The sequence below is a fragment of the Carassius gibelio genome, chromosome B1 (assembly GCF_023724105.1).
Source record: "Carassius gibelio isolate Cgi1373 ecotype wild population from Czech Republic chromosome B1, carGib1.2-hapl.c, whole genome shotgun sequence".
In the NCBI taxonomy this organism is placed as follows: domain Eukaryota; kingdom Metazoa; phylum Chordata; class Actinopteri; order Cypriniformes; family Cyprinidae; genus Carassius; species Carassius gibelio.
In genome coordinates this window covers 2,859,390-2,931,478 of record NC_068396.1, presented here as the reverse complement: position 1 = coordinate 2,931,478, position 72,089 = coordinate 2,859,390, and the positions used below count along the sequence as shown (strand labels likewise).

The 72,089-nt window shown below is 36.1% G+C and overlaps 1 protein-coding gene across 7 annotated transcripts; it reads left to right on the top strand.

Moving 5' to 3' along the window:
• Positions 1–19,469: 19,469 nt before the first annotated feature.
• LOC127948782 (runt-related transcription factor 1) lies at positions 19,470–71,638 on the top strand. Of its 7 annotated transcripts, none has more exons than XM_052545480.1 (8): positions 19,470–19,964; positions 20,049–20,201; positions 55,400–55,656; positions 56,636–56,792; positions 60,977–61,081; positions 62,683–62,850; positions 68,919–69,044; positions 69,709–71,638. In XM_052545480.1, exons 1-8 carry the CDS (start codon positions 19,901–19,903, stop codon positions 70,221–70,223), a joined length of 1,545 nt encoding a protein of 514 aa, XP_052401440.1. In that variant the 5' UTR covers positions 19,470–19,900; the 3' UTR covers positions 70,224–71,638. The 7 variants fall into 7 exon arrangements, with proteins under 7 accessions (XP_052401440.1, XP_052401444.1, XP_052401442.1 ...); XM_052545482.1 differs by having other exon boundaries at positions 19,472–19,842; XM_052545481.1 differs by lacking the exons at positions 19,470–19,964; positions 20,049–20,201 and adding exons at positions 48,528–49,085; positions 50,160–50,332.
• The last annotated feature ends 451 nt before the right edge of the window (positions 71,639–72,089 follow it).

Below are 72,089 nucleotides of genomic sequence, written 5' to 3'. Positions count from 1 at the left end.
GAAGCCATGTTTTGTATTTCAGTATTGACTAACAGTTGGCTCTGCATATTTAACAGGTTTGATACAGGAAGTATTTTAACATTCTTCATCTTTAACGTATATTGTTGTCGTCATGTTTTTATTTTCTCCATCTATTCCTCTGCTAACTTCTCTTTTCAGTTGCGGTGAAATAGCTGAGTTCCTCTTTCCAGCAGTCTCATATCAGAAGCCACTCCTATGCAAAACACACACCCTGCAGCTGATCTCAGGTCAGTCCTCTACAGGAGATCTGCCCTAAAACTGAGCTGAGGTCAGTCTGCTCAAGTCATGCCATACAAGAAGAAAATGGCTTTCACAAGACTGCAATTGATAACAGACCACAGCAATGAGTAATAATGGTTATAATGTACAATTACCAAATGTATTTACCATGTTTAACAAGGGACTATGAAAAGAAAACTACATTATTATGGTCCAACATATCTGACAGTTTCTTACCTGCTTCATTTCTGAACAAATATATGCTTCATATTAAGTTTATTCGTTTTCCTAATGCATGGACTTTTTATATGCAATTCAAAAATATAATAAAAAAATTAGGCATAGATATTTTTTATTTTTGCAGTCCATTTGGTGATGCTAGAGGCACAGAAATTAGTGCCACCTCAAAAAAAATAAAAATAATAAAATAAAAAAAATAAAAAATTGATCCAATATTTTATGCAGAATTTATCTGCAAATGATTCTCTTTTCTTTTTTTTTTACCTAATTTTTAAGTTAAACCAGATTCAACTCGATTTTCAAGATCACTTCAATATAATTTAAACTGAAATGACTTGTGCAGTATAAAATTTAAAGCAGCAACCATACTGAAGTGTTTGAGGTTAGAGTACGTAGATATGCGTTACTGTTGCTCTTCAAATCAGTCTCTTATGATATTATATTTAAGATGGTATGCTGCCCTAGAAGTCAGCTGCCTATGTAGACAGCGACAGCAGGAAGTTCACTAGGCAGTTGATGCTAATATGTAATAGTGTGGTTGTTATGATTTGTTTCACATTGATTGATATTTGAAAGATATAATATTTGTCTGTGGCTGAGCTTCATGGGAACTTGTGGTCAGGAGCGCTGTGTGTGTGTGTGTGTGTGTGTGTGTGTTGTGAAATCGTGGATTTCATCATAGTACAACAGCCACAGACATTGTTCGCCTTTGTCCTCTTTGCCATCACGGGCAACCACTTCCACCACAAGCCACCGCTGATCTCAGACCAGATCAACGTCAGATCTGAGATCAGTAAAGTCATGGCTTACTTACTTTACTTATCAATAATGAAGCAAAGCGAGAGACTCCACACTGTCTTCTCAGATTCCCATCATCTGTCTCCGTTTAGAGGAGAAAAGTCTGACATCTGTAGTAATAGACCAGTGTTGTTATTGTTAGCTAAAATTATTTAAAAAATGATTTTCGTTCATCAAAATTAAGCTGTAGTAAAATATATATGGTATATATAAATAATCTGAGGGGATCTGCAATAGGAATCTTGCAATAGAGAAGTATCAAATTGGCTGGAAACAGCCCATATATATATATATATATATTAGGGGTGTAACGGTTCACAAAATTCACGGTTCGGTTCGATACGATACACTGATGTCACGGTTCGGTTCGGTTCGGTTCGGTACGTTTTAGATACAGCAAAATGTAAAAACATCTCAACTTTTCAGAATGCTGCAAGCGCACCGCGGGTCATGTGACAAGAACCAACCAATCAGCTTCATCCTTTCCCGTAACAACGTTGAAAACTCAGCCAAGATGAAGGAACAGCTGTTCACAGTTGTATATGGATTGCAATTTTGAAATAAATTTAGTAGCAGAGCTACTGCAAGCGATTTTTAGAGCTTGCAAATCCATTTATCATTCGCTGAAATTTCCCTGTCTTCGTGGAGAGAGCAGCACGTCATTGTTGCTTAGCAAAGACAGACGCCTCATGAGCGCTTCTGCCCGAGCGCTTTGGAAAGGAGGAGAAAGACGTGCTTAGCGTTTTCCATGCGTTTTTAGGCACGATATGTGAACGGCCCCTAAGGCGCTCGCTCACTCAGCACGCGCTGAAGGCTCGTTGCAAAATGTCGAATGCCTTTAACAGACCAGAAATATAAGATCCTAAAATAACCAACAGGTCTGGTGTGGGTGCACTTTGGATTCCCTGTAAGCTATAGTGTCTAAATGCTGCAGGGATAGTTTGCTGCGTGCTTGTTTCTCATTTTTTTCGTCTTTTCCCAGATACTGACACAATAAGGTGATGTCAGCGTAAATGAGTTGACATGTTTCAAGTATTCCCGCTGGTGTTTTTTTTTTTTTTTTTTTTTTTTTTTGTATTCCCGCTGGTGTACCCTGTCATGTTGCAGATGCGACATACCGTTGTTTTTTTATCCACCACTCTCTTGCCATCACCATTATAGCTTAAAGGGAATCCAAAGTGCACCCAAACACCAGACCTGTTGGTTACTGGAGGATCTTCTTTTTTCTGGTATGTTAAACACATTGGCTATTTTGCAACGAGCCTTCAGCGTGTACTGAGTGAGCGAGCGCCTGCTGAGTAGCCTAACATAAACATATAAGTTGGTGTTTTTTTCTTCTTCGGGAGTGTCAGGGGCGTTGCCTGTTACGTCGTTTGGGTTATTGGGCTACCTTGTTGAACGCATATCATTATATTTCTCTTTTTTTTTTTTTTTTTTTTTTTTTTTTTTTAATATAATGAATTAGTCCAACGAACCGTTCGGTATACATAATGCGTACCGCGTACCGAACCGAAAGCGTCGTACCGAACGGTTCAATACGAATACGCGTATCGTTACACCCCTAATATATATATATATATATATATATATATATATATATATATACAATGAACTGAAGTAAAATTAGTTTTATTAATAAAATGATAACATAAAAAAAAATATATATATAAACTCTTGAAAAAAGTTAAATTTATGGTGAATTTCAAAGATAAAATCTTGATAAAAGAATACTTTTTTGTGAAGTTAATAAAGATAATATTAATATTATACAAGCAAAACTAAAATACTATTGCTAATTGAAATACAGCTGAATTAAATTATAAAATAAACAACAATTAGACACATCGCCTTGGCAAACAACTGATATAAAACAAGTTTTAATTGAAATAGGACTAAAGCTGAAATGAAAATAAATTAAAATCTGAATAGAAATATTAATAATATCAATATAATAAAAGTGACAAATGCCACACACACACACAGAAGCTAAAACCAAAGTTAAAATGAAAACCAAAAATATAAGTTAATTCAAAATATGAATTAATTCTAAATGATACTTAAATTATTTTTGCCATTTATAATGGATTTCATATTTTAATTTGAATAAAGTTAGAATTGTAAAAAATACATATTTTTATTTTTGACTCATAAAAATAATATAGGAAATATGAAAAATGTTATTTAAATAATATTAAAATAACACTGTAAGAGGCACAAGTGTAAATTTGTGTAGAATTAATTTCCATCCAAATGGAACCCTGATGACTTCTGGGTAATTCCTGGTGCCGGTAAACCCATCAGTCCACGCTCCGTTCTCTCTGTTATGGACATCAGCGCTCTGTCTCACAAAGTGCTCCTTCTTTTTATTCAGTCTCTTTTATCTCTCTTTCTTCCAACAGCCTTTTATTTTTCAGAGCAGCTCTATCATCGAAGTTGATGTAAGTGAAGTTAGACTGAAGTTTCTGAAATAGACTCTCCGTCTGCGGCTGTGTTCTTAGTGGGAAGTTGATTTCATGGGATTACGGATGCAAAGGAACAGTTGGTGTTAGCATGCGAGGACAGTGAAACTAGCCATGCGTTGCTTACACATGTGGTGTGAATGCTGTAACCCGTTAATAAGAGCGGGAACAGAGCTGTCTGCTCACTGCTGAGGCTAGATGTGTGAAACAGGACACTGTACAACAGGCCATGGCATGCTACTGCTGGAAGTGTTTCATGTTGGACCATGCACTGTTTTATCATACGTTGACAGATCAGAGGCATTCTGCATCTTTTCACATTTTTCAATCTCTATGTAAAAAAAAAAAGAGTCTGCATGTGCATTCTAACTCTTTATTTAAATATTTAAGAAGTTTTTTATGCACAGTAATAAAAAAATAAAAACTAGTGAGCAAAATTGAGTTTGTGGTAGATTCAAAGCTTTTAAGATTGAAAAGTAGCAATTTATGATAGAATTCTTTATTGGTTTGAAAGTTTGAATTTCTTATGGATTTTATTCTCTACTTTAGTAACTAATTGTTTTCCCCTCTTTTTTCCTTTATGATGGTTTTCATATTTTAAGAGGAAATGTAAATTTCATATTTTAACATGGGAACTTATTTCCAATCCATTTTATTGATTTTGTATTTAAAGATGGATATTCTTGGAAGTTTGAAATGATGATGAATTTAAAATGTTAACATTGCTACTTTTGAAAAAGTTTGAATTGATGCCCAATTTAATTATTTTAGATTGAAACGCTTGAAAAACTTTAAACATTAAGATGAATTTCATATTTTAACAGTGCACTTTATGATGGATTTCATATTTTACGTTTAAACCTCTTGAAGACCGTATTAATTTATGATGGATTTCATTTTTTAAGATTAAAACTCTTGAGCGAAAAAGTTGATGAATTCCATAAAAAAAAAAAAAAAAAAAAAAAAATTAAACTGGAAAAAAAATATACATATATATATATATATATATATATATATATATATATATATATATATATATCTGTGCTTAATTTCATTTTAACACCTTGGGACTCTTGGAAACAAAGTCTAATTTATGATGGATTTCAGATTTTAAGATTGAAAAAAGTTAGTTTTTGTGATTGATTTCATAATTTGAGACTGAAAAGTTTGATTGGGACTCTTGGAAGCAGGTTTGAAGTGAAAATCTACCCGAAATAAACTCCTATGAAACAGTAGCTGCAGCATCATCCGTGTATTACTGCACATATTGAGCAGATCTCAGTGACGTCAGCTTCCGTCTCCTCGAACATGATCCTGCACACCTGCTAACTGCTTCATTAGCTCACTTTACAGTGTGCTTGGAGGCACGTCTGTCTGTAATTAACCTATAGCTGGCGTTTGTGTGATTGTCTGCGAGCGTGTGTGTGAGCGTGAGCTGTAATTAGGCCGCCTTTGACAGCGTGGTGATCATGTGTCAGTAGTGTGAGGCGTGCTGTAATTACCATGTGCATGATCAAGTGTCACGGCTGGCCTGTTCACTGCGAGTGTGTGTGTGTGTGTGTGTGTGTGCCAGCCACTCCGTAATTAACATCTTTGATCTTCTAGAGAGAAAGTTGGCGAGAGATAAAACAGGTGGCTCAAGAAGAGCAAACAGCGTCTTTTTACCGCATTAATACACAGCCTTTATATCAACATAACTGGGTTAGTTGAAATTAAATTGATTTTAGAGTTAAACAAGCTCTGAATGCATTTAGTACATTTGTATATTTAATAATAATAGCAATAATAATAATAATAAAATAATTTGCAATAAAATAGTACATTTAGTTCAAGTGAATTGAAATCATGTTGCAAAAACAAAAATGTGAGCAAATTTAACAAAAAAGGAAACAAAGAAACACTTTGAATTAAACATAAAATTCTGAAATAGAAAAAGATTAAATATTATTTTAATGTAAAATGTACTCCATTTATTTTTGGTTTTACATGCAAGATTATCTATATATTTTTGTTTGTTTGTTTGATTGTTTTAAAAACAATGAACCGTTCCAAAAAATTAATTCGTATTTTTTTAAAAGCATTTTTTTGTTAGTAGGTGTTCAATAAATGGGTTAAAAGTGACAGGAAAGATGTTTTTTTTTTATTTATTTTTTTTTAACTACTAATATGTACCATTTATGTACTGATATCCCTTACGAAAGGAAAATATATATTTACCAATATATTTCTTAAAATTTGTAATATATTATTTTCCCTTTTTATTTTCTAATATATTATATATTTGAATACATTGAATAATATATTGATCATACATATATTATATAATATATTGCAAAATATACAAATGATTGCCACTTTCAAAATATTGCAGTATATTGGAAAACATAAATATTAAATTCCATATATAAGAATATATGCCAAATATACTGCTATATATTTTAGTTTCATAAGGGATGTACACTTTCGGTACTAATACGTACCTGTTTTGAGTTAAATAAGGTACAAAGGTGTGCCTTTTGAAAAAGTGCTGCCCCAATGACAACTCTTCGTATCTTTTTTCTGAGAGTCAACCATGACTTTATGAACTACTTTACTTCTAAAATCGATACTATTAGAGATAAAATTGCAACCATTCAGCCGTCAGCTACAGTTTCGCATCAGACAGTGCACTATAGACCCCCTGAGGAACAGTTCCACTCATTCTCTACTATAGGAGAGGAAGAATTGTATAAACTTGTTAAATCATCTAAACTTACAACATGTATGTTAGACCCTATACCATCTAAGCTCTTAAAAGAGGTGCTTCCAGAAGTCATAGGTCCTCTTCTGACTATTATTAATTCCTCATTGTTATTAGGACATGTCCCCAAAACCTTCAAACTGGCTGTTATTAAGCCTCTCATAAAAAAGCCACAACTTGACCCCAGAGAACTAGTTAATTATAGACCAATCTCGAATCTCCCTTTTCTGTCCAAGATACTAGAAAAGGTGGTATCCTCACAATTATATTCCTTCTTAGAGAAAAATGGTATATGTGAGGATTTCCAGTCAGGATTTAGACCGTATCATAGTACTGAAACTGCTCTCCTTAGAGTTACAAATGATCTGCTCTTATCATCTGATTGTGGGTGTATCTCTCTATTAGTTTTATTGGATCTTAGTGCTGCGTTTGACACAATTGACCACAACATTCTTTTGCATAGACTTGAACACTTTGTTGGCATCAGTGGAAGTGCATTAGCATGGTTTAAATCGTACTTATATGACCGCCATCAGTTCGTAGCAGTGAATGAAGATGTATCATATCGATCACAAGTGCAGTATGGAGTACCTCAAGGCTCAGTTCTAGGGCCGCTACTCTTCACGCTTTATATGTTACCCTTGGGAGATATCATCAGGAAACATGGTGTTAGCTTTCACTGTTATGCTGATGATACGCAGCTCTATATTTCCTCGCAGCCCGGTGAAACACACCAATTTGAAAAACTAATGGAATGCATAGTCGATATAAAAAATTGGATGACGAGTAATTTCTTACTGCTAAATTCAGAAAAAACAGAGGTGTTAATCATAGGGCCTAAAAACTCTACTTGTAATAACCTAGAACACTGTCTAAGACTTGATGGTTGCTCTGTCAATTCTTCGTCATCAGTTAGGAACCTAGGTGTGCTACTTGATCGCAATCTTTCCTTAGAAAGCCACGTTTCTAGCATTTGTAAAACTGCATTTTTCCATCTCAAAAATATATCTAAATTACGGCCTATGCTCTCAATGTCAAATGCAGAAATGTTAATCCATGCATTTATGACTTCAAGGTTAGACTACTGTAATGCTTTATTGGGTGGTTGTTCTGCACGCTTGGTAAACAAACTACAGCTAGTCCAAAATGCAGCAGCAAGAGTTCTTACTAGAACCAGGAAGTATGACCATATTAGCCCGGTCCTGTCCACACTGCACTGGCTCCCTATCAAACATCGTATAGATTTTAAAATATTGCTTATTACTTATAAAGCCCTGAATGGTTTAGCACCTCAGTATTTGAATGAGCTCCTTTTACATTATACTCCTCTACGTCCGCTACGTTCTCAAAACTCAGGCAATTTGATAATACCTAGAATATCAAAATCAACTGCGGGCGGCAGATCCTTTTCCTATTTGGCGCCTAAACTCTGGAATAACCTACCTAACATTGTTCGGGAGGCAGACACACTCTTGCAGTTTAAATCTAGATTAAAGACCCATCTCTTTAACCTGGCATACACATAACATACTAATATGCTTTTAATATCCAAATCCGTTAAAGGATTTTTAGGCTGCATTAATTAGGTAAACTGGAACCGGAACACTTCACATAACACCGTACTTTCTACATCATTAGAAGAATGGCATCTACGCTAATATTTGTCTGTTTCTCTCTTGTTCCGAGGTCACCGTGGCCACCAGATCCAGTCTGTGTCCAGATCAGAGGGTCACTGCAGTCACCCGGATCCAGTACGTATCCAGACCAGATGGTGGATCAGCACCTAGAAAGGACCTCTACTGCCCTGAAAGACAGCGGAGACCAGGACAACTAGAGCCCCAGATACAGATCCCCTGTAAAGACCTTGTCTCAGAGGAGCACCAGGACAAGACCACAGGAAACAGATGATTCTTCTGCACAATCTGACTTTGCTGCAGCCTGGAATTGAACTACTGGTTTCGTCTGGTCAGAGGAGAACTGGCCCCCCAACTGAGCCTGGTTTCTCCCAAGGTTTTTTTCTCCATTCTGTCACCGATGGAGTTTCGGTTCCTTGCCGCTGTCGCCTCTGGCTTGCTTAGTTGGGGTCACTTCATCTACAGCGATATCGTTGACTTGATTGCAAATTAAAACAGACACTATTTCAACTGAACAGAGATGACATCAATGAATTCAATGATGAACTGCCTTTAACTATCATTTTGCATTATTGAGACACTGTTTTCCAAATGAATGTTGTTCAGTGCTTTGGCGCAATGTATTTTGTTTAAAGCACTATATAAATAAAGGTGATTGATTGATTGAGAGTGATCCTTAAACCTCATGCATCAGTCAGAGGTCAGGACCTCAGAACGACCTCTGAAGCTGTGGTCACTCGTTTGTGTTAACTTCTCGTTTCACAACTCAACCACCATCGTGACACAGACGTGACCTCGAACTGTGTTCATGAGGAAAAACCCAATGCTTGTTAACAATCTGGTGGTTTAACTTTAAGATGTGGTGTGTGTGTGGGGTCTTTACCAGCTACAACCAGGCCAGAGGCTCCAGTGTCAAGGCCAGCGACCTTTGACCCCGTCTAAACCACTGAACCGCGGCTCTAATGACTGGAGGTCGAGGGGTGCGATCGTTGTAACTTGCGATGCGTCTAAATTTAGAAAAACTTTAACACAAACATGCAAACACATCTTCAGTTGAGTAGCGTTGAAGCTGTGAGTAACGCTAATATGAACTTGCTCGGTTTGTTGTGAAATGTAAACCAACAAACTTACTTTAGAGGAATATAAATAAGCAGAAGTGCTTATTAAGGTGATGACAGCATGTGGAGAGGGTTTGTGAGTGTGGGGTCAGAGGGCTTGATGAGGGGAAAGCAGATAATTGGCCCCTTGTGGATCAGCCCAAGAGCAAAAAAAATAATATATATATATATATATATATATTAAGACTCTTACACTCTATTCATAATAACTTTCTTACATTGCTTTTTCTTTTCTGTGTGAAAAGAAGGAAAAATTATCTTGTTTTTGGTGAGAATTTTATTGTATTTATTTATTTATTTTTTCTTTTTACGTTTAACCTAATGATCATGTTTTTGAGAACTTTAAAATGTCACATTTTTAACTTTTAAATAAACTTTATTTACTTATGACTTCGTTTTTATTTGTTTAATTGTTTTTGTTTTAAACTAATTTCATTATTCGTTTATTTCGTCTTATGCTTATTTAAAATGATCTCATGCTCGTTTTTTTGTTGTAAATATAATGTAATTACATTTAAATGTTGTAAAGAAATATAATATTATTTATTGTTTATTTGTTTATATGTTTTTGTTGTGAAAACTTGTACATTTTATTTTATTTTATTTTATTTTAGATTTATTTTAAATTTAGCAGAATAAAAATGTAGATTTTGGCCTGTCCCATAACTAAGGAGATCTTGCCAAATATATATATATATATATATATATATATATATATATATATATATATATATATATATATATATATATATATATATATATATATATATATATCATATAGCGGTGTCATAACCATTGCAATCATATTCAGTTACTTGAGCTCTTGAATTCATGTTCAATTCATTGATTTACATTACAAAATAAGAAAAAATTATCATTTTAATTAAATCCAAATTTTTCACATTGCATTCAATAAACTTACTGTAAGAATTATGATTTTTTTTTTTTTTTTGCATGTTGCATTCAACAGAGTTACTGTAAGGAATAATGATAAAATAACTGATCAGATAAATGCTTTTTTTATTTATTGAAAATATATTTAATAATAACATAAGTAATAAGAAATGTCTGATGATCTGCTGAAAAGAAGAGTTTCGGCTCATATTTTGTAGCCTGTTGTGGAAAGTGGTATAATATATTAACTAAACAATAATGTTTTATTAGCGGGACATTGGGGGCCGTTCATCTCCTCTCTGTTTTTACCCATGCTGCAGTGGGGCTGTTAGGGGTCGCTAACGTTTCCTCCTAACGAGGAGTTAACGATCGGACGGCCCCCGATGGATCTGACCGCTGCGTCCAGAGAGCAACAGATCCATCCTCTTCATCAGCGTTCGGCTTTAAAGCGTTATCAACACGACCCTCTAACTCGTTATCATCACTCGTTAACTCTTTAGTGACCGCTAACGCAGAAGACGGCTGCAAACGGCAGGATTCGTAAATCATTAATGGACGATTTACGGCGTTTATTAGCGGAGGAAGATACTTTAGGAAGTCCATTAAAAACAGAGGCGAAAAAAAAAAACTAAGAAAGCGAATTAATAATTAAAATTAACTAATTAATAAGTCAAGTAAGATATTTCTAATTGCATAGTTGTTTCTTCTAGACAGCAGCGAAGTTAAATGCAGATCAAAGTGAGAATTTTGGTTCTCAGATTCGTTTTTTAGATTTAATAAACAAATAAAATTAGATAATAAATCAATTGCATGTACTGTAAATGTTCTCATAACAACAACACAACCTGAGCATTGAATTAAACACATGAATAAACAATTAAAACATTTATTAAATACATTTAAGAAATAAAATTACAAGTCCTTTCAACACCAAAGTGATAAAAGCATTATTTGTTAATAATTTCAACAATGTTCACTCAAAAAGTAATATTCATTAACTAACCCATGACGGTAAAATCAGCAACTATTGAGCAATATAATATATTTTTTAACTTGTTAATATTTGGAAAGTTTCCTTCTAATATGTAAACTTGTAGAGTTTTTGTTGGTATTTGTTTTTTTGTGTAGCATCTTGTAATTAGCGGCTGGCGAGTGTGTGTCAGCGCTGTGTGCTCTCGCAGTAGTTGGTGCACGGCTGTGTGATGGGATGACATACAGAAGAGGGGTCAGAACCCTCTGTCACGCCATTTGCCTCGTATACTCGACTAATTAGCAGATTAAACGCCATCGATAACACTCAGTCCATTAATTACTGCCGGCTGCAGCGCTGAGCAGAAGATGGGCTGGGGGTGTGTGAATCGATCATGAAGATAGATTCAGTTTAACTGAGATGAGTTTCTCAAAGCCTTTGTAATGAGCAGAGATTGTTGGGATTATTAGCTGCAGCTTGGGGATCTTTTGCATTTATTTTTGGGGGAATAAAAATGGGAATAGAGGGTGAATAGGAGTCTTAGAGACTTTAGAGAGTTTACAACGTACAATTCTGACTTTATGATTTTTTTGCACAGAATTTAGTTTATATCTTGTCACACTGAAATATTGAGTTTTTTCTAACTAGTTTTAAATACTAGTTTTTTAAGTTGTTTATATATATATATATATATATATATATATATATATATATATATATATATATATATATATATATATATTATATATATATATATATATATATATATATATATAGACATTCTCAAAAACAACTTTTTGTAAAGTTTTAGAATTTTTTTTTTTTTTTATGTTGATTTGAAGTGTCAGTTTTTGTGTTATTATTACTTCGCATATTACTTCGCAATATTTCGCATAAATGCTTAGCCAACCATGGCTGAAACAAGCTTCCATAACTACAAAATGTGTTTAACAAAAAGTAATAATGCTTTTATTCAGCAAGGATGCATTCAATTGATCAAAAGTGACAGAACTGTAAATATATTCAAATATTGCACAGTTATTATTTTAAACTGTAAAAGTATTTCACTGTATTTTTGATCAGATAAACGCAGGAGGAGAGACTTCTTTCAAAACATAATCAAATCTTACCGACCCCAATCTTTAGTTTCATTTTTCATGTTTAATTATTCTTAAAATTGTACTTGCATCATTGTGTGAGCGTGATGCATCTTCATATAATCATAGTAATTCAGTCTTACTCTTTGGTGCTTTTTCGGACTAAATCAGACCAGGTGTTCAAGTCTCTCCTGTGTGTGTGTGTGTGTGTGTGTGTGTGTGTTTTGTAGGGAGTGTGTGGTGAGTCATTTGCTATATACATTTACTGGAAAGATGAGAAATGTGTGTGAAAATATTCACATCTGTCTGCGAGCTTCTCGATTTAGTGTCGTCCCTCACGTACACTTAGTGAAACTCCAGTGTATACTCAACCACTGCTCTAACACACACACACACACACACACACACACACAGTCGAACAGACGTTAAACAACATTCTTTCAGTCAAACCCTTCTGTGACAAACACACACAAAGTCATCTGTGATTGTGTTTGAAAGCACTCGTGATGTTTCAGAGATTCAGTGTCTCATCACACACATCTGCTCCAGCGTGGCTCAGTGATCGCTCATCACCGACATCACACACACACACACACACACACACACACACACACACACACACACACAGACTGAACTGTGTGTTTGAAAAGACAATATCGTGACGATTGGACGTGATGTGTAAGTGTGACTGCTGAAGTGACTGAAAGTTTCATTTTGATGAAACGTGACGAAGCCAAACATTTTTCTTCAGAATAACATTCACTGATGAATCACTCAGAAAAAGTAAATAGAGTCAAATATTAATTCAACACATGCTAATATTTCCATCTGTGCGCATCAGAAACTGAATTACTGAATCGGATTCATTTCTGAAGAGTTGTTAGAATTAATCAGTTTAAAGCAATATTATTTTACTATCATCAATATAATGTTATAGGATTAATTTGTATTTGTATTTATTTTCATCTTAATTTAAAAATAATAATTCATGAATTTTTTCATGCATCTATTTAGTTTTCATTACATATTATTTCAGTTTTAGTCCTAGTATTTTTAAACTCCATCTTTAAATGAAACTTAGAATTATTATTATTAATTTTTTAAAACTCGCAGTTACTGTAACATAAATATGTGTGATTGTTTAGTTTTCCATAAAAAATGTTTGCATTATGGCATTTTTTCGTGCATTTGTGGTTTGTGAATTGCTTTGCACTTGCTTTAAATCTCTGTAAATGTGTATGTTTATGTAAATCACATAACAAAAGAAAGATGTAATTAAGTTTATATATAATAAAACATATAATATATATTTTTTATTTTAATTCAGTTTCTTTTAAAGATGACTCTAAAACTCTAAAACTGCATACAATTTAATGAAAACTAGTTAACTAAATATAATCCTGTCTGGGTAAAACGCCTCACATGTAATGATATCATTCTTCCTTTCAGGAATGAAGCGCACTGTGTGTGTGTGTGTGTGTGTGTGTGTGTGTGTGTGTGTGTGTGTGTGTGTGTGTGTGTGTGTGTGTTTGATTACATGTTGATGGGTCAGTGGTCAGAAATGCTCGTGGATGTTTGTGGATCAAAGCGCTGCTGTTGTCTTTGTCTTTCTGTTGCTTCACCTGGAGTCATGTTTCACTGTCTGCTGGGCCCAGTGCCAAACTACGGCAGTTATGAACATTACCGTAATACTAACATACACAAAGATATGCGCTGTTTCTGTTGTCTTTAATCTTTCATTCTGTCGTTGTCATGTTTGCTCACACACACACACACACACACACACACTTGTTAAGGTAATCGGTCACAGAATCGACCTCCTGCAGCTCTACAGAAATACAACGGGCTGAAAGCCATTCAGACTGTTTTTCTAGCAATTTCATGTTTACATCTCGCAATTATTATCATTTTTTGTTTTTGTCACATCAGACTTTTCAATGGAATTGCATGTTCAGTATCTCTATAATTCTGTTTATATGTCTTGAAATTCTGGCTTTTTTTCTCAGAAGTTGTTCTGAACTATTTTTATTTGAAGTTTTGTTAGTCAAACAAAAAAATGAACATTTTATCTCACTTTTTTTAAAATTTCTGACTTTTTCAAATTTGTGACACTTTTTCTTGCAACCCAAAGTTTATATCACAAAATCAGGCTTTTATATATATATATATATATATATATATATATATATATATATATATATATATATATATATATATCACAATTGTTTTCACACAATAAAAAAAATAAAAATACAATTCCGACTTTCAATCTCAGATTCAGATTTTTTTTCTGAATTGCAAATGTATTGTTAAATGTAAACACTTAAATCATAGGCATTTATCTCTGAATGTCATTTTATTTGAAATAAATAATCAAATCAAGTGTCATTTATTGTACGGAAAGATAAAAAAAAATTAAAAAAATCATCCGCAGCATCATGTTGGTTTGTGCTTCATGGATCATGTTCTAGTGATTTTGGTTCCTCTGCAAGGACAGATGTGTGAACTTCAGAAGAACTAACTTCATTGATTAAAAAAAACCCAGCTGATTAAAAGAGACTGATAAAAAAATGACATTAAAGCACTTTTGAGTGACTTATGCTTCATGTTTTATTAGCTGGAGATTCCTGTCATGCTCTGTTAAACCACATCACAGTCAGGTGCTGAGATGTTTTCCCCATTACGTTCACTCTCAGTGTGTGTGTGTGTGTGTGTGTGTGTGTAACCATTCCAATCCCTCAATTAGTTTTTAGTTTTTTTAGTGTTTTCAGCAGTAGTGAAGATAAAATCCCAAAATAAACAGATTTGTATCACACTGTATTGAGGTCATGGTTAAATGCCATAGTCTCTCTCTCTCTCTCCCTCTCTTCTTTTTTTCTTCTCACAGCCAGCTGTGTTTCAGGAATATCTTGTAGTGTTTACTGATTGCATGACATTTCTTAACTATTTTTAACACACACATTATCGTCCGGATTATTTTTTAATAAATTAATACATTTGTTTTACAAAAGATCCTGAAAAATCACAGTTTCCAAAAAACTATGGTGCAGCACGACTGTGTTCAACACTGATAATAATCAGAAATGTTTCTTGAGCAGTAAATCATCATATTTTCATGATTTCTGAAGATCATGTGACACTGAAGACTGGAGGAATGATGCTGGAAATACAGCGGAGCATCACAGAAATAAATTAGACTTTAACATGCATTCACTTAGAAAACAGCTTTTTTAAATTGTAAAAATATTTCCGAATTTTTACTGTATTTTTGATCAAATAAATGCATCCTTGGTGAGACCTCTTTAAAAAAGCAGATATCTTTGAGCAGATATGTATTACTTGGTTCCACTTAAAATATCTTACTCTTATTTGCAGTAAGTGGTTAAATCAAATCTCTAACATTAAGGAGGAGAGCATGCAGTGACTCAGGGTTTAATGATTATATTCATCATGACTCGAGTCTTTATCTACAGAGACATCGACAGAACTAAATATGCAAGGAAAGTCCCTGGTTTTATCTCCTCACCCAAACCACAGACAAGAAAGCAGTTGTGAGAAAAATCTGTAGGAAAAATATTTTGTTGAGAAATTATGAGGAACTATTAAATGCATGATTTTCTATTCACTGTAATGTGCCTCAGAAAGTGGTCTGATTATCAAAACTCAGAAATGGTTAGAAAAATGTCATAATTGATTACAAAGAAGTGAAAAGTAACACATTGAACAAAATAGGTTGAAGTATTATTTTATTGTGGAACGTACTCCAGTGATCTCTGTTTTATCTAAAACTTCAAACTAATAATAAGTATTATACTAATATTTATCTATTATTTATAGTGCAGATGTGTTACATGTTAGTTTATTTTATAATTCTCATTAATGAATTGCATTCAGTTCTCATAATTCTGAATCATTCTATCTGGACACATTATATTTTTATTACTTAAATCAGCATAAATGTTAAAAAAATAAAAAAGTACAACAATAAAATAACGTGTTGCATATATTTAAAAATTCTAAAGAATATTTATTGATTTGTTTATTTATTAAATAGAGGATATAAAATGTTTTCAGTATTTTTTAAATATGTTTTTGCGTTGCAATAACTTTCTTAAATTGACTATAACTGTTTAACCATTATGAGTGTTCATCAGTGACAAGTGCAAGCATGAAAGCATGAAAATATAAGAAGTATAGTGTGTTATGCACAATTTAAAACTCATTTACTCTTTCAGATTCTCTCGTTCTGTGTTTCGATGGACATCCAGGATGCAGCGAGGAGTGTTTTTCTCAGGGATGAGGATGTGTTTGTCGTGGGAAGACAGCAGGAGATGTGTGTGTAGGACAGCTGTGTGTCCCAGACATCAAATACAATAAATAAATAACAGATAGACAGCCCTCCTACGCACCACGCACAGTTCTGAAGCACATCAAGAACACAGAACCCTGGACCGTTTCAGGTTCCTTAGCTTTAGACTGAACAAAGAATCCTCTTTTGGGGCCACATTCACAAAAAGTACTTAGGAATAAAATTATTGACCGTATTTACTGATTCATGAAGTGATAAAAAGAGAAATCTTTAATACGTCAACAAAATAAAAGAATACTTTTCAGCTTGGGTTCATCCAATGATCAGATTTAGTTTAGAAAATGTATGCATTACAATGCATATTTATTTTTGATAATGCATCATTTGCATATTGCATATTTAAATTACTTTCCAATACAAAAAAAAAAGTTTGCAATTATTTATAATTAAGTATGGTGGTATCTATAAGCTGATTAACCTTAAAAAAAAAAAAAAGATTTTGCAAACTTTTTCAAGATTTTTTTAGAAACTGTATAAGTGTATTAGCTTCTTTCTCAAGAAGATGTTCGTAAACCACCTCCTTTTCGAAAACCAATTATATTAGTTCGAGGTCTGGAATCATGGATCTTGATTCCCAAATGTTCCCAAATGGAATCTATCCCTGCCTTTGCATTATAACACCAAAAAAACCATTGACTCTGCAGTTCAAAGCATTTTTGGAACCTTTAGTTTTCGTGTTCTAAAATTCGAAATTCAAACTGGAATCCCTCGACGGCTTCAGCTTTATCAAGCAGGGATTGTATAGCAGTGACGTCTGTGGAAGCGTGTCTGCGTGCTCTTCTGAAATCTGACTCTGGGTCGGGAGGGACAGCATCTGCTCCCAAACCTCCCGTCCAAACGGTGGAGCCGGGACACAGGTGTGGGTGTGTTTGGCATGTGCTGGAGGCGTGCTGCAGGTGCACATGTGCCAATTTGGGGCCGTCTTACCTGGAGGTGGACGCAGGTGTGTGGCGAGCAGATAATAGGGGCTTGAGGGGATGCAAGGGGCGTTTTGCGTCATGTGAGCATGGTGTTCCTTAGACGAAATGAAACGTCCTAATGGGCAGGAGGCTTGTGCGACACTTGGTCGTGTAATGCAATGCCTTTATTAAGGGCAGATGAGACGGTAATGAGGCATGCAATTATGTCGACACCCGGCATCATAACGCATAATGACGATTTCATTCAGACGGTTCATGTAAGGAAAATATACTGCTGTTATTATTGATGTTATGCTGTTAATAGTTGATATTGTGTTGTCTCTCATGCAGAATCAACAGATTCAAAGATACCATGCAAGTCTACGATTTGAAGCAGGTAATGCAATGATGATGCAAAGGGAAAATGTTTATGCAATTCACTTTTAAAATAATGCATGATTTTCACTTTAATTGCATGTGTGTTGCGTAAAGTTAAAGTATTTGCTTGGGTTCCACTTACAAATATATAAATCGCATTGCATTAGAATTTCAACAACGCGGATTACATCTATGGAGCAAATTGATTCGATATTTTGTTTTATAAAGCAATTAATTACTTTTTTTTTATTATTGTTTTCACTGTGCATGAATTGTCTTTTCTAATAAATCTGGTTATATATACTGAAGATTTTAAACCGGTTTATTGTAAGTTAGTTTACAGTTTTATTTGCAAAATCAACCGGTTGGAATTAAATGTATAATGTATATGCATAGAGTATAAAATGAAAAACACATACTGTAAATAAGATTAATATTAAAGCAGGTGCAACGGCAATCATTTAATCATAATCATGCATAGCTTGAAATATGAGAAGTAATTGTCAAAATGTATCAAATATATTTAATCTTCACTTTAGTTGCATATCAGATATGCCATTGAATTGCCAATAAAAACACAAATCCAGGTGTTTTTTAGAATTATGGATAAGAAGATCTCATACTAAATAAAAATATATCTAAGCCCCAATAAATGTCAATGCACTAAAAACCAAAATAAAAATGTTTTATTTAAATATTTTGGTTTTTAGTGCATTGACATTTATTGGGGCTAAACTATATTTTTATTTAGTATGAGATCATAATTCTAAAATGATAATAATAATAATGATAATTTACACTGTGAATTTAGCGTCTGCTACATGCATTAATACAAATAATCATAATAAAAAAAATGATATATACATATAAATAATCACAAACTTTTTCTGGGAAGCTATTTAAATTTGCAATATGCAAATGATGCATTATCAAAATAAATATGCACACTGTATTTTGTTATCTGTGTTTTTTTTTTTTTTTTGCAGAATCAACAAGTTAAAATCATCTGTGAGGCACAATGTAACATGAAAAACATCAAATATGATTTTTTTTTTTTTTTTACTTTTTCGTGTCAGATGCTAAAAAGCAAGAAAATGTAACCCCTAAAATTATATGGCATTGAAATTTTTTTTTTCTATTTTTTATTTAAAAAACTTTGTGTGTGAATAAATGCCATTTATGATGTCTCAAATGTGTTTTTATATTCTGTGTGTGTTTTATACATAAATCTAATTGGATATTGCATTTTTTTACACCAAAACTGATCAGAACGTGGAAGTTCATTGCCAGTAAATACTGTATTTTATTTTTTATTTGTCTTGCAGAATCAGCAGATGAGACAGATACGAAGGGCTCCATGTAAATTCTGACGATCTGCAGCGCCTTTATGGCGTCTGAGACACAGGAGTAATTGTGTCCTCTGTTGGAGATGGATTTGCATGCTTTAACTTATGCAGCGTGACTCGCCTCGCTCTCGTACACAAACTCTGACACACACACACACACACGCATTGACTGTTAAACGCTGCTGTGTTCTCACCTACTCACTCTCAACCCCCCTCTGTTCCACTCGCACGCTCTTAACAATTAAAACAGACCACATCTATTTCCTCCTTTTCAAGCAAATGTGGACAGGTGGAGGTTTGGTAGACCGGCCCGAGTGCCACAAAACCTGTGCAGAAAAGAGCCAGAATTATATTTGTTAGAGCATGTGACCTAAACGGCCCAATGGTGCTCAGATGCTTTTTTTTTTTCAGTTGTGGGGAACAGTTAAACTTGTTGCCTGACTGAGGGAGAAGCTTTCTGTGGGCCGCCACAACCACAAACCAAGTCTGCGACCGGTCACGGCTCTCTAGGCACCAGAAAACAGCGAGATAAAGATAGACGAGAGGGACTCGAGAGCGAGAGGGGGAGGGAGAAAACGTGTTGATGTCAGCGTGTGAATCAGCCAGATCGCCGAAAAAAACCACAGTGCTGCGTTTGCGCTCCGGCTCTTTTGCACAAGGGTAAGCATCAGTCAACCACAGGCTGACCGCCGATCGCAATCTGCCGTGTCTGTGAAGCATGCACAGAATCCAAGGACAGAACCGCCTCGCTGGACCGGCGCAGGGCGACCATGGGTTTCAGGGTGTGTTTTTTGGGAACGCGGAGGGCGATTGAACGAAGCCTCTGGCATGTCATCATCACGGACCTATTCTTTTGCTCTTTGCAGGGCCGAGCCGGGAGCCCTTCAAAATTCGGGAGCAAATCAAGTTGGAAGAGTTGGATTCGGACGAAGACGAGGAGAAGCAGTCGCCGTCGCTCGCCATGGCCTCCAACAGCATCTTCGAAAACTTCCAGTCGTACCAATCATGCTTCTCCAGGGGTGAGTATCCGATGCGATGCGATTTCGGTGCAACCCGTCTCTCATCGCCGTCCGACGCGCATCGATGTGGTGTCTGAGCAAAGCGATGACACCGAGGTGCTGGTTTGCAGTGTCAGTGGAGTACTGAAATCTTGTGGCTGAATCTGAAAACCACAGGTCTGTGGGTTAGTGAGTACTTCACTGGTTAACCTCATTCAACCAGCCGATGCATGGCCGACTCCAACACGCCGTTTCGGACGTTTCCTCATCGTCAAAGCTTCAGAAAGGGAGCTTCCAATTTTTTCAGTTCTCGTGTTCTTGTGCTTGGGTTTTAGAGTTGGTTGCATAGCTCACAACAGTGAAACGGACCCGTTTGCATAACAGCCTTTTTGGACGTGTCCTTATTGAAAAGAGCTAGAGAAAGGAAACTGCATGATTTTTATCACATGCAAACTTTTTCCGTTTCTTGCATTGGTTTTATCGTTATTTTCTCGCACATTGAAACGAACCTGTTGCTTAACCTGCCGTAGTAAGGCTTTCGGTCGTATTGAATGATTTTCCTTTTTGAAAAAGCTTGCGATGGAGCTGCATGAGAGATTTAGTGCATGCAAACCTTTGTTGGTTCTTGCATTATGCAATGTTTTAGAGTTAGATAGCTTTTTTTTACGGGAGTCCTGTCCAGTGAAACTAACCTGTTGCTAAACTCCAGAAGAAAGTTGCATTGAATGTGACTTTTTGGATTGTGTCCTTGTTGAAAAACCCTAGAGAAGGTTTGATCACATGCAAAGTGAGTTTGAAAACTTTTTCGGTTCTTGCATTGTGAGTTTTAGAGTTAGTTAGTTGGGGTTTTTATGGGAGTCTTGCAGTGAAACTAACCTGTTGCCTAACTTTCAGTATCACTTCAATAGTTTAAAGGTCATAGTGAATGTCTTATTAGATGTTTACTTATTGAAAAGCTAGAGAAAGGAAACTGCTTGAGAGTTTTGTTGCATGCAAACCTTTTTTTGCATTCTTGCATTGTGCCAAACTTTGAGTTTTTTTATATTTTAAGTTGTGCAGAGTGAAACTAACATGTTTATATTATTGCTTTAATAGTTCAAGAAGTCAAATTAATTTGTGTTAACAAATTTAGAGCAATGGTAAAGAAGTCAACTCTTGACCTAATCTCAGTTCTGTTTTTTTTTTAAATAATTATTATTATTTGTAAGACACAGATGGTTTTAATGCACAGCTCTGGACTTTCCCTCCTGATTAAAGCCGGTGAAGTTTCTCAAATGTGTTTGAGTTCACAGCTGAAGCCCAAAGATGATGCTTTAGTTTCTTTCTCCTACTGAAATGACTGAGTGAAGGGTGAATGGAAATCACCCTGTAATAGTTAAACTGACTCGTTTAGCAACTCTTGAGCGGATCATCACACAGAGGTAATGTGCTCTTTATAAGTCACTTCTAACTGTTTAAACGTGCATTTCAAACGCTCATTTGTATTGTCGTTCATGCTGTGGCATCGTTTCTGTAGCTGTTGTTAATGAGGTCATGAGGTATGGTTGCTTTTTTTGTTTTTTTTTCTCAGTCGCTTCTTGAGAAAGTCTCATTTCAGTTTCCTGACTGTCTCTTTCTCATGCACACATACGTGTAGATGCATGCGAGCGCTTTCAGTTAACACAGGAAGTTTATCAGTCGCACCCGATGCATGTTTGTTCTTGAGCACATGTGAACAGCCTCGATGTAACATCTCGAAGACGAGGCCAAGACCACATGAAACTAAATAAACGACCTTTATTCTATTAATGAGGAAGGGTTGCTGAACCCAAGGCGTCTGTTTGTGCAGCTCAACGTGTACCTTGTTTTAAAATGAGATGTACACTAAAAATGTTCTTGCCCCCAGGCCATCCAAGATGTAAATGAGTTAAATGTAACATTGCATCAGTGTCTCTAGTGAATGGGTGCCGTCAGAATGAGAGTCTGATAAAAACATCACAATAATCCACAGCACTCCAGTCCATCAGTGAACATCTGGAGAAGACAAAACCTGAAACACATCCAGCATTAAGATGATTTTAACTCTAATAATCTATAATAACACTTCCTCCAGTGAAAAAGTGTTCTGGTCTGAATCAGGAGAGAAATCTGCACAGATCAAGCAGCGTTTAAACAGATCAGGAGATGCACTTTTTCACTGGATTATAGACTCTTACTTCAGTTAAATCCATCTTAATGATGGATTTGTTTCTTAGAAATAATGTTTTTATCAGCTGTTTGGACTTCAGTGACGAGCAAGAGATTGAATTACACTTTTCGCCCAATCTGTTCTGATGTAGAAACATCAACTGTTCTCTCTCTGTTTTTTTGGCAACTATACATTTAAACAGTGCTTTTACACTTCTTTCTCATCTTGAATTATTTAACCCATCGCGCACTGTATTCTAGTAGCTCATTACAATATCATTGGCAGTCTACTTTACATCAATGTACGTTTCCTCGGATCCCTTATTATCTGAACTGGAGAGTGTTTCTGAACATCGACGCATTGTTAGCATGTCTTTGTGCACATGTCATATTTGCATATACATTTCTATATCAAATGAGAATGTTTGTTGCATACGGCTCATTTGCATTTGCCTTTATCAAGGAAGAACTATGCATATGCAAAGCTGAAGAGCATGTCAGCGTATGTAAGCATGCACATGGAGTCTTATGCAGGCTTTTGGCCTTTTTGATCTAGCAGACACATTTCTCTTCTTTACTATCAGCGCACGAGCTGACAGACACGTGTGAGGATTTACCCCGTATCTCTGTGGTATCGGTTTATCAGATGGTGTGTGTGTAAATCTAATGCACACACACCCTCTCTATCGGAGTCGCTATTCATGCACTTGCTCATGGTTCTCAAAGAAAGTTCCCTCTTTGAGTTTATTCTTTACGTCGGCGCAGAAAGGTGTGTGTGTGTGTGTGTGTGTGTAAATAATAAGGGAAGTTTGCTCTGAGACTCTGGCTTGACGTCATCATTAGCAGTGTTGGGGAAGCTGCTTCGAAACTGCATCTTGTCAAGCTACAAGACACTCGATTTAAAGTTAAAGCACATTTGAAGCTTCAATCAACTAAACAATATTTATTATTTTTATATTATTACAAGCTACTAACAAGATGTAAAGCTATCTAACTAGACCAGAATGTTTTTAAGTATTATGTAATACTTTTTTGCAATAACAGCAGCATTTGATGAACTAAATATTTATTTATTTATTTTTAGTTAATTTTGTTTAATTTATTTTCTTATTTTAACTAGTTCATTAAAATTAACAAATTAAAAAAAAATAATTAATCAGACTTTATTTATTAAAATAAATTAAGATAACTTAGGTTTTGTTCAAGGATTGTTTATTTTGACCCGTTATAAAAGAATTTGCAAATTAATAAAATATATTTCAATCGTTAATAATTTTATTTGATGGTACTTTTATTTATTACTTTTAGTACAAATAAATAATATTTTTTGCACTCGTAAATGTTACAAATACCTAAATATTGCAAAAAAAAAAAATAATAATAATAAAATAAACATAAATAGTAGAAATACTGAAATAGATTTTTTTCTTTATTTTTAATTTTTTTTTGAAAGATATACTGATAATTTTTATTTTATTTACCTTGTTTGGTCACACTTTATTTAAAGGTCCAATACTCACCATCAACTATTACTTTTGCCTCAATTAACTCCCAATTTGCTGCTTATTAATAGTTTATAAGGTAGTTGTTAAGTTTAGGGTATTATTGATGTCATGCGTTATATGTACTTTATAAGCAAGCCAGTATGTTAATAATAAGCATGCTAATAAGCAACTAGTTGTAAGTGAGAACTGGACCCTGTACTAAAGTGTTACCCTTTGTTTTTAAAACAGGTGGCATCAACACATGTTTAGAGACGGATCAAGTTGAAGTTACGCTTGCTTTGGTAGACGATGCATGTTTTACTTTATTGGAGTAGAAGTTATATCTGGATGCACTTTAATGTGCATAGGTGCGTGACTTAGATCTGCGTGGAGGTTAAAGGTTAACTTCAGTAGGCCGTGGCACGTCTGTGTCGAAGGGTGATGAGGAACTGTTTGAATGTATAAAACTGCACGTTTCTTTATCTTCAAGTCAAGCCACTTTCACCTTTATTGCCCGTTTCCTTGCTCCATGCCGTCTGGCACCCTGGCCACTCTTTCTTTCCATTTATCTCTCGGGTGTCTAACAGTAACTGAAAGTTTCACAAGGCTGCTTTTGTCCCTCTGAGGTGAGATTGTGGACAGAGATGGATTTACGGTGGTTCTCGAGACCCGTTGTGCTCCTGTGGACCTGCAGTCGTTCCAGCGGTCTCCCGCCTGGCCTCCGCTGATTCTGGTTATCTACATCCACAGGCACCTGAGAAGGAAGCCGCTTCGCCTGGTCCATGCAGATTCACAGAGGGACTTGCACAGGGTCATAAATTCCTGCTGCCCGCTCCCATGCGTCCCTGTGGTCACTGGGGTGAACTTCAAGGGTTTAGCGGAAGGAGAAGGTGTGGATGTGAGCGATGGCCGTATCAGGGCTGTGGGAATGTGGTCACCTGCAATAAATTAGCTGCTTTACCACACCAGCCACCACAAAGTAAACTCCTGATTTACCAGAGTACGTCTGCAATAAAAGGAAACAGTGCATCCGATTGGAGAAACACCGCACCTTCCCAAAGGCTTTTTATGGGCCTGTTTTCCTGTTTGAGACAGGTGGATGAAATTACTCTCTGTTGGACATTTTATGAAATTCTGTCTTTATGAAAATGTTGTTTAAAATTATGAATATAGTAAAAAATATATATATATATTTATTAGACTTATTTCAGATTTTATTAAATCACAAATATTTGTATTATTTTGTATCATTTATATTATAGTTAATTATTAAGCATTAAATATTCTAATAATAGTCATTATTTTATGCAATAGATGCAAATTAGACACTTCATCAATTTTGCGCTAATTTGTCATTTGCATTAATGTTAAAAAAACTGAATATAGTCAACAAAATATAACTTTTTTCTTTTTTTCTTTAAAGTTTAAGTAATTTTAATGGCTGTTTTAAGGCTATATATATATATATATATCTGTATTATTTATTGGTTAGTTTTAATTATTTAATTTTATTTGTTTTTATGTCTTATTTAAAAATTTTGGCTTGGTAACTAGCTTTTTAAATTATTATTATTATTATTATTATTATTATTATTATTATTATTATTATTATTATTATTATGATTATTTTCTGGTGGAGCTTCTGACTCCTCGTAATACCTGAACCGTATTAAAGAGCCCTGTTCTGATATGAATTGCTGACGTCTCAATAACGGAGTCGTCTCTGATTGGCTAATATTGAGTTTGGTCCCCGGTGTGTCGCTGTGCTGAAATGCGTTTTCTGACCCCGCTCTCTTCACACGGAGCAGCTGCTGTTCATATTGAGCTCATGTCTGCTGGACAGACCCGCCGTCCGCTCGCTATCGAGCCCAGCGTCCGACAGAAGCATGATGGGAATGTATTGAGCGGCGTCATCAATGCAGGAGATAGAGAAGCTTCAAACACACTGTCCTGTTTGAGAAGGGTGTCTGACATGAACACAACACAGACACTGGTGGACTTTACTTCCTGAAAGTCTCTGGGAAATGCTGTTGAAAAAAATTGTGAACAAAAATATCTGTTTTTAATTTTTACTTAAACATAAAACTATATCCACTTTAATTAGCGTTAAATAATATTTTTTTTAACAGTTTATTAAAACAGCAGATATTTTCCGTAATGTTAGTCCAAAGCATAAAATATGCTTAATTATGCTTAATTATGTTATTTTTGCATTTGCATTAATGTTCGAAAAGCATTGTTTAATTTTATTATTATAGAAATATTTCCAGATATTTGAATTTTTTTCTTGAGTTTCATTTCATCTGTGTATATAACATTGCTATTTTAGTATCATTATTTAGTATTTAGTATTGATATACTAATTAGATTGTTGTTAATATTTTTAATTCTATTCAATTTTTATATTCTGTTTTCAGTTTAATTTCAGTAAAATTTGTAAGCATTTTATTTAAATGGCTATATATATTTATTTATCAATATGCTGTACTTAAAAAAAAAAAAAAAAAAAAAAAATATATATATATATATATATATATATATATATATATATATATATATATTTTTTTTTTTTTTTTTTTTTTTTTTACTAACACCAAGTAAAAAACTTTGATTGAACAGTAAAATGATTTTACGCTAATTATGAGGGAAAGCATTAGGAAATACTATATAGACTTTTTTCTTGTAATATTTTTCATATCAGTTGAAAAATTTGGTTCATGCAAGTTTATTGTAAAATATTCTGTCCATTTAGATTTTGAGAAAATGGCTTTTAACTGTATTTTTGTCGCTAAAGAGGCCGGGTTACGGGAGATTTGATTCTGTGAAGCGAGAGCAGTGTTTATTTCACTGCTGCATCGGATGATGCTTGCCGTAATATCTTGCAATTTTTAACATTAATTAAAAAAAGTCAGATGTGTATTTCTCCAGGGAGGTTTGCTTTGCTGCGAACATGCACCACTTTCATTTCAATAATTATTTTGAGGCCAGACATTGATTCGCTGACCACATCATATTAAATCAACCGCTGATTGGTCAGCCATCGATCTGCAGGAGACAGCCGTCCTGTTCGTCATAATGAAGACTTCATGATCAAAATCAGTTTGGGAGCCCGAACACGTGTCAAATAATACGAGATGTTTCATAACTCATATCTGAAGGGAAAAGAAAGCCTCACTGCGTATGTTCAGAAACCACAGAGAGGTTTTGTGCACGCAGATAAGAGGTCGGGAACCCTGCCTTCTTCAGTTCTCCTTCACTGTTGGCCTCCCCTCACCCACTTTTCCTGTCAGTCGACAGCTTCACGCTACGAGGGAGACGTGCTGATGAAAATAACCGTACCGCTGAGAGCCCCAGTCTCTGTTTTAGCACCTAGAGCCCTGCGTTTTACTTGAGAAAGCGGAATAAGACTCCGTTCAGGGCTCTGACAGGAAGAAGCAGCTTCTGCAAGGTGCGCGTCCCTTTCTCTCCGTCTGTTTGCTGTGCACAGGATATGTGCAAAAGCCTAGTGCAACTCTGAACTGCAAATATCCTCAGCGTGTGGCTTTAATATCCAGGGTTCGTGAAGCTGCTTTCAACCTCATGAAGCTACAAGCTGCTCGTAATAGAAAGTAGATGAACTACAGTCAAGCTACACTTAACATCACCATTAGCTGCTAATGTAAAGAATCCTTGTTATTTATTTTTTTATTGAACCTAATTGAACTCAATATTTCAGATGGTTTAATAAAATTTACATTATTATTAACAATCTTTTTTTTTACTTGCTTATTTTCATTCCAACAGTTAAATCAAAATCTATTTATTTATTTATTTATTTATTTATTTTATTTTAATTGATCTTGTTAACTTAATTAAACTGACTATTTTCATTCCATCAGTTAAAAAAAAAATATATATATATATATATTTTATTGTTGAACTTGTTAGTTATTTAAAGCAACTATTTTCATGTAGACAGACCAATATAATAAACAAGTTAAAAATAAAATGCATTTATTATTTTTTTTATTAAATCTGTTAATTTAGTTGAACTCAATAGGTTGAAAATAATTTTCATTTTAATTGAACTTGTTAATTGAATTGAATGTATTAATCATTTTCATTTAGAGAGATCAAATAAATAAACAAGTTAAAAATAAAATGCATTTATACATTTTTTTATTCTGTTAATTTAATTTAACTAAATAGTTTAAAAATAATTTTCATTTTAATTGAACTTGTTAATTTAATTGCATGTATTAATCATTTTCATTTAGAGAGATCAAATAAATCAACAAGTTAAAAATTAAATTTATTTATTTATTTTGAACCTTGTAATTTGAATTGAAAAATATTGTATTTTTTTTATTAAGATTTATTCATTCATGAACCTGTTATTTACAATGAACTTATTATGAAAATCTTCATAGAAGATGAAGCACATTTTAGTGGAGCATGTTCAGCTGCATGCAAATGTGCGACGTGAAAAACGGTTTGTAAACACCTGAGTGACTCTCGTGCTACTGAAAAACTGTGGTTAGGTTTGTAGCTTCGCCAAACTCAGTAGCAAATGTTCATTTCATTAGAAAGGTCATGGGCTTGTTTGTTCCTGAAGTTTCTTTGTTGAGTGTTTGTATGCGTCTGGACTCAGTAACAGAAGCCTGTCTGTGGTAACGCAGCGGTGACTGTGGCTAACTGGCTAGCCGCACTTCCGTACCCACATGCAAAGTAGCCTAACCAGAGATCTCATTCAGGCAAAGACATGTAGTCATGTAGAAACATGCATGCAGTAAAAACAGAACTACACTAGTCATGGGCTCACCATCTACTGCCTACACACCAGGCTAAAAGAGAACAGTCTCAGAACTCTGGCTAACGCTCTTGGGAATCTAACCCATAACCATAATATCTCAGGGTTACGAACAAACATCATTCCAGTAGAACGATCATTCAAACTTCGTAATGTTCTCAAAACGTTGGCACAAAAACATTTATACATTTGATTTTCGGAGTTGGATCTTTACCTAAGATGATTTAGAGGACATTCAAAAGTAACATTCCTGTTTTCAACACAATAAAATGTAACAAATGTAACAAGTGTGGATATCACATATCATTTAAACCTGCAGGGAAATAAAGTCCTGATCGTTGTTTTGTGCAATATACTTGGAGATCTTTTAAAGTAGACATTTGTGCCAAGTTCCAAGCGGTGCCAAGCCGTGTATAATAATACAATAATACACACCTCATTTGATTTATTTTTACTTCTTTACGTTCTTTCATAATATGATCGGGACATTTATCACAGAAGGGACTACAGGAGGAGTCAAGACAATGTCTTTTGAGTGTGGTCCAATAAATTATGTGACAAAAATGATAATGAATCAAGTTAGTGATTAGGATTTTTAGATAAAGTGAACGTGTCTGCCGTACTCTTCCCCAGTCTGTGATGAAGTAAATGAAGTAAAGTGATACCCTCCTCCTTTCTCTTTCCCAAGTGCACTGTATAGCTTAAAGTTTTTCTGGAACCTCTTTAAGGTCCCATGAAAATCATAAAATTAAGTTTGTGCCAAAACTTTTGTAAGAGCAGGTGATGGGATCATAGAACTAAGAAAATTGATTTGTGGCATGAGTCTGGCATGTAGCGATAAGGGCATCGAAGTCCATCTTTGGAGATCTTGCTCCACCCTAGTTAAAGTTTGCAGATAGTTGGCATCTGGAATAGTCTGAAGGGATAAACAGAAGAACTAATGGAACATTATATGGTAGTCTAAACTTTTTTAGCCATGCAATTAAGTGGAAGCAAAGACGAATTAAACTTTCCAAATATCGTCAGTATCCAGGAAAATGTAGATTGTAATAAACTGCTGAAATAAACAGTAATATATCATCCGTATAGAGAGATGTATGTTGTTTGTATAGGACTTCACTGAAATGTTGATGTTGTCTTTAATGTTCACATAATCGGGAACAAAAATGTAAAAAAAGACTTTTTGAACATCAAAAACATTTAGAAAAAACATTCTCATAATGTTAAAAAAAGGTTCTTTGAACTAACTAGAATCAAACAAACAAACAAACAAAACTTTTTTAAAATTAGCAACTAAAAATTTTACCGACTGATTTGAAATATTTTGCATAGAAAACAAATTTGAAAGCTTTTCAAAACTTTCAAAAAGGATTTTGTCAAGAAACATTGAAAATTGATGACAAACCTTCCTTGGTAATAAATTCATGGTTAAAATAAGTACTTCCTAAAATATTCTACTCACTTTTTGAGCCGAAATATAATTTTATTTGAACGTTTAGTTTACATATTCTAAGTCCAGTTTCCATTTACATTTACATTTACATTTAATCATTTAGCAGACGCTTTTATCCAAAGCGACTTACAAATGAGAACAATAGAAGCAGTCAGGTCAACAAAAGAACAACAACAGAATACAAGTGCCATGACAAGTCTCAGTTAGTCTAGTATAGAACACATAGCCAGGTATATATAATTTTTTTTTTTTTTTTTTTTTTTATTAAATGGAAAAAAAGAGACAAGAAAAGGAAAAGTACTGGTGTTAGTAGGTTAAGTGCAGGCGAAAAAGATGAGTTTTTAGATGTTTCTTGAAAATGAGTAAAGACTCAGCTGTACGAATTGAGATTGGGAGGTCATTCCACCAGCTGGGCACAGTCCAGGAAAAGGTCCGTGAGAGTGATTTTGAATTTCTTTGGGATGGCACCACAAGGCGTTGTTCACTTGCAGAACGCAAACTTCTTGAGGGCACATAGGATTTAACCAGTTTCCTTGTTATAAACACATTTCTCAAACATTCTACTAATTTTAATTTTATAATATCAAAATATAATGTTTTTTAAGGTTGTTTTTAATAATTTAAGAATGTAAGTCCATTTTTCTTTCTGCGATTATAACGTTATTAAATGTTTCAAAAAGGTTTTTTAGAACATTCATGAAGTACAAAAAAAACATCATAAAGACATTTTGAGAGTGTTGATTTCTAAGTTTTGTCTCAACATTATGAAAACATATATAGTAAATATGAACGAACATTCCATAAACATTGCTTTAAGAAGTTTTGTCCTTAAATGTATGACTTTTGCTTTTGTGGTTAAAACTTTTTGTTTACAAATTTTGGTTTACAAACATTTATTTAAATATCAGTTCATTTTAATTCTACACAGCAATTCTACATCCTATATGTTACTTCGATTCAAACTCAGGAACTGAAATGGAATGTAAAAAAAATTCACACACAAACATCCGGTCATGTGGTCTATTTTGAATTAGTTAGATTTTTAGAAAAAAAGACCACAAAACACATTTCAGTGGTTAAAGTTCTAGCAACCAGTGACATTCTGAATCTGAAACGACAGGGTTCACATGCACGCTTCTCTTTTCTGTTTAATGAGTGACAGGCCAGTCATTGGATGGGGGGTGACTTCCTGATGGCACATCCTTTGCAGCATCAGTTATTGGGCCTGTGTGTGTGTGTGTGTGTGTGTGTGTGTATGTGTGTCATTAGATGTCACAAAGACCCTTTCAGTTAGACTGAGAGTTCCTAACGGTGGCCTTACAGCTGCAGCTTCCTTCCTCTGCAGTATCTGCTTCACAGGAAGCTGTTATTCAGTGTTTTCACAGTTGCAATATTTAGTCTAAATATTAAAAGAACTGTAGCAACCAACCCTTACAAAACCTGTGGTGTTACCATGCTGCAGCGATAGTTTCAGATGGCTGCAATATGGCACTTTTATATATACTGTGGTGCTAATATGGTTCTTTGAAATGTAATGTGGTTCTGTTATGGTTTTTGGACATGTATCATGGTTCTTTTGTGGTTTTTATATATGTTTAATGGTAATACTATGACATTTGGACATGTATCATGGTTCTACTATCGTTTTTATATATTTTAATGGTAATACTATGACTTTTGGACATGTATCATGGTTCTACTATCGTTTTTTGGAAATGTATAAAAGTCATAGTAAAACCATGATACATGCATTATGGTCATACTATGATCTTTGGACATGAAATATGGTGCTACTATGGTTTTTGGACAAGAACCATGGCATTACTATGATTTTTGGACATGTATCATGGTTCTACTATGGTTTTCATAGATGTATTATGGTAATACTATGATGTTTGGATAAGTATCGTTTTTTTTTTCTTGGTCGGAAGTGTGCCCTCTTGTGACTATTGTGACAACCATATATTTATATTTACATTTAGTCATTTTCTTATCCTTTTTTCTTATTCTTACTCTTATCCAAAGTGACTCAAAAAATTGGGGGATACATAAAGTGATTCTTCTTGAAGAGGCAAACAGACACAGGAAGTTTTTTGTAATACCAAGTTTTAAAAGCTAGAAAAGAAGGAAAAAAATAAAGAGAAAGATTATTATTATTTTTTTTTTTTTTTTTTTTTTTTACGATGAACCCAAGTAGTTTAGAAAGCTGTGGCTTAAAAATTGTCAGGGATTCATCATTCCAGATAGGGGTGGGAAGATCATTCCACCAGCCAGGAATGGTGAACAAGAATGTTCTGGAAAGTGATTTTGAGCCTCTCTGTGATATTACCATGAGGTGTTGCTAACTAGTGGATCTCATACTTCTGGAAGGGATGTAGATTAGGGTGGCCATTCTTGCCATTTTCGCAGGACACGTCCTGGCCAGGATTTCAATATTGGCTAAAATATCCAGGTTTTGGCTTTGGATTCCTGTTAACATACTTAATGACGGTAATGATCATTTGGCCAATAACCTGCAGACTTTGTACGTAAATCGACCAATCGTGGTACGTGAGAAGGTGGGATCTACAGAAAATGGTCAAAGTGATGCAAATACGTGTACATTTTAGTGTCTGAATGGAAAGCAGCATTGAGCTGACTGATCGGTGTATGACATCGAAGTAATGTGAGAGCGATTCAAAAGCACAAGAAGCCATTGCAGCGCAACAAAGCCAAAACGTGGATATTTTAGGCAATATAGAAATCCTGGCTAGTGCGTGTCCTGTGAAAATTGCACGAAGTGCCACCCTAATGTAGATTCATAATAGTGAATGGAAGTAGACGGGTGCTGAGCCTGTGGCAGTTCTTTAAGCAAACATCAGTGTCTTGAACTTGATCCGAGCCGCAACAGGTAACCAGTGCAGTTTGTAGAAGATCAGTTCTATCAATGCATTCTGAATCATTTGTAGAGGTTTGTCTGTGCTTGATGAAAGTACAGCCAGAAGAGTATTGCAGTAGTCCAGTCTACAAATGATAAGGGCCTGGACAATAAGTTGTGCCACATGTTCTCTTAGAAAGGACCTGATCTTTTTGATGTTGTGCAATGCAAACTTGCAAGATCGAGCAGTCTTTGCAGTATGATCTTTGTAGGTCAGCTGGTCATCAAAGGTTACACCAAGATTGTTGACCGAAGTTGATGGGGTAATTGTAGAAGAGCCTTCCTGGATGGAGTAATCATACTGTATAGTTGGAATGGCAGGGAAGACAAAGAGCTCAGTCTTTGCCAGGTTGAGCTGTAAGTGATATTCTTTCGTCCATGCCAAGATGTCCACCAGACAGCCTGAGATCCGTGCAGCTACCGTTAGATCATCATCTGTTTGAAATGAAAGATAGAGCTGTGTTTCATCACGTAGCAATGGTAGGAGAATCCATGTGCATGTATGATTGGACCCAGTGATGTCACGAATATGGAAAAGAGAAGGGGTCCAAGAACTGATCCCTGAGGAACCCCAGTGACAAGTTGATGTGCTTTGGATACCTCCCCTCTTCAAGCCACCCTGAAAGAGCCATCAGTCTCCACTGAATGGCCACTCCTGAAACTTGACTGGTTAGTGTCCAGTTTGTTGTTCTGTGAAAGAAACAATGATATCTGTTTGAAAACAACTCTTTTGAGGGCTTTCGCAATGAATGGAAAGAGATACAAGTCTGTAGCTGTAAGAGAAGTGTTTAATGTAGGTTTTTTGAGCAGTGGGGTTACCCGATCCTGCTTGAATGCAATGGGGAAGGTGCTTGTGAGGAGAGATGTGTTGTTAATGTGTGAGAGTGCTGGTAAAAGTGTAGTAGAGATTTGTTCTAGAGGGTATGTTGTAGGATGGCTGGAGAGGATAAGTTTTGATATTTCTGACTCAGTGATGGGACAGAAGAAGAAGATGGGAGTTTAGTACTAGGTGTGGTTGGTTTGAATTCCTGTATGTGGGAGACTGAGAACTGACTAACTATCTTACTGGTTTTGTCTGTGAACAATGTGGCGAAATCATCAGCTGTTATAGAAGTGGTAAAGGGGGACAGAGGAGATAATTTAATGTTTTGAAGAGATTACGTGTGTCTGGAGTGCTGTTGATCTTGATCTTGATCGAAGACTGATACATCCTCAGGTCTGACGGATCTTTTGATTTACACCATTTTCTCTCTGCTGCCCTGAGTTTGGTCCAGTGCTCACGAAGAACATCGGATAACCAGGGGTTTGAAGGGGCAGCCTGTGCTGGCCTGGAGGAGAGAAGACAAATATTGTCTAAACAAGAGGTTAAACTAGAGCATATATAGAGCAGTTACTGCATTAACATCCAGAGATGAGAAATAGGTGGGTAAGAGAAGAGATGAGGATACTGTGGAGGATAGATGGGAGGGGGAAAGAGAGCAAAGGTTTAGTCTAAAAGTTACCGGTTTGGGGGAGGGGGCACACAGGTAGTCATGGACTAGTGGTTAGAGAGTTTGACTCCTAATCCTAAGGCTGTGGGTTCGAATCTCGAGCAAGGTACCAAACTCCCAACTGCTTCCCTGGCACAGCTGCATAAATGGCTGCCCACTGATCCGGGTGTGTATTCACAGTAGCAAATGTAATGAAGAAATGGTCAGAGATATGTAGAGGTTTCACCAGAATGTTGTTTGCAATACAATTGCGTATGTAAATTAAGTCAAGTTGGTTGGTTGCCTGATTTGTGCGTGCTTGTAGTGGTAAGACATTTGAGATCAAATGCAGCAAGGAGTGAAGACACCAAAGACTGAAAGTGGACTGCTTGTGACATTACAGCATTTTCCAGAGACAATAGAAATGGTTTGGAAACACATGACAGAGTACTTAAGTGTGTTGACTATATCGTTGTTCGGTGAAGTCGCACAGGTAAAGTCGCAGGTCTTTACACTCATTGGTCTTCACTCAAGGAGGCTGAACCCTTCGGCTGATGATTCCGAGTCAGCACGCAGACATCATATAAATTCACAGTCTAAGACACTAAAGTAAAAACAGCTGTGGCCACCTTCTAATTAACACAGGCAATAGCCTATAGCAGGGCAATGCCTTCAAATCGAAACTACAGTTCGCACTTAAATGCAGGAAGGGAGCAATGCAATATACACAGGCTCCTTCTTAGTGGAGGGCAATTATTATAATCGCCAGTAAATGCAATCAAAAATGCAAACGCCTACGAAAATACAAAGTAGAAATACGCAGAAAACTAAATATTCCTTCCTAGCACCAAGTAATAATTCGAACAGCAGATCTATAAATAAGTATATTTTAAGCAAAATCATTTCTGACAGTTAACATAATTTTAGTACTGATCGATCATCAAACTAATTAAAATAATGTAAGAATAAAATCAAATTGACATCAACGAAAAATCATACGATTTGACAACAAGTCATGTTGGACTAATTTAAACTTTCTGCGTCACGACTTGATTATAATATTATAAAACAAATGTAAAAATAGAATAATAAATAAAGTTTATGTGCTCTTAAAGTATAATTTCTAATAAAAATTGTGAAAGGCAGGAAGCAACACAAAGAAGATAAAAGTTAAGGACTGGGTATTAGCTCATGATGTTTATGCTAGCAACAGAGCCTGGGCCAGCCCTGAATTTTTAAATCTAAATTAAATTAAAATTAAAATTAAATTTATGCATTTAGTAGACGCTTTTATCCAAAGTGACTTACATTGCATTCAAGCTAACAATGTTCCCTGGGATACGAACCTCCAACATTGCGCTTGCTAACGCAGTGCTTTACCGTTTGAGCTACAGGAACACGAATTGAAATTAATTTTTGACATGGTTCTACCATGGTTTTTTGATATGTACCTTGGTACTATGTTTTTTTTTTTTGTCAAGTACCATGGTGTCACCATGTTTTTTGGACATGTGTCTAGATACTACTGTACTTTTTCTACATGTAATATCATACTACCATTTTTTTTTAACTCACCATGGTACTACTATGTTTTTTTTGGACATGTAACATGGTACGACTCTGGGGTTATGGAATGTATCTTCAGGGCTCCAGACTATAATGGTTGCATTTGAAAAACAAAATCTACTGTATACTATGTATTTTTTTTAAAGAATAGAACCTTAGTTCTTAATTCAGAGTTAATTTACATATTCTATGCAGAGCTAATTTACATATACTCTCATGTTTCTGCAATAGATTCCTCGGCACTATTTGACTGCTATCATCTCAATCATATGTATTTACATATTCGCTCTCATCTTCGTCCACCTGTCTTTCTTTGGCTTCGGACAGACGGCTCACTCTCATCACACACACACAAATAGTTCCATCTTGCACGTCTCCTTTTAAAGCCCACATGGGTCGGTCTGCGTGTGCTTCTGTGAGAATGCCATCCACAAACTTAACGATGCACGTCTGCTGCTGTAATTATGTCCGTGTGACTCAGCGGCTCTTGGCGCAGTTTGCATCACCTGTTTCCAGCGCAGTCATCCAGGCGCCCATGTGTGTGTGTGTGCTCATGGTGAGCTATGCTTAGTCAGAGGAGAGGCAGCGAGTGGCAGAGCAGTTGTCTATGTTTAGTCACAGCAGCATCAGTGATACAGCACACAGTCGGACAGACTCTCCTCTGCTCGCCGTCTGGCCGAGGAAGAAAGCCTCAGTCATGTCTAGACACCGTGTCTCGGTCCGTTTAGCGCTAATGCTTAAACACGGCTGCGCTGGAATGGACTGACACGAACTCTGTGTGTGTTTCCGTGTCTTTCTAGACATGAGCACTGAGAGGAACATACGAAAGGACTGTCTAAAATGATAAATCTCCATAAATATATTAAGGGTTAATTTACAAAAACAACTCCGTTTTTAACCATTTAAAAAAAAAAAATGTTTTTTTTTTTTTTTTTTTTATTCTGAATTCCAATTAATATCAATCAAACTGCATTCAGGTTATTTTGGTTAGGTTAAAAATTACAAATAATAATAATAATACAGCTAACTAACACAATAATAACATGATAACATAATTAAAAACAGGAATAAACTTTAATATATAATTTATTAGTTTAGATAGTTTATATAAATAATTTTTCATTTGAATATTAGTTTGTCTTAGTTTTTTTACCTAACTAACATCTCTTAAAGCGGCAGTCAGTATTTATTATTATTATTATTATTATTATTTATAAATTTTTTGGGTTAAAAATTATCCAAAATGAAGTTTTGAGCAAGTACATAACTAATAATCTCCTGTTTTCAAAACTGTTTATTATTTTTAATGAACTTAGACTTTCAGACTAATTATTCCTCTGATAAAATGGCAAAAATTAAGGTTTGGAATGAAGCGATTATTTGATGCTGTAAAAAAATTGCCTTTTTTTCCTTAATTGTACAATTTTTTTATTCCACTACTAATTTATACTATCACTACCATTAATTATTATTATTGTATTAATTTTCTAATGTGTTTTCTCTATATGTTATCTTAATTTGACAGTATAACTGAAAATAAAGAAATGAAAAAATGTAATTTTGAGTTCATTTTGAAATCAGAAACATCTTTTGATTGCAGACTCTGATATCTTGGTAAATCTGAGCACAGTTTGAGAAATTCCTGAGATTTCTAATGGAAGGAGATCTTGGGGTGTTTAGGAGAAACATCTGGAGACTTTCCATTTGTTCTCCATTCAATCTCTCATGCATGTGTAGAATAAATAAATGACCTTTGTGCTTGTTCATTCCAGTAGTCTTCAGACAGTAATGCAGATTGTCTGTATGATCCCACGCTGTCCTCGCAGTCTCTGTAATCTACGGGAGTGAATTACAGACTGGCCTCAGAGGCCCCGCCCCCTCCTCATCTCGGCCCCGCCCACACCCTGGGGGAGCCTGGACCATGTGGCGAACTGGCCGAGGATCTGAGAGTCCTGCTGGCCTGTTTGATCTACGCTCCGCGCCGCTCCGCACAACATCCGCAGCACAGGAAGAGGATCTCTAATAAAGCCTCTTCATTTCCTTTTATTTTCATTTCTCTACAATCTCCTTCCTTGCTACAAAAAAAGCTTAGACCTACTAAACTGGATCGACTTGTGTTCAATTGAACCTGGACATGGTTTTCTTGAGACTCACGTGTTATACTGAAATGTAACGACCACATCTCACTAGTCCCGCTCTACTTTAGTTTTTCCTCATTGAATATCCCGTTTAATTCTAAAATGCACCAGGTTGCATAAGTAAAATGCTTTCATTATTGACTGTTCTGGTGAAGTCGAGGCCCTGGACATGCAAACAGACTCAGTCGTGCTGTAGATCCATGCGGCCGGTGCACTGATACACTCCTCCGTGATCCAGCAGAGACGCCGGGCCAGAAAATATTGATCAGTGTGTGCCATACAGCATGAAGAGACTGGCTGAGGATCGGAGGGTGTTACCATTGATTGCAACATGGCTCTTGACAGGAGCCTCTTTGTTCCTCTGTAGACTGTAACTGAGAGCGCTAATCGCTCCGTCTGATGTTCTATAGACACAAATGATCTGCTGCGTGGAAGTGCATTTCTGCCACGGAACAGAAGAATAAAAAAAAAGGAAAATGCAATTTTTATATCACTATTATTCTTATCAGAATTTGTGAGAAAAATGGAATTTTGAGATTACAAAAATCAGAATTGCAAGATTTAAAATCTGAATTGTGAGATGAAAAGTAGCAATTTTTATTTGTTGGCAGACAAAAAAAGCTGAATTATTAGATATAAAAAAAACAACATTAAATTTCAAGAAGTTAGAAGAAGAGTTAAAATGTCAGTTACCTTATTTATTTTTTATTCCGTAATAGAATTAAGCTTCTGTAGTATTTTACTTCTTCAATATTAGAGTATTTTGTCTTACTGCACTGCAGAAGTGTTGTTATTGTAGTTAAAATAAATAGAAATGAAGTATAAATATTAGATATAAAGTTTAAATGAAAACTAGAAATGTTCCATTGGAAACTAATGGAAGTAAGTTTAACGTAAAGTTCTAAAATCACTAAAACTAAAATTAAAAAAAATATATATATATTAAAGCTAAATATAAATAAATAAATAAGAAATTCAAAAATGACTGAAACTTAACCTAATATTAAAATAAAAATATACACTTGAATAGTATATGAGTTATAATAAAATATCAATATCAATTAACTCATTGAAACTTAAAAAAGATATTCATCCATATTAAGATGCATAATATTTTAGGCAGTATTGCTTCTCAAAAGACATTTTAACTGTAAAATAAGACTAAAATCCTCATTAAGAAAGATTTACAGAGCCGTATCTTCATTGCTAATACATCCTTTCCCAAAGAAGATGATAAATTTGAAGCCTTTGGTGAAACAGTATTTAAAAAGAGTGAAAACTTGTATAATAATCTAGTTCTTGTCCCGCTGAAGATGTGGCATGACAACGGTATTCTCCGAGACTCTTTCTCATCTGTCCTGTCTGATTCAAGTGTGCACACTAGAAAGAAATCATCTGTCACATCTGGCCTACTTCGTTTGATTACTTTTGCAGCAATTAAGTGCTGACGGTGATGCTCAACGACGTTTCAGAAGCATGCGGTCGCTCGAAATGCACGCGGCCGCTTCATGCCACTCCGTCCCGTCACCGCTGTCCCAAAAGTTGTGAGACCGCAACAAGAAATGCCAATATAACGGTCGATACTGGCACAGAGCAGCACATGGTCAGAGCCGCTTCTCCAAACCACAGAAAGCATCCTAGACTTTGATAATGGAGCATCCGGAGCTCCGATGGGATCCGTCCCGAGTGGACCTCCACCGTACTCCTGCCATGTGGTTAACGACTTCCTCCTCCTCGTTTAGGAGCTTTCCCTGTGTCCGTTGCTAATTTATTAATCTGTGGATTTCTTCTTGCTGGAATGTTCTTCTGGCTAATTTGGTAGGCCCTCATCCGCATAATAGTTAGAGTGGAGAGAGCTACCAGAGGAGGGCTGGAAGTGACTTTTGTCCCAGGACTTTCTGAGTAATTAATTGATTTTGTGGGTGACTAATGACTTTTTTATTGAGCAGTTTCCTCACGCTCCTGGAGGGAGAAAGCCGAACTGACCGCACCGAAACTCTGTGGCCTAGATAGGGCTTTCTGAAGAGAGCACACACAGCAGGGAGAGACATTACGGCCGAGGAACATTTAATAAAAAATAAAGACAAACTAACATTTTCATTTGTAGCGACTAAAAAGTTTGTTTAATGGAGAATTTAAAATGCACACTGCTTTAAACTAAAGATAAATGGAATTAAACAAAATATATATTTAAAAATGTTGTATGTATTTAATATTAAATATTATATAATTTATATTTTAGAATTATAACTTTAAAAAAATGGTTATTTGTAAACAAATAATTAGAAATATTATATATATTTTATGTTATAAACACTACCATTCAAACGTACTTAAAAAAATAAATAAATAATTCTATCCATCAAGGATGCATTACAGTGATCAAAAGTAACAGTAAATACATTTCTAATGTTACAAAACATCTCTATTTCAAATAAATGCTGTTCTTTTGAACTTTCTAGTCATCTGTGAATCCTGAAAAATAAAATTTATACGATTTTCCACAAAAATATTGTGCAGCACGACTGTGTTCTACATTGATAATAATCAGAAATGTTTCTTTAGCAGTAAATCATCATATTTTCATGATTTCTGAAGATCATGTGACACTGAAGACTGGAGGAATGATGCTGAAAATACAGCTGCACACTCATTTACATAAATTTTCGTCACATTTGACATAAATTAACATAAAAAATAGCTATTTTATATTGCTATAATATTTCTGTATTTTATGCAGGATTCTCAAAATGCAAAAATCTCTAGTTTTCTGGTTGCGTATAGTTTCTCTATTGTTGCATGAAAATCTAATCATAAATGAATTGCTAGTCTACCATACATTCAATCAATCCCATCATTACACCACTGCCTCTTTAAGCATGCGAAGTTTAGTGTGTTGTTCAGCTGCTGAATTAGACCTGGATATGTTTTATATGACCCTTCGGTCAGGTTAACAGAAGCTCTGTGTGTTTATCTTCTGTTCAGTGTCGTGTGTGTTTGAGTGCTGCTGGTGGTCAGTGTCTGAAGAGCCCATCTGCCTCTGCTGACCACAGCTCATCCAGCACTGACCGCCAGCGCTGGTCCATCGTCCGTCTGCTCACACAAAGCTGTTTGTTTGCTGCTGTGGCTCTGCGGTCCACGCTACATAATCACAGACTCGCCACAACACTGAGAGACTCGGCTCTCCGTCTCTGAGCTCAGACACCGTTTGTTGGTCAATCCCAGGGCTTGGATTCAGAGTACTGTAAACAAGGAAAAGTCTGCAGTGAAACACTCGATTATTGAGACGAGGAAACGTGTGCAGCTGATTAATGAATGAATGAATGGAGGTGCTTGAGTCTGAATCAGTCGGGTTTAATTAGAGGCTGTGTTGTGCTGAACAAAGCCAGTTTTCACAGAGTTAAGTTGTGTCTGCATGATTCATATGGAGACAGATGTCACATCATTACATGCATTTCTCAACTATGAGTAAGAATGTGAGTGTAGCATTAAGGAATATTGTCTGTTATCATTTATTCGCAGCTTTAAATGCATCACGTTTAATTACACTAAATACACACTAAAGTTAGGGAATGGTAAGATTTTTATGTTTTTGAAAGTATTATTATTAGATCAAAAATACACTAGAAATTGTTAAATATTATTATGATTTAAAATAACTATCATCTATGTGAATATCTGTTAAAGTGTAATTTATTTATGTGATGCTCCGCTGTATTTTCAGCATCATTCCTCCAGTCTTCAGTGTCACATGATCTTCAGAAATCATGAAAATATGAAGATTTGCTGCTCGAGAAACATTTCTGACAATATTTTTGTGGAAATCGTGATAGATTTTAATTTTCAGGACTCACAGATGAATAGAAAAGTTTAAAATAACATTTATTAATCATTTCTATAATTATTAATGTCACTTTTGAGCAATAGAATGCATTCTTAATGAATAGAAGTATTGATGTTTATTCTTACTGAACCCAAAATTGACAATAATTAAATTACAAATGTTTTGCTTTAATAAAAAAATATAATGCATTTTTTTTATATTCTATACTGTGTATTATAAACGAAAAATATTGTATGCAAATTATATTTTATAACATGTCATTTTAAAATACACTTTATATATATTTTCTTTATGAGGTATCTCTTAAGAAGCGTGTTTTAGTTTCTCTTCAGGCTGTAGTGGGATGGTGAGTTTCCGTCTTCGTTATCAAACTTTCCTTACGCATCTCTGGCTCTCAGTCCTGCCACATCCTCGCGTTCCTGCGCCAAAGACAGCTGCTCATCACAGATACCCTCTGCTGGAAGATCTAGTCCAAAACCTTCCTCCACGGAGCTCCTTTAATTCAGCTCCCTTGCATATTTGCTTCAGCAGTGTCTTGTAAATGTTATGTTCTTCTCATTGAGCATAAAGCCGTGGGTCGAGCCGAAGCGTCTGGCTGTGGACTGGATTGAATTCAAGGTTAATAACGCTGTGTTTGAACATCATTGCATGGAAAGTTTCTCAGATATTGAAACATTATGTCAGCGTGTGCATGTGAAATCCATTTTTTGGAGTAGTTTTACAGGAAACCTCAGAATTATGGACATCAATAATGCTGGGATATACGTGTTTTACTGGAATCGTTTAATCAAGGTAATTTTGGGGGAAATAAATTAATCTAATCTTCTCTGTTGCTTTGTGGTAAATATAATCATTAATGACCAATAATGGCATTATTCTGAAACGCAACAGAGTAGATTTATCACTTTACTGTAGATTTATACATGACAGAAATTTATTTATGATAGACCATCTGCGGCTCACAAGACTTTTGGGTTGTGTGGTTGCTAGGTCATTGCTAAAGTGACCTGGTGTTTTTTGTAGGTAGTTGCTAGGGTGTTCCGGAAATTAGATCGCAAAAGTGATGGTTGTTTGGTGGTTTTGGGTAGGGTGTACTTTTTGGTTGCTTGGTGTTTATTAGGGTGTTCTGGATGGTTGCTAGGGTGTTCTGATGGTAACTGGGTTAGGGTTTTTGGTATGGTGTACTTTCTGGTTGCTAGGTGTTTATTATGGTGTTCAGAAGTGGTTGCTAGGTTGTTCTGATGGTTACCGGGTGTTTTGGTACAATGTACTTTCTGGGTTGTCGCTAGGTAGTTGCTAGGGTCTTCTGATTATTGGTGTGTGTTTTTACTAGGGTGTTCTTTCTGGTTGCTGGGTGTTTATTAGGATGTTCTGGGTGGTTGCTAGGGTGTTCTGATGGTTGCTAGGTGTTTTTTAGGGGTGTCTGGGGTGGTTGCTAGGGTGTTCTGATGGTTATTGGGTGTTTATTAGCGGTGTTCTGGGTAGTTGCTAGGGTGTTCTGATGGTTGCTAGGTATTTATTAGGGTGTTCTGGGTGGTTGGTAGGGATTTCTTATGGTTGCTAGGCGTTTCTTAGGGTGTTCAGAGGTGATTGCTAGGGTGTTCTGATGGTAACTGGGTATTTTGGTACAATGTACTTTCTGAGTGGTTGCTAGGTAGTTGCTAGGGTCTTCTGATGGTTGCTGTGTGTTTTTACTAGGGTGTTCTTTCTGGTTGCTGAGTGTTCATTAGGATGTTCTGGGTGGTTGCTAGGGTGTTCTTTCTGGTTGCTGGGTGTTTATTAGGGTGTTCTGGGTGGTTGCTAGGGTGTTCTGATGGTGACTGGGTGTTCTGATGGTTGCTGTGTGTCTATTAGGGGTGTCCAGGGTGGTTGCTAGGGTATTCTGATGGTTGCCAAGTATTTATTATGGTGTTCTGGGTAGTTGTTAGGTATTTATTAGGGTGTTCTAGGTGGTTGCTAGGGTGTTCTGATGGTGACTGGGTGTTCTGATGGTCGCTGTGTTTATTAGGGGTGTCCAGGGTGGTTGCTAGGGTGTTCTGATGGTTCCCAAGTATTTATTACGGTGTTCTGGGTGGTTGCTAGGTATTTATTAGGGTGTTCTAGGTGGTTGCTAGGGTGTTCGGGTGGTTGCCATGTGGTTTTTGGTAAGGTGTTTTTTTTTTCTTGTTGTTGGGTGTGCTGTGGTTGTTGGTGGTTACTATGGTGTTCTTGGTCCCTTATTAAACATCGAAATTGCTAGGATGTACATGTATTTCTGGAACTGAGGTCATTTTAGGAAATATTAATATAGTTCATTTTAATTTTACCATTATTTCAGAATCATTCCATATAACTGATTCCAAATGAATATATGTATCACTTTAATAATATTAGGGATGCACAAAATATCACCTGATATTTAATGTGCATCTTGTCTGTAATACTGGTTCTGTAATCAGCGTTAAATCTCTACATCAAGCATCTCTAAGATTTATGTATGACATAAACTTAGAAATTTCTTCATAATAGATGATCTGCAGCGGTCAAGAGTTTTTCGGTGCATGTGATGTGGGGTGGGGGGTGGGGGTTATCGTCGGCTGCACTATATCTACTCATCCATTCAAACTGCACTAAATAGTGCCCGAGGCGGATCTCTAGTCGTCTCCTCCCACACACAGCGCTCCAGGCAGTGGCAGGCCAAACCGGGCCTAACTCACACCTATACATTAGACTCTTACAGGACACTCCAAACCACCAGAGGCCAGCGTCTGTTCAAGTTTGAAGCCTCTCTTGATTTTCCTCAGCTAATATCTGCTGAAGCTGTCTAGTCTCTCCTGATTTTCCTCAGCTAATATCTGCTGAAGCTGTCTAGTCTAGTAAACGTCTGTACTGAGAGCATAAATCTGCGCTTCAGTGTCAAAAGACTCAAATAGTCAGCATTTTCTCTTTATCTTGTAGCGCTTTCTGCTACCACTCCCTCATCCGTGTGCCAGAATATCAATCAGCCATTTCAGAGGAAGTGCTTGTCGAATGCTAGTCTTGAACTAAAGGGGCTTCTGCTAGGTAGCTGCTAGCCTATTCTGGCTGATTGCTAGGTACTTTCTTACTGTCTCAAATAAAATGACTCACTGATCCTTCCTTTAATTTCTAAAAGCACACTTTTCATCACACTTGAGTGAAATATTAATCATGCCTATAGCTCAAATGTTTAGAGCATTTATTATGTTAAACATTTAGAGGCTTAGAAATGTTGTTTTAAATAGTGCTGTCAAACGATTAATCGCGATTAATCGCATCCAAAATAAAAGTTTTTGTTTACGCAATATGAGTGTGTGTACTGTGTATAAAATAAATGTACAAAGTACCCACACATATATTACAACCTGTCCTCCAACCAATACGCTCGTATAGGTCGTTAGTCCAAATCCCTGAAATGCAACCCATCAGAGCGTATACTACAATCGTGCCCCTATCGGCAACAGGACATTTTCATATTAATGTTTTGCACTCTTTTATTTGCACTATGTTTCAGGTTTCGTGTAGCTCAGTTGGTAGAGTATTGCATTATACGACTATATGTAATCAAGCGATTATTGGTTCGGTCCCAAAGAATGCACATGCTCATAATAAATACTCCATAAATCATAATTTACATAATAAATATATAATTTACATTAATAAATAAGTTAGGTGTGGTCTTTCGAGCGAATAAGCCACCTACTTAAATATGTACAAATTACTGTGAGTTCGGTGTAAAAAGTCCACACATTCCATTTAAATAAATGCACATTTTGATTGATTATGACATTGCACGTCATTTCATGACGACAGACGCAACGTGACCCTGTCATTATTCTTACACTCGCTAGAGGGCGCTTAACTTTAAAATGCAAATAAAGGTCGGTGAAAAGCTGCTCGCACAGCCCTTTTTGTTGGAGGACAGGCTCTATATTATGTAAACAAAACTTTTATTTTGGATGCGATTAATCGCAATTAATCATTTGACAGCTCTAGTTTTAAAGTTACATGCACATCATTTTTCAGTGCATTAATACAGAATTAATTCAGTCACATTGGCTTTATACAATCTGTTAATTTCTGCTTTAATCCACTGTAAATGTATCATTCAGCTGTTTGATATTAATATAGTTGATTGTGCGCAGTTTTTTGTGTGTAGCCCATTAGAGCGTGCATCAGTCGGATCTCTCATTACAGTATACGAGGCTTCTGGGAGCCGTGATGGAGATAGATTGAAACTCACAGCGGGATCGTTCCATGTGCTGTTGTTTCCTCTTAAGGGCCGAGACGGCCCCTCTGTGAGCACTTAAAGCTACGCTGCAAGCACAACTGTTCTGAAGCAGGTGTTCACTGGCAAAGAATCAACTCAGTAGTGCTCATGGACCAGACTGGAGGACCATGGGAAAAGCAGCGCCTTCGACTGCGGTGACGTCACACCGAGCGCGTCTCCATACGGGAACGCTCTAAACGGCAGCAATGTCAATACAGCTGGATGAAGCCAGTGTGTGTGTGGCCCTGAGCAGAGGACAGCTGTGCCTGTCCTGTCCACATCCTCACACACATACAGTGTTATATTATAAGTACATCACAATGTTGAATGCTCCTGTGTTAGTCTCTGTACTTCTGTTCCAAAACACAGTGACCTGTCTGCTGTCTACATAGGCAGCGGCCTTGTAAGGCAACATTCTGAGCGTCATGGAACCTTGGAAGTAGAACAAACTACTCACTTCACATAAATAGCGATCACATGGAAAATCACAGAGATTGAGTAATTATAAAATAATGCTATAATATATCTCTCAACATATATGGGGTAAAATAGTTACTTTCAACTTTCATTATGCTTTCAGTATAGAGATTTCAAAAACTTTGACCAATTACGTAATTCAATTAGTTAGTGGAAAATTCATATTTATATAACACTGCTGAATATATATAATATCATAAACACTCATAATATTATCATATAATAATATAGTGTACACACGAATTGTAATTGTGTGTGTGTGCATTTAATATATGTCATGAATGAGTATTTGTGATACATAGTGATATTAATTAAATTAACTTGAATTACTGTATATTATTGAACTTTGAATGAATGGATGGATTTTTACAGTAAATTGCTTCATCCATACTTCTTTTAAAGCTACCTTTTAGCAAAACAAGTTATCTTAAAAGCCAGCATAGTGTTGGTGCTGCACTTTTAGGAACAGCTTTTGTGTCATGTGTTTTGTTACTTATGATGGCTTATAATGTTGTCTAGTTAGGCAGCTCACTAGGATGTGCATGTGTGTGTGTGTGTGTGTGTGTGTGTGTGTGTGTGTGTGTGTGTGTGTGAGGGCAAAGTGCTTTGCTCTGTCACTTGGCTGTGCTGCTAAACGATATGTCAGAAAATCAATTAATTACTTTTAAGCAGCAGTTAACGGCATCCACACAATATACAGCCGCATGAATTATTAAAGAGCACGAAAGCTGAGTTACCCCCCCCCCCCTCGCTTAACTAACCTCCAGCACAGTACAGAAGAGAAACGACAGAGACAGACAGACAGACAGAAAGAGAGGAGGTTAGAGAGAGGACGACTGATCAAAAGAAGAAACAGATTGATACATTTACAGAATTTAGAGCACGTTCTGATGTTGCCGTGCAGTTGCTAAGGTGTTCTTGTTTTTAGAACATTTCTATGTTGTTGAGAGGTTTTGGGTTTAATTTTTTCCCAAAGGAATTTATATTTGAGACCAATTCTAAACTTAACTGAGACCTGCATTAATTCCTTTAAACTATTAAACTTGTGCAATACGTGCATTATTATTACTATTATTATTACTACCTTATTTTGATCAGTTTTTATTGAACACTTGATGTTGTGAATAGAATCAATGACTCATTTTATTCATTGAATAATATGAATTAAATAAATAATTAAAATATTATTAGATAAAAAAAATAGACATTATCTCTAATTATTGTTTGCATTTTGTTCACTATTTGGGATGTTTATATATATATAACCCTAATTTGATTTAATGCTTCATTTTATTACTTTGTGTAAATCTATATTATTGTTGTTATTAAATTTAAAATGTGATATTAATCCAGACGATTTTATCTGTTTTTATCAATTTCAGTTTGCTATATTTGTATGCAATCATAATTTTGTTTAGTGCCACATTTCATTCACTAAACTAATAATATAAAAAATTATTAATAATATGATTATTTCAGATTTGGGGGGAAATGTCACATTAGAGTAAATTAATATATTTTTAATCAAACTAATTATACTCTGATATGTTTGTGTATAATAAGAATTTAGTTTAACGTCTCATATTATTCACTGAATAAATCTGTTATTATATCCTATAAACAGAAATGGAAATGTTGCAGATAATTTGCATATTTTTTTTCAGTGTATTTACTGTACAAACCCTTTTTCCTCTCTCTCTCTGTCTCTCTCTCTCTCTCTCTCTCTCTCTTAAATGAAATTGCCTTCAGTAAGTCATGCATTGCAGTGTATTGAGCTCGTGATGGATTTGCGCAGTAGTTTTGGCATCATTGATTGTGGGCCCCAGGAAGCGATTATTGATCCTGTGTGCCCAGCAGTGCTGGCCCCGGGGTGGCCGTCTCTGGGGGCCCGTAGGGGACAGACAGCCTGCGGGCAGAGGGGAAACGACATCTAAATCTGTGCCGTTAGTGTGCATGTAAAACTGAAAAGGCTAGGACTGTAGAGACAGCCGTGTGGTCTGTTGAATCTGCTGTGTCTTTCCTCATCTGTGTGGTATCGGCAGTGAAGCCTGTCAAACACATCCCAGTCCGGCACGACTCACTGTGGCTTACCAACCTTTTCCTGCTCCCCTCCCAGACACCCCAAGTCCTCCGAACCCTTTGAAACTCCATCTGTGGTCTGAATTGAGTCTTTGCCAGTATCTCTGATGCCAGCTTTCATATGGAGACCAAAATAGACATAGACACCCATCAACAACCGCTACAGTCACTGGCAGATCCACCATTCACTACATAGGCAGCGAGGTCATGGGTCATACATTTACATCTATGCACAAGTCAAGAGTTTGATTCACAGGTAATGCATAAACTGCACCTTCAGTGATATACAAGAGCACAATGCATTTTGCATTCACTATTTCTCCATTTGACAGACGCTGATGGCAAAGTTTGTGAAACTTTGACTTTGGCATTGTGTAAAAATGTAGATGCATACTGTAAATGTAAATAGAACTTTGTGAATGATTTGAAACTGATTTGAAAATATTTGTTTTATTAGATAAGTATAAGCTAATTGGCATGATACTCCGATAAGCATAAGATACATAACACAGATATTGGATAAAATAATCAATGTTTGATTAAATAGAATTATTTTTATGAATATATTTCTGCTGTTCAAGTGTTAGCGGTTGGTACGTTTTTTTTTTTGTTGTTGTTGTTTTTTTTGCTCACCAGGGCTATATTTATTTTTGTCAAAAATACAGTGAAGACAGTAAAAATTGTGAAATATTATTTCAATTTAAAAATCAGTTTTCTGTGTGAATCTGTGTTAAAGTGTAATTTATTTCTGTGATGCTCCGCTGTATTTTCAGCATCACTACTCAGTCTTCAGTGTCACATGATCTTCAGAAATCATGAAAATATGATGATTTACTGCTCAAGACACATTTCTTTGCTAATAAGAAAGTTAAAAAGAAAAGCATCCGCCATCCTTTGTAACACTATCACTTATGTCTTTATTGTCACTTTTGATAATTTTAATGCATCTTTACATAATATTTATAACTTTTTTGAGTTCTCTAGTTCTGTCAAAATCCATGTACATGGTTTAAAGATCCCAGAAACCATACTACTGATCAGAAGAAGCTATAATGCTAATAACATCAACAACTCAAAGTTCAGTGAATGGATCTGCTTTGCATTTGAGTGTGTTTTCCTTCATTTCTAATGCTCTTCTTCACACACTTCACCTGCTCTCTCATGCCTAACTTCCCCATGTTCACAGCACGGAGAGACGGCTGAAATCAGAGGCTAAATGAAATGAGCAGGTTAGAAGTGCCCCGGGGCAGTCTCCTGAGGCCATGCTTACTGATGGGATATATTAGTCATGACTCTTCTCTGAATCTGTGTTTTGTGTAACATGGAGCAGGGCAGGAGACGTCAGGCTATAAATGCACCGTGGAGAAGGAGGGAATTCGTATTTCGAATCCTGGACTGAATCAGAACGGCTCGAAATGAATCCGTGCCCCTTCAAAGCGTCCGGACCCATCTCGTGGGCCATGTACTTCATGAGGAAAGGCCGAAACAGCAACGCACTGTTTGGTAAAGACAAAACTCTTGTGGTTCGTCGTCCCCTGTTGTATCTGTCACGCTTTCGTTCTCCATGAATCACACCGTCCATCCTTTTTTCTGTTTTTCCTGCTCTGTAGTTTCTCTTGTTTTATGGCTTTAGAATGTGAAAGAGGAACTGTTGAAATCGGGAACAACAACTTCATGTGCCTTCATTGTGTGTGTGTGTGTGTGTGTGTGTGTGTGTGTGTGTGCACCATCAGGCCTTTGTTTTTCAAGATAATTGTATATTTGTTCATTTGGTTAAAGCTTATTATTAGTGTTAACCAAATGCTAGTAACATTATGCTGACATTTTATTAAAACAACAACAGTTCTCTTTCGGAAATGTTTTTAATTATAATTACTGAATTAAGTTTAGAGGAAGCATTTGAGGGATGAAACTAGGTGTATCAAACTGTTAAAATCATATTTTAGTCAGCGTATGCGTCCTCCATGGCTCGACCGAACATGTTCGGATATCTGTAACCCTGCAACGCTTGTCGATATATTTTATAGCCGACTACAAGCGCTATCGATTGCTCAACTTTCAGAGATCAGATTTCTCCAAATCAGTAAAACACAAGACCGAGATCCTGCACATCCAAGACCTGCGGTGCCTTCGTGCTGGAAAATCATTTATGATTAGCATGCATGTTATATTATTTTCCCTGGAATTGATCTTTGCTTTCAGATTCCAGCTGATTTCAGACCGTTATATGACTTTACTGAGCCATCTTTCTTGTTCTTCACTAAAAATAAGTCTGCGTAGATGTGTTGACATGCAAACACACATAGAAGACACTTTATTGTCAGATTAACCGAAATGCATCGTATTAGTTCACCACGAGCTGAAACAGAAAGACTGACTCGAGTACACTTTGAGTAATGAACAGGATGAGTTGTACCGAGGCTGCGTTTTCATTAGCATGCGACTGATATCAGGATTTGCATGTTGTTTTGTGTTTCATGTTGAGTAAAGACCACAAGGAAGGTGAAACGTGAATAACACGGATCTCATAATGCAGCTCTTTACATTTTAACAAATGAATCAGGCCCTGTGAACAAGATCTCTTAGTTCTCCGTTACTGTTATTATGAACGACTCTGCACAGTGTGATATGACTAATGCAACGTTATCTTGGGAATGTGCAACAGTTGCGGTGTTACAGAATGCATGATTTAGTTCTTTATTAGAACTTATGAATAGAGTCCATCAGACGTTGCTCTTCTGTTTAAATGTAACATGCTCTTTCAAGCATCTACTGAAAATGATAGATGTAACGTTAGTGGATTTGGCCTCAACTGTGATTCTTCAAACTTGTTCTATATGTGCGTTCCCGTCCTGTGTTTATCCGGAGCATGAGCTATTCTGAACTGGATAAGTGCATTTCTTAAAACAAGGTGTAAGGCTATTATTATTAGTAATTAATTATTATACTCAGTACTGTGCTTTCTTTAAATAATTGGCAGTGTTTTTGTGAATGCGTGCACTTTCAGATGAATTGAGATTCTGGTGATTTTACTGAAAGATGACGAGACATTTCTGTGTTGTTTGCCGTTTTCACTTCATGCGTTCATTCAGTTTGAGGATCTGACAGATCCATAAGGCGCATGTAGAGCGTCTGCTGCCCCCTTTTGGCTACAAAACTCAGATTAGATCATTACCAAGTCGGTTTCTTTTACTTATCCACTTTTGTGTGCATTTTTTTTTTTTTTTTTTTTTTTTTTTAGAAAAAAAAAACTATAGATTTAACTTTTTCCCTCCGGCTATTTTAACTGGAATTCATATTTCTTGCTTTTTGTCATTTACATATTTTTTTTTTTTTTTTTTTTTTTTTGGAGATTGGATTTGTCAGCTTTTTAGTTGTTGTTGTTTCTTGATGTTCCTATAATGAAATTCTTGTTTGCATGATTTACTAGCATCACACTAGTTTCCTGGAGAACAGCATGGTTCTTTGGAGTTTCCGTCGTGTTCTGCTGATATCATGTTCCTTCTGATAAAATAAAAACAACATCTGGTACCGAAAAACTTTTTTTTTTTTTCCATATACTATATGTTTTCCTTATACTTTTAAAAATGTATGTGATATCTCAAATTGATAGCTATATTAGATTATATTTAAACAAACAGTTTTTGCTTTAATTAAGCCTGCATTTTAGCTTCCATTTTATAAGTAACTTAAATCCAAACAATTCAACACCGGAGCATTTGACGCGAGCGCGCGAGGAATTCCATTGACTGCTCAGATCCACTTTTCTCCCCGGTTCGGACCGTCTTCTGATTGGTCGAGCCTGTTGAGGTCTGTCATCGCTCACCAATTAGAACGCTCGGGGAGGAAGGCCTATGCAAATGAGCTCTTGTGGCTGGCGTTCCTGCGCTGCCCATTGCCAGTAAAAGCGCGTCGCTGCCGGGAGATTCATTCACAACGCATCATCCTTTCCATTAGGAGTGGCGTCCTGGAATTTGGAAGAACACTTTCTCTTTTAAACAGCTCTATACAGTCTTAAAGAGCTGAATGCATGTGCTTTTTATAGAGTTAAAGACTGAAAGCGAAAGCTGTGGCGTCAGGTGCGCCGTTTGCACGATGCGCCACTTTACGCACACTTTCTAAAGGATACGCGAGCGCAATATCATCCTCTCTTAATGGCACCTGCTGAAAGAACAACAACGTCTCCATAAACTGTCTCGAGTTCGGTTCAGACTGAACGGCACGGGTTGCACCTCACCAAACGGATAATAAGACGCGCAAACTTTCCACGTCGCGCTTGAGCTCGTACCCTTGATCCCGCTGATCAGCTGCTCGTCTGGAGCCCTGGATCCTGATCCTGATCCTGACTGAGAGGGTGTTCAAAAGATACCAAATGGTTTTTCTTTGGGACGCCAAATACGGTAAGCGCGTTTCTCAGCTCTGCGTAACGGCGGTTTGGCGAGTCTATTTTTACGCGTCACGTTTTATGATGTCTGAATGTTCATAGCTGTTAATAATCATGGAAAGCTTTAACCTTAAACTATATCGTGCTGTAAATGTGACATTCCTGGTCAAAAACACTGCCGATTCTCTCTCTCTCTCAACTTCAGTTCACTTCGCGTTATTTGCCACGACTAAATCTATAGTTAAATCTTCAAAGCAGTGTAAAATAATTAGAGTAATACAAAAAGGCTTGAGCAGGTAGTTTTTTTTCAAACAGAATAGCATTGCATTAAAATTAGAAGTGAGTCGGCAAAATGAATAAAAAGCAATGCGTTTATGAATAACTAAATAAATATTAGTTATAAAAAAAGATATTTAAAGTAAGAGTAAATATGAGTGGCAAATCAAATGAGCTGATTCATTAAAAATGTATATAAACTGACTTTATTGTATTAGATGTATGTTGTCCATGATGAAGCTTTTAAATGTCATTTTAATATTTATAATCAGAGATTAATTAGTATTAACTGTCCGAAAAATAAAATAAAAATGTTATTTATATATATATATATATATATATATATATATATATATATATATATATATATATATATATATATATATATATATATATATATATATATTTAATTCCAAGTGAATCAGTTGGAATCATTATGTTGTCAAAAAAAATAAAATAAATAAAAATAGAGAATAATAGAGATGAGCTACACAGACCCTCATGACTCTCAGTGTTTTTAATTTAATATTACATTTTTACCTCTTTATTCTTAATATTGCATTTTAACCTTTTTATATTCATAATGAGGACAAATGGAATCATCTTGATATTTATGTATGCTATTAAAATATTTTTAATGTGAAAAAAGTAATTGAGCAATGATTAGAGTATGAAACCATTCATAAAATCCGAAAGCGTGTAGAATATGTATGAAACCAATTTGAATATAAATATTTTTAGGTCGACAGAAGTGTTTTTAGAACAAAAGATGAAATAATTTAAAGTTTTGTTTTTGTCCCACGAACTGTGCCGTATGAATATCTCTTTGCATTGTCATTGTTTTTAAATCCTCATATGTCTGGACCATGCGTGTAAGTGCATGGCTTCCGGAATGTGTGCTGTTCTGTCTGCAAATGCAAATCTGTTTTCTACACCTCATCTCCCTCACCCCAAACAGCCATCATCAAACTCCAGTTTTAGCCTGATGTAGCGACTCTGTCTGGTGATATTGGGCGGTGGGTTTGGAGAGACTGCAGTGTCTCTCTGTGCAGCGCTGTAACGTGTGTAACTGCACTCTTGTGGCATGGGTTGTGGTTGGCCCGAATGATTGTGGTTGGCAGAGCCATGGGCTCCGGCGCAGAAGTCAACCGGGGTAACAGCACCAGAAGCTGCTTGGAAAAAGTGTTTTTTAAAAATGTAGTATTTTGTGCATGACAAAAACTAAAAGACAGAAGCTTACACTGAGCACAGCTGCAGATGACGACATAGTGTGCAGTAAAGTAACAATGGAGTCAAAGGATGTAAATAAGGGAAGCCATGCATTATGGTGATTTTACTATGTTTAAGTAGTGTTTTAGTGGCCCTGTTCAAAGTAAAATGACTGTAATATAAGTCCAAAAGTGTCTTAGTGCTTTTAAGACACCAGTGTTTAATAAATAAATGATTTTACTAGAAATTATTATTCTGCTTAGTAATACAGTGCCAAGCTATGCAACATCTGAGATTTACTTAATTAACATGTGAAAGTGATGGTTTGTTTTATGCATTTTTTGCATTTTTCTTAATGTGACCATGCATTACAGTGATTTTACTATAGTGTTTTTTTATTTTTTTTTGGCTCAACTTAAAGTAAAATCACAGTAGGCCTGCTACAAGTGGTTAACAGTGTTTTAAAAATAATTATTATTTTGTGTAGTAATACAGTGGAAAGAAAGGCAACCCTTGGTGCATTAATATAGAAGTGTGGTAACAGGTGTGCATATCAATAGCATCCGCTGTTGCTTATTTAATCTCACTTTAGATCTGTAACTCATTTTTTCATGAAACATATCAAATATAATTTTTGCAAAATTGTAGACTTTTCCTGTCGTTGAGTTGAGTGAAAGGCCTAATGCACGTTTTCGTTTCAGAACCTGCGCCTGGGCGACGCTTCACGCCTCCCTCGACCACCCTGAGCTCGGGGAAGATGAATGAGGGGTTGCCCCTGGGGGCTCAGGAGAGCAGCGGCGCCGCCCTGATGGGCAAACTGCGTATGGCTGACCGGAACATGGTGGAGGTGCTTTCCGACCACCCAGGAGAGCTGGTGCGCACCGACAGCCCCAACTTCCTCTGCTCCGTCCTGCCAACACACTGGCGCTGCAACAAGACGCTGCCCATCGCCTTCAAGGTACCTGACCACAGACCGCTGGTATCTGTGAATGACATCTTATGGTTTAATAATATTATGCATTATGAAAAACTATGCATGCATTTTTTTTTTCCAGGCTCGAGGACGTTTTAAAATCTTACAATCGGGCATTGGCCTTTTTTAATGCACATCCTTAATTAAGCTAATGATTTGGCGGGAAGCGTCAGTAATTGTTGTTAATCTCCTGTTGTCACGGGTGACCGCAAAAACTTTCATCATCGTCCGCATTTGGCAAATGACGGTAAAAATGTGAACCACCCAGTCTTGCCAAAACCAGAGCGTAGTGCTGTGAGGCATGTGTGTGCTCTGAAACAAAGAGCTGAAGAATGTGCTGACATTTACAGTTAATATGCAAATAACCTTCTCATTTAGTGTAGATGTGGAGATAATGCACAAGTAGATGTAATGCAGGACTGTAACTTGGATTTGAATGTTGTTTGGTTCTCATATTTTCTTTTTTTTACCCTCTGCCCAATGTTTTTGCTCAGTGATAGAGTTATTAAATAAGATCTTTTAGTAAGTCTTCAAAAGTTTGGGGTCAATAAGATTGCAGAAAAGAAAGGAATTAATACATAGATACATTTAAAAAAAACAGTAGTTGAAGTAATGATAGTAAATCAAAGAAATAAATTACATTTTACAATATATTCACAGAAAAAGGTTTTGTAAAAATGTTGTATAACTGAGCAAACAAATAAAGTGTTGGCGAGTATAAAAACTTCTTAAAAAAAAAAAAAAAAAAAAAAAAAAAAAATATATATATATATATATATATATATATATATATATAAATCTTATATACTTCTATCATATTGCTGATATTATGTTTTTTGATTGTTTTCGTCTTCTTCATTATTCGTCCTACATTATCAATGTGATAACTCACTTGTTTTTAAAATGCAGTTTTGACAAAGGCTTAAATGTGTCTTACATATCTTCTTTATTCATTGGTTGACAGGTGGTTGCCCTCGGTGACATCCCAGATGGCACTCTGGTCACAGTGATGGCCGGCAATGATGAGAATTACTCTGCCGAACTCCGCAATGCCACAGCTGCCATCAAGAATCAAGTGGCTCGTTTTAATGACCTGCGTTTCGTTGGCCGCAGCGGACGAGGTAAAATGCATATAATGCTTAAAGTGCTCCTCACCTAGACATGTTTGAGAAGAGGAAACAGTTGATGAAGACTCACCGCTGAGCCGTGACGGAGATATTTTAATGCCAGTGTCTACTTGTGTACATGCATGGTTAAATGTGTGTGTTAATGTGTGTTTTGAAATAGAACTCACACACGTCAGTGCAGACTGTTACCTGTCGCTTTCACTTCCTGTGGCGTGTGGCCAGTGCAGTCAAATACTACAGATCTTATCTATTTAAATCACAACGCTTTATATACACTTGCTGTTCATCCAGTCCTTTGTACCACCGTCTGATTATTGAACTGCTGTGGTCACAAAGCGATTTATGTGGCTTGTATTTTAGATGTTTAAAGCAACCAAAATGTGACTTGTGAGAAAATGAGGAGAGACTTCTTACTGTATTTGTGATGTATGAATCGTCCAGCTTCCGTAATGACAGAGTAGTTAGTCAACAGAATGACTGGCTTCTGGAAAAACGAGGGGTCCCGCAGGGCTCTATTCAAGGCCGATGTGATTTTGCTGATATAGCCCTCAACGCTAACACCATAGCTTTTAACCTACATGTCCGGGCCTGTGATAAATATACAGATGCATACACACTCCTTTGTCCTGCTCTCTTTTGTGTGTCATCATTTGAACACAGCATAATAGAGGCACAAAGTCTATGTTTGCAACAGGTGTGCTTGCATGGTTTGAACACAAAATGCATGCATTGAAAATGCAAACTGAGTTTGTGTACAAAGAAAAGCATAAATGTTTAGTCAAGATTGTTAAACAAAACATATTTGTCCATTTTACTGCATGAAAGTCTTGCTTTTCAGTGCATTTCAGACATGCACATCCTCACAGACTGTTGTTTATCTGAGAAACGCGATGTTTGAGAGCACCAAGAGCAGCTGCGGTCTGCTACGATGGAAGTGATTAGGTTTAGTGCCGGAAAAGAGTGCAGATTGAGAAAAAGCAGTAAGAGGATGTTAAGTAAGGGATAAATGTAACTAATGTATTCTCTGTATTATTCAGACGAGTAGATAAGACAACAAAGACTGTATCTGTGTGGGGTTTTTTGTCCATCCATCCATGTTTTCACAGCATTGTGATTCACTTGATGTCTTCAGGCACATTTATATGTACAAAATGTATAAAGTTGCTTGCTTTGTGAGTTTGACTTGCCCATGCACACCAACACACCGTACAGTGCTCTACAAAACAGACACATATAAACAAATTATAAACAAATTCCCCAACATCACACACGCACACATGTAGGGACGTCCCCTTGAGAAACGCTCTACACTTCCTCCCTGTTTGGGCATTGAGCCTCTCAGACAGAACGTCTCCCATCCAGACGCTAAACCACTGAACCACAGTGTGTGTGTGTGTGTGTGTGTGTGTTAGTGCAGAAGGTTTTGTGATGAGTGTGTTACACAGGAACAGATGAGTCAGTGTTTTGCATTTATATTTCTTGAGAATTCATATACAAAATAGTACTATTATTGCCATATACTGTATACCAGGGTAATGTTTATGTTTAAAAACCAGTCATATACATGTGGAAGTTCCATGGTTTCAGATGATTTTGACATGCACCATGGTGTTTACATGATACGCAAAATAACGCCATGCTAATACCATGCTCCATGTCCGAAAACATGGTATTACCATGGTACTGGGTTCAGATGGTATTATCATTGGACTCAAAGAAACTTCAAAGAAGTACAATGGCACCATTTCCAAAAAAACATGAGCGATTGCTATGGTATTAAAATGATCCCCCAAGGAACTTTGTGACAGTACCATGGTATCAGATAGTTGGTACTTTGTTGGTAATTAGTAATACCATTGCACCATGTCCTAAAAAAGTACCAAAGTAATACCATGGTTCATGAATTTTAGAGTAAAAAACTGTATAGATATTATTTAACACTTACCATGGTACTAAATGATTACTGTATTCATATATCATAATATTGTATTTACCATATCCATATCTATTTATCAATTTATAAGGCTATACTCTTAAACTAAAAGTGCCATGGTACTACCATAATTTTTTGGATGTGTCCATGTTAGAACTTTGGCGTTCCATAGAAATGCCATGGTAAAGTACCATTAAGTGCTGTATATATAATATTACCACAGTAGTGGCTGTTTACTACGGTATTTATGCGGTTCTCGAAGGTACCTCAAAGATTACCTCACTGTATGTCCAAACACATATTACTGTAATTATCATATCATTGTATTCAGTTGCCTAAATGCATAGTCATGCATGGTTTTTACATGCAAAATATCATGGTATTTTTTTTGATAAACTGATTACTCTGAACGTTTAGTTGTAGAAGCAGAGTGTTAGCTCAGTGTTACAGAGTTATAAGTGTGTTTTCCTGGATGTGAGATCATTGCAGACAGAAGTGGATCGGTGTTGTCACAGTGACTGTGCTCAGAATAGCACCTGGCATCGCACTCGAGCGCTGATCTTTGGCGCGGTCCGTGTTTGTGTGTGCGCCGCACATCTGTGCACATGTGTGTGGTCAGGCCTCGTAGTTTGTCAGATTTTGGGGAACAGCTTGGAGTTTTTCCCAGATCTATTTTTCTGGCTGAATAGCGAGCAGCGCGTGTGCGTGTAACTGTACCTTGCTTTGGCTGGCGAGCTTGTGCCCGTTAGCGGCGTGTAACTCAAACCCGCTGTTGGCACGCAAGCGTCCGCCTCCCTGGGGTCCATCTTATCATCATAGCGATGAGTGACAGGTGAAGGCATCAGGAATTGTGGGTACAGCTCCCATAATCCTCATAGACAAATCGACTTGTGTCGTTTGGCACATGTGCACGTTTCGCCTCATAATGTCTGTCAAAACATGAGAAACAGCTCATTATGAAAGCGTGCATCTCATTATGGTTTGAATGCGTTTGTTGAGTCATCGCAAGAGCAGCTAGAGTGAATTAATAATAACACTGACTTTTAGGGCATTGGGTATTTTTAAAGCAGTTTTATTTTTCAAGACTCTTTAGGAGCTAGGATTTGTTTCATAAAATTTCACCTCATTTGATAACAGTGACAACTAAATGACAATTATCCAGAAACGTAAAAAACGCAATTCAAGTGTGTTTGAGATGCACACCCTTTTTTATTTATTTTTTATTTTAGGAAATGAATACCTTTATTCTGCAACAATGCATTCAGATGATCAAAAGTGACTGTAAAAATTATAATGTATCAGGGTTTGCACAAAAATATTGTACAGAACACCTGTTTTCAGCATCGATAAGAATCAGAAATGTTTCTTGAGCAGCAAATCATCATATTAGAATGATTTCTGAAGATCACTGAAGACTGGAGGAATGATGCTGATGAAAATACAACTTTGATCACAGCGATTAATTAGATTTTAACAGATATTCAGTTAGAAAATAGTAGTTTAAAATCATAGTAATATTGAACAATTTATACTGTATTTTTGATAAATGCTGCCTTTTAGTACTTAAAAACAATGGTTTAAATAAAATTATTATAAATCAAAGTAATAATAAAAAAAATTATGTATGCTTGTTTTTTTTTTTTTTTTTTTTTTTTATGTGCATGTTTTTTGGCATTACAGTATACAGTTGAAGACTTTTTGCATTAAGGTGTTGAAAATCTCGCTGTGGAATCTCAATTGCAAACAATCCTAAAAAATTAGTTTCATATATTTTTCTCTTGACTTTGGAGGGAAATGCAATCTTGGCTGATTTTATGACTTTCACCTTTTTTGTTTGTTTTTATTTGTAGGCATGTATATTTGTGTCTCAGTGCATGTGAAATCTGTCCGTCTTTGAGCCGCAGCTCCTCTCTGTATTATTTCGGACTTCATACTCGTCCATGTGTCCTCTGTTTATTTGTGGACTCGGTTTGGCCCGAGTCTCTCCTGTGCTCTCTGAACTGTCTCTGTTTAAGGACACAACAAAGACGACGTTAAATCCCCTTCTGTGTCTGATCATGGAGTCTTTATTGTGACACGAGCACTTATGATAACAGCCATAATGTCTTCATCCAGAAATACACGTGCACTCGGTCTCGTCTCTCTTACTGTGTGTTACACTCCTTTAAATATATGCATCTCAGAAAACATGCTAGATATGTTCTGCAAATGCTGAATTTCTGATCTGCTTGTCTGTGTTTTTCAGGCAAGAGTTTCACCCTCACCATCACCGTCTTCACAAACCCTCCTCAGGTGGCCACGTATCAGAGAGCCATAAAGATCACTGTGGACGGACCCCGAGAACCACGACGTGAGTTACCATGCACCATAAACATACAAATATTAAATAGTGCATATTCACACACACTTTTTGAGGAGATACATGTCACATATGAACTGCCAGCTTGTGTTTTTACTGTAATGTTGGTTATCACTGTCTTTGATCAGTGTAAAACAGTGAATTAAAGCGGTGCATGTGTTTGTCTGATGTGGTTTGGCTGTTGGTGACCAGGATGGGTTTCGTTTTGTCTCTTCTGTGATTTCAGTCAGTTCGTCAAGTAATGAGTGAGGTTTGTGTTTGATTAGTTTGTTGGTTGACTGGAAACTTTTCATGCCAGTTACTGTACAGGGCAGTACATAATACAGTGATGGTATCTGATGTAAATACTACGGTACTGAATGTTTTTACCATGTGTATTAGACGGTATTCAAGGTATGGTGAAGAAATCCTGTGTTCATTTTTGTCAGTGGAATGTTTTTATTTAAAATAATGCTTTAGAAATGACAAATGAAACAGGAAAAAAGACATGGCTGAAATTAATATTGACAGTGAAAACAGTGAAAAATGTCTTTTAGTATAATTTGTTATCGTTTAATGATATAATTTTTAAGGTTTAATAATAATAATAATTTATAATATGTATTGTTTCTTAAGATTTTCATTTAAAAAAAAAGATTAATAATTATTAATTATTATTATTAATATTATTTTTAATGTATTTAAACTTGACTTAAGTATATTACATTATTATTAGTAGTAGTAGCAGTTGTAGTAGTAGTAGTAATTACATTTTGAATAATAATTTAATAATTATAACAAATACTTTAAAAAATTTATATGCATTAAATTATTATTATTATTACGTGCATTTATATTAAAGTACCAGGACTGGCATTAATACTGAGTTATCTTTCCACAAATAATTTGTATCGGAATGTCTCTGAATCACATTGGTCAGACTAGTGTACAGTGTGTGTGTGTGTGTGTGCGTGCGTGTGCGTGCGTGTGTGTGTGTGCGTGCGTGTGTGTGAGTGTGTTCTAATAGCATGTCTTTATATGAGTGTGTATCACGCTGTGCTCTCGTGTTGGTGGCTCTATTCCCCGTTGGTCCGTTATTCCGGTCGGGAATCTGTCGGACGGCGCCACCCCACATATTCTGGGTCTGTCTGGCGGGATGCACTGGCCTCGTCTTCAAAGCGTTCAGACACGCTCTCTGATTTCAGCAGGACTTCCTTTCCTCGCGTGCGCAGACGCCTGCGCGGATGAGTGCGGCTGATGGTTTCACACAGCTGCGACCGCGTCTTTTCCGTTTGCCTTCTTCTCTCATCGCCTGTGATCATTAATCCCACCGTGCTCTATGTGTGAGGTCAGAGCGACTCACACACTCACACACACATCAGACACCACAGCGCCCCCTACTGGAGCAATGACATGCTCAATCAGCTTCATTAGATTTAGATTAGGAGATGTACAGAAGTGTGTGTGTGTGGTCAGATCATGGTGTACATGTGTGTGTGTGTGTTTGTTTAAATGGCTTTGATTGTGTTAATGGACAGTGAGTAACTAAATCGTTCTCTCTCATCTCCATTGTGTGTGTGTGTGTGTGTGTGTGTGCGCGTGTGTGTGTCCAGGCCACCGACAGAAGCCGGATGAAGCAGTAAAGCCAGGCGCGTTAGCTTTCTCTGAACAATTGCGGCGAAGTGCCATGCGGTGCAGTCCACACCATGGCCCCGCCCCCAACCCCCGCCCCGCCCTCAACACGCCCCCCTTCAGCAGCTCCGCCCACAGCCAGATTTCCGGTGAGTTAGACTGCAAAAACTCTGTCCCTCACGCACATCTACATCTCAGAGCAACTCGAGGGCTGACCTGTTTGTTAGCTCTATTCAATTCCATTCTGTCCTATATTCTGTTCTACTCTTCTACTAAATGAAGTCCTGTTTGTTATTCTAGTCAACTCCATTCTGTTCTGTCTTATTCTGTTCTATATTCTACTCTTCCACTGAGGGCAGACTTGTTTGTTAATTCTATTCACTTCAATTCTATTATCTTCAGTTCTGTCTTATTCTATTCTATACTCTTCTACTGAGGGAAGAACTGATTGTCAATATTGTTCAGTTCTATTCAATTCTATTCTATTCCCTTCAGTTTTGTCCTGTTCTATTCTATTTTTATTCTACTTTTCTGCTGAGGGCATAGCTGATTGTTAATTGCATTCAATTCCATTCCATTCTGTTTTGTAGTTCTGTCCTGTTCTATTCTATATTCTAATCTTCTGCTGTGAGCAGAGCCATTTGTTCGTTCTATTCAATTCCATTCTATTAAATTCTGTTCTGCTGTTCTGTCTGTCTTCTATTCTGCTCTTTTCTACTCTTCTAATGAGGACAGACATGTTTGTCAGTTCTTTTCAGTTCTATTTAATTCCATTCTATTCCTTTCTGTTTTGTCTTATTCTGTTCTATATTCTACTCTTCAGTGGTTAGAACTGTTTGTTAGTTCTATTCAATTTAATCTTTTTCTTTATTTTTTTGATTTCCTATTCTATTCTGTGTTCTACTCTTCTACTGACGGCAGACTATTCTATTCTATTATGTTCTATTCTATTGTAGAGGATTTTACTAAAGACTCATTAGAGTCATTATTAAATTAAATTAATTTTATTGTGTTCTTCAGTTCAATTTATTTCTATTCCAGGCATTCCCAAACTTTTTTTATTTCCTGGGTAAGTTTTAATCATTTTATTTTATTTTATTTACTAAAATCTAAGAATATTTTACATAAGTGAGAATATAAATTTCTATAATAAAATATAATAAAAATAGAAATAGAAATAAACAAATCAAAAACAGAAAATAAATAAATAATAGAAAATAGAAAACTTTCTGTAGTTCCCTCTCAAACCCATTTGGGAAAACCAACTATTCTGTTTAATTTTGTTTAATTTATATTAATTTCTATTCTATTCGTTTCATTTCGTTTCGTAGTCCTTCACCCATTATAATCTGTCAATAGATAATTCTTGGCATCACTGAGCTCATTAGAGTCAGTAGTAAAATCATATTAATTGCTTTGCTGGAATAGGAACCATTCATGAAATCAATCAGAATTTCCTGCAAACGCTCGTGTTGTGCTTTTGCGTTAGTGTGTAATAGTTCAGGGTTAGTGAAAGGAAGTGTGTGTGTGTGTGTGTGTGTGTGTGCAGCATGTTGTTTTTGGTTCTGCTTGTTCCTGGCAGGTGACGGGGGGAAGTGGGGACACATCACACATCATCAGACATTCAGACATAACAAATACAGCGAACAAGGCCTTCTTTGATTGGAGCTTAGACAAGCATGCCAGAGCATGCCGCCACACACACACACACACACACACACACACACAAACAGTTGAAGGGAAAGTTTACAATCAGCAAAAGCCTCGTGGGGGGCACAGATGTGTTTTTGCTCTTTCATCATTTCTTTTGTTTCATACTACAGAGAAGCCAGACTTAAACATTTGTACAGAAGAATGTTTGAGATGTTCACCACTCAAGAGTGTGATGTCTTGTGTGAAGCACTTATTCAATATTTAATAAACATTTCTGGTAATTTGATTATGATTTCAGTTATGAATAAACGGCATTCACAAAGAATTAGTATTTTGCATTGAACAGCCAGATGGAGTTCTGTTTTAAGTCTCTTCTGCTCACTACAGCTGCATTTTATTTTATGAAAAATACAGGTAAAAATAGAATATATTATTGTGATTTAAAACATCTGTTTTCTACGTGAATATATAGTTAAATGTAATTTATTTCTGTGATGCACAGCTGTGTTTCCATCATTATTACAGTCTTCAGTGTCACATGATCTTCAGAAATCATGAAAATATGATGATTTGCTGCTCAAGAAACATTTCTGATTATTATCACTGTTGAAGACAGTCGTGCTGCTCAACTTTTTTTGTGGAAACCGTGATGAAATGTATTTTTCAGGATTCACAGATGAATAGAAAGCTCAAAAGAGCAGCATTTATCTCTCGTGACATTATACATGTCTCTACTGTCAGTTTAATGCATCCTTGATGAACAAAAGCAATACTTTCTTTCAGTCTCTGGAACAGTAGTGTATATATTCACAGCCATCTTCTGAGAAATCGACCGATTACAGCTCTAGGTTACAGCACTTCTGCTTTTCGTGCGTCGTTTAAAACATTTCCCAATCTGTAAACACAGCCCTCCCGCTCCGAAATACTCACATCCTCTCAGTTTCTCTTCCCCTTCATGGGTGCAGATGGGAGAAAGGTGTGTGAGAGAGAGAACGACAGAAAGACGAGCACCTTGCAAATGCGTAGCGAGGAGGAAGCGGAACGCAGAAAAGAGGAAGTGAGACGTGTTTGACAGGAAGCAAGCTTGTGTGAAAATCCCTCATTCAAACTGCAACCAAATCGAGCGCCGTTTGATTTTATTCACTGAAATAAGGCCATTAAATGAAATTAATGATGTTAGTGCTGGTGCCAGTCTTCCTAAATCACCAAAGTGTGCATTTAAGAGTCATTAAAAAAATCATTTTACAGATCTGCATGACAACTAGTGACCGTTTTGATTTCCGCAAAACCATTTTTTCTAAGAAACGTCGGCCGAAGTGATGATGGAGTGATGAAAGGCCTGCATGTTTCCTGCCGGTCAGAAATAGCAGTGGGATTACGACCAGCGGAAACCGTTATTAAGTCATTCGAGGGCACTCTTTTTCTCTCCTTCGTTGCTACTTCTCTTTTCAAACCATGGAAATCAGAAGCAGCTGTTTGTTAGTGTTTGAGCAGATCTGCAGTCGGCAGAAATGAGGATGTGCATTTATTTAAATCTGCATCTGCTTTTGCAGCTCAACCTAAAGTGTGCTTAGATTAGGAAAGTTTGCAAACCGATTATATTTTTATGTGCTTTTGTTGTATTTGTTTCTCTCTTTTTTATTTTAGTTAATCCTTATATGTGACCCATGGAGCACGAAACCAGACATTGAGATTTATGAATTATCTGAAAGCTGAATAAATAAGCTTTTCCAGTGATGTATGATTTGTTCGAATAACAATATTTGGCCGAGATGCAATTATTTGAAAATCTGGAATCTGAGGGAATATCTAAATATTGAGAAAATCCTCTTTAAAGTTGTTCAAATGAACTTCTTATCAATGCATATTACTAATCAAAAATTAAGTTTTTATATATTTACAGTAGGAAATTTATAAACATCTTCTTGGAACAGGATCTTTACTTAATATCCTAATGATTTTTGGCATAGAAGAAAAAATAATAATTTAATAATTAATGATGTATTAATTTAATAATTTACTTAATAATTTATTTAATTTAAAATATTTTTTTAAAAAATGTATTTATCTTATTTATCTAAATTTATTTATTAATAAAATTTATTAATCTATTTAACCTATTTAATTTTATTTTTAAGCATCTAATTAACTATTTTTAATTTTGAATTTAACTATTTTCATTTCAGTTTTAGCTATAGTTTATATTTTTTCAGTTACATTTCTGATTGTATTTTAGTTTAAGCTTTTATTCTGATATGTATTAATACTGTTAATTTGGAAACTTTCAAAGTTTTTTTTATTATTATTTTTGGTCTCAAATCACTAGAACAATGTAACATTAACAAACCCACAGCCAAACTTCTCAAATATCCTCAGATGCTTCGATTTTTCCCAGTAGTTTTCCGAAAGTGGATGAATGGGAGTGAATGGGACTGGCTGAAGGGGATTTTGGAAGCTGGAAAGTCTGATAACTGAGACTTTGGTTAAAACATTCACAACTTTGATCATTCCACAAATCCAACCTCAGACCATCCCAATGAATTCTTCTTAGGAAAATTATTTTAAAGCCACTTCTAAAAGATGTGTTTCCAGTCATTACAGGAACACATTCCCAAGTCGGCTCTTCTCAGTTTCTATCTAGAACTTATTTTCTTAACCCATATGCTGTTCATTTTTCAGTGGATGACAGAAAGCGTTTAGTAGAGCTGCTCTGATTGCCAATTGATTGCCAAATGTTTTTGCCATGTATATATATATATAAAATATTATATTATTAATTATTTATCTTATTATGATTAATGATTAATTGCATGCAAAATGAAAGTTTTTGTTGATATATGTGTGTGTGCTGTGTATATTTTTATGTACGTATATATTAAAACACACACAAATAGTATATATTTTGAAAATATGTACATATATTTACCTGTATATATTTATATTCATATAATTTATATAAAATATAATTATATTTAATAAATAAATAATAACATATTTTTTATTATATATATATATATATATATATATATATATATATATATATATATATATATATATATATATATATATATATATATATATATATAAAAATGCATGTGTGTGTAATTATATATACATAATAAATATACACAGTACACACACATAGATCATGTACACAAACTTTTTTTTTGTATGCGATTAATAATTGCCCAGCACTAATATATATATATATAGCTTTATATTTATTTAGTTTTAAATATTTATTTAGTTTTATTAATTTTAGTACTTCAACTAAACCTTTTTTTTTTCCAGTTTTTTTAAAGCTTTATTTATGCTTTATTCAAGCCTCTTTTGAGTTTAATTTCTATTCTTTTATTTGTTAGTATTTGTTAATAATAACAGCACTGATTTGTATGTGGCATAAATTAGGTGTGTATTTCCCCATCTCCTTTTTTAGTAGCTGTGTGTTTGTGCATGTGTGCGTGTGTGTGTGTGTGTGCGTGTGTGTGTGTGCGTGCATGGGTGCGTGCATGTGTGTGTGTGCGTGTGGTGTGTGTGTGTGTGTGTGTGTGTGTGTGTGTGTGTGAGCCCAGTAAAACATGAGTCCCGCTCGCACCGGATGCTGAATCCGCCTCCAGCACCCACCCAGCCATGTGTGACTCCTGCTCCAGATCACCAGCCCTGAGTTTGGGGAGAAGAGGGGGATTCTGGGAGGCCTGGCATCGGGCCGCGCTCTGGCTGCACTTGAAACGGGCCGCACACTTTGGCTGCGGTGCTTAATTTGCTTCCTCTCTGATGGCTCTCCCTCCCCTTCTGTCTGGAAGTCTGCAGGCGATGGGCGAGCGTTTATTAAACCTCGAGGAGAGAGAGACTCATACTGAGAGAATGTCTTCTCCTCCTCCTGCTCCTCTCACTCCATTATTCAGCGTCCTCGTGTTTGTCTTCATTAGAGATCTTTTTTTAATACTCTACTGATTCTGGTTGGTGTGTACCCTGCCATTCAAAAGCATTTAAAAGAAATGAATACTTTTATTCAGCAAGGACGCATTAAATTGATGAAAAGTGAAAATAAAGACATGTATTAATAATGTTACTTTTATTTATTTCAAATAAACACTGTTCCTAAGAACTTTCAATTCATCTGTGAATCCTCACAAAATAAAATGTATCAGTTTCCACTCAAATACTGATTTCTGAAGATCATGAGACACTGAAGACTGGAGGAATGATGCTGGAAATACTGCGCTGCATCACAGAAATAAATTATATGTTAACACATATTCACCTAGAAAACAGCTGTTTTGAATAGTAATATTATTTCACAATTTTACTGTGATCAAATAAAGGCAATCATTTATTACAGTATATTATCATCTGATACCAACACTGCACTGTTTTTAAGGGATGTGAACGTGTGTTTACTGGACAGAAAAACTGTAATGCATAAAACGTGTGTGTGTGTGTGTGTGTGTGTGTTATCAGTAGCCATTAATAATATTTCTGTACTTTTGAGTGTATTTCTTGGATTTGCTAGTGCAATGGAGTGGTCACAAAGTCACTTATTGAATATGAATGTTTTTTCCAGACTCTAGGCAGATGCAGACGTCTCCGTCCTGGTCGTATGAGCAGTCGTACCCTTACCTGGGTCCCATCTCCACCCCAGCGGTTCACCCCAGCACACCCATCTCTCCCAGCCGCAGCGCTATACACTGTGAGTTCCTCCATGATGCAGGGACTCTTATTCTGTACTTTGATACAGTCAATCAAAATTAGACTTTTTTTTTTTTTTTTTAACTGATGGCTGATACTTGCTTATTTACTTTAAATTCTAGTAAATTTGTGCTTTTAAGTTTAAGTTTGGTTCAATTGTAGTGTTGATTCCATGCTTTTAAACTTATTTCAGTAAGTTCAAACAAGCTTAACTTTATGCATATATAGATGCAAAAAAAGACATTTTATTTCAGCTTTATTTCATAGAAGAAAAAAAAAATATTTTTATACTTTTAGTTAACAATTATATCCATTTTGTGCAAAAATTAGATGTTTCTGCAGACAAAACGACCCCAGTAATCTCACACGCATCTCAATATGAACTCTAAACATTCCTCATCAATTGATATGAGCTGCTCGACATTCATTTTCAGCTCTGAACTTTTACTAAATGACGAATACTGACTCATTTGTGCCTGTCTTTAAAGGGTTAGTTCATCCAAAAATGAAAATGTTTCTGTCATTGAGTACTCACCCTCATGTTGTTCCAAACCTGTTCCAAACCTTCGTTCGTCTTCACAACACAAATTATTCTTGAAACCCGTGAGCTCTTTGACTCTTTGAGTTTTTTTTAACTGTGTAACCATTCCTTTGTGTTCCTGCAGGTCCAGATCTGACGGCGTTCACTGACCCTCGCATGAGTCTGGAGCGTTCCTTCCCGTCGCTGCCCTCGCTCCCAGACGGCCGTTTCTCGGACCCGCGGGTGCCGTACCCCACCGGAGCGTTCACATACACACCCACGCCCGTCACCAGCGCCATCGGCATCGGCATGTCGGCCATGAGCAGCCCGGCAGGCCGCTATCACACGTACTTACCCCCGGCGTACCCCGCGGGCTCCTCGCAGGCTCAGGCCGGCCACTTCCAGCCCGGATCGTCCCCGTATCACCTGTACTACAGCAGCGCCGCCGGATCCTACCAGTTCTCCATGATGCCGGCCGGAGGAGGAGGAGGAGAGCGCTCGCCACCTCGCATCTTACCGCCCTGCACCAACGCCTCCACAGGCTCCGCCCTCCTGCACCCCTCACTGCCCAATCAGAGCGAGGTCCTGGTGGAGGCCGAGGGAAGCCACAGCAGTTCACCGACCAGCCTCTCGGTGGAAGCCGTCTGGAGGCCGTATTGATGCTCGCTTGACCAAGGAGGCAGGGCCGGATTTACACTTGCTCGTCCAGGGAGCCCCAAACACAACGAAGAGATACATCTCTATTTTTATTATACGATGAGCAGTATCTACAACAGTAAAAGAACCAAAACCTCAGAAGACGAATGTGAATCAGTCCACAAAAAACAGTCATAATTTTGAAATAGAGATTTTTGCATTATTTGAAAGATGAATAAATAATGATTTTTGGCATAAACAGGAAAATCTATGATTTTGACCCATACAATGTATTTTTGGCTATACCTGTGCTACTTATGAATGCTATTGTGCACATACAGTATGTGACGCTGGAGTACAAATCCAGTCTCTGGGGGTGTATTTGTAGCAATAGCCGAAAATACATTGTATGGGTCAAAATTATAGATTTTCCTTTTACGCAAAAATCATTAGGATATTAAGTAAAGATCATTTCCCGTGAAGATATTTTGTAAATCTCCTACTGTTAATATATCAAAACTTAATTTTTGATTAGTAATATGCATTGCTAAAATTAATTTTAACATCTTTAAAGGTGTTCTTCTTGATATTTCGATATTTTTCCCCCCTCAGATTCCTGATTTTCAAATAGTTGTATCTCAGCCAAACATCATCCTATCTTGACAACCCACATATCAATGGAAAGCTTATTATTCAGCTTTCAGATGATGTATTAATCTCAGTTTTGAAAAAGTTGACACTTAAGACTGGTTTTGTGCTCCAGGGTCACATATAACAAATAATAGGCTAAAAACTGACAAACTATTTCCATGTTTTCCACCTTTTTTATGTACGGAAATCACGGCGTCACAGTACAGACACGCACTCGCTCTCACAAGCAGAGATCAGTGAATAGAAAATTATTATCAGCGATGCCCCGTTTATGAATAAATTAGTTTACATGACATTTCTCAGTAGTAAAGTTCTTGAAACAGTTAAACTTACACATTCACTATTAGTAGTAGAGACATCAGTGCATAGCAATGGCAAAATATTTTAGTTCGCTGGGGTGATATTATTATATTAATAGGGAAAATGTGATTTGCCTATGTCACCATAAGAGGTAAATCCGGCCCTGGGCGTCTGATTGGACTCGACAGATGGACTTTTTTTATTCACAGCGCAGCATGAGACTCGTATGTTTTTTAAAGTTGTGGATAATTTGTATTGTTATTATTAATATTATTGTTATTGTTATTATTATTATTACTGTTGTCTGTCTTGTTGTCACTGTACAACTTTGTTCATCAGTGCCAGATATGTTTAATGTCAAAAAAAAAAAAAAACCTCAAGGCCGGAAACAGACTCTATGCAAGTTCTCAAACGCAAGCAAATTTACACAATTTTAGTGTTCATAAATGCATGTAAAAATAACAGTTCCACCAAACAAAAATAAAATATATTTGCAACTATCTAGACTTTGCATAAATATGGTATAATAAAATGAAACATACATTTTTTATTAAAACCTAATGATTACTTATGGCTATATTTCTTGCTTTTGTTTATTCTGGTGATAATTCAATAATTAAATATTTAGATATTTAATGCTTCATAAAATAATTAACATCAAAAAGGCAACAGTTGCAAATTAACATTGCATAAATATAATGCCACATCCCATGAATTTAAATAATTAATAAAATATCTGTAATGCATTTTATGTTTAGTTAAATACGATTTACTCTAACGTCCGTCTACAATTTTGTGCATTCTGACACATTACTGAACGTAACGATGCATGACAAATTGATCTTGTTTGTGTTGAACTTGTGTAGAGTCTGTTTCAGGTCTAATACTTTTAAACTGATCCACAATGAAGAATCCAAATGCGATCCGTTCACGATTGAA

Coding starts and splice junctions, on each gene's coding strand:
- LOC127948782 (XM_052545480.1), top strand. CDS start 19,901: ATGCACAGAATCCAAGGACAGAACCGCCTCGCTGGACCGGCGCAGGGC. Junction 61,082..62,682: donor CGGACCCCGAGAACCACGAC/GTGAGTTACCAT, acceptor GTGTGTGTCCAG/GCCACCGACAGAAGCCGGAT. Junction 62,851..68,918: donor CGCCCACAGCCAGATTTCCG/GTGAGTTAGACT, acceptor TGTTTTTTCCAG/ACTCTAGGCAGATGCAGACG.